Source organism: Melopsittacus undulatus, chromosome 5, assembly GCF_012275295.1.
Source record: "Melopsittacus undulatus isolate bMelUnd1 chromosome 5, bMelUnd1.mat.Z, whole genome shotgun sequence".
Classification (NCBI taxonomy): Eukaryota; Metazoa; Chordata; class Aves; order Psittaciformes; family Psittaculidae; genus Melopsittacus; species Melopsittacus undulatus.
This window is the reverse complement of record NC_047531.1, coordinates 74,023,154-74,084,101: the sequence shown is the minus strand read 5'-3', so window position 1 is coordinate 74,084,101 and position 60,948 is coordinate 74,023,154. Positions and strand designations below refer to the sequence as shown.

At 37.8% G+C, this 60,948-nt stretch overlaps 3 long non-coding RNA genes across 4 annotated transcripts; 2 read left to right on the top strand and 1 right to left on the bottom strand.

The window, feature by feature from the left end:
* The first annotated feature begins 714 nt into the window (after nucleotides 1–714).
* LOC115946313 (uncharacterized) lies at nucleotides 715–11,517 on the top strand. The gene is made up of 4 exons (XR_004080414.2): nucleotides 715–833; nucleotides 5,197–5,239; nucleotides 10,080–10,194; nucleotides 11,306–11,517. It is a non-coding gene; the product is annotated as an uncharacterized lncRNA (long non-coding RNA).
* A 3,984-nt stretch (nucleotides 11,518–15,501) lies between these two features.
* LOC115946312 (uncharacterized) lies at nucleotides 15,502–20,432 on the top strand. Of its 2 annotated transcripts, XR_004080413.2 has the most exons (5): nucleotides 15,502–16,211; nucleotides 16,331–16,633; nucleotides 16,866–17,061; nucleotides 18,500–18,554; nucleotides 20,252–20,432. It is a non-coding gene; the product is annotated as an uncharacterized lncRNA (long non-coding RNA). The 2 variants fall into 2 exon arrangements; XR_004549624.1 differs by lacking the exon at nucleotides 16,331–16,633.
* Nucleotides 20,433–26,752: 6,320 nt separating this feature from the next.
* LOC115946314 (uncharacterized) lies at nucleotides 26,753–35,777 on the bottom strand. Its single transcript, XR_004080415.2, has 2 exons — nucleotides 35,312–35,777; nucleotides 26,753–26,904 (listed from the first exon to the last, which is right to left on the bottom strand). It is a non-coding gene; the product is annotated as an uncharacterized lncRNA (long non-coding RNA).
* Nucleotides 35,778–60,948: the final 25,171 nt, after the last annotated feature.

The window sequence follows — 60,948 nt, the reverse complement described above, 5'->3', positions numbered from 1 at the left end:
CCTATGTTCCAGTTTACACCCATTGTCCCTTGTCCTACCACTGGATATCACTGAAAAAAGCCTAGCTCCATCATCCTGACACCCACCCTTTACATATTTGTAAACACTGATGAGGTCACCCCTCAGTCTCCAAGCTAAAGAGACCCAGCTCCCTCAGCCTCTCCTCATAAGGGAGGTGTTCCACTCCCTTCATCATCTTTGTGGCTCTGCACTGGATTCTTTCAAGCAATTCCCTGTCCTTCTTGAACTGAGGGGCCCAGAACTGGATGCAATATTCCTGATGCGGCCTCACCAAGGCAGAGTAGAGGGGGAGGAGAACCTCTCTTGCCCTACTAACCACACCCTTTCTAATGCATCCTGGGATGCCATTTGCCTTCTTGGCCACAAGGGCACATTCCTGGCTCATGGTCATCCTCCTATCCACCAGGACTTCATTATTTAGTTCATTTTTGTAACTAAATATTTCTGAAGGAAATTAATAATTTCAAGTATTTGTTGCTGATCACGGCAGTTTGATTTGTGTCCCAGTCATTTCTGCAATGACAAAAAGGTCAAGGTAACATTCTCTGAGAAGACAGACACTAATTCATCCTCAATTTTTTTTCTACATTAGCTTTCTTTTCTGCTGTGAAAAGTGTAATTGATACTTGAATTGAAGAATATGGGTGGACTTTTATTTTTTATTCTTTTTTTTTTTTCACCAGGTGAAGTTATGTACTAATTTGTAAAAGGGTCTTTCCACAGAAAGAGGCTGAATATTCTCACTCTGTGAATACTTTCACTCTGGAGAGACAGGAATAACCTCCTTAGCATTCACCACCGTGTGTCTCAAGGTAAGAATATTGCGTACGGGTAGTTCCTGAAGAGAAACTGATGTGGCAAAGATTTAAACATTGATGTACCTTGGAATAACTTGTTTGTCTGCTCATGCCTTTAATTTTCTGATTTCAGGAATGTTTTCAAATGCATTTGTTCACAAGCAATGGCTACTTCAATTATGTGAATCTGAAAAAGATATAGAGTACAAATTTTCTTTATAAGATAAGAGAACAGTTAGAAATATTTTCATGAGTCTTTGTTAAGTTACTTAAATGAAGGCTGCAACATTTTCATTAAACAGAAAAGAAAGCAACTTTCTTCTTATTCCCAAATAAACCTCATAAAATCAACATAAAAGTAGGTGTGAGAACAAGGTTTGCTATGGTGCTTCTGGTAAACAGAATTCTTTTCTATTTATGAATTTAAAATTTATGCTTGTATCTTGCAGTGTTTCATTGTGGTGGAACTAATAATCAGCTGTTCACCCTGAAATCAGAACTGTGTAAATTTCCTTGATTTTTTTTGTTTGGTTGGTTTTAAAAAATTTGTCCAGTTTCGGCACCTGGAGTACTCAATCATAAATTTCATCTGTCTGCCAAATTCTGATTTGTGATTTTTCAAGCTAAAGTGTCTTACATCCTTCTGGTTTTGCTCAATAATTTCTTTCAGGCTTTTCCCCCTTTTAACTGACTTATGTACTACAGATTTAGGATGTTAAGTGAATATTTATTTTAAAAGGGTGGCTGGTATTTACTCACAATTATGCTTTTGGGTATCATTTATGTCTTCACTGAAGTTGATAGTATCATTCATTTCATTGTTTTCATTAATTAGTGTGCAGGAGTTATTCTTTCCAATTTTGTCTGCTGTAGAATTTTTATCTCGAAAATTATGACTTCTAAAGTATTCACTTGTCCATAAGACTTATACTTTAGGGGTTTTAGGCATTTAATTAGATAACATAATTTAGAACTCACACATTTCTAAAACTGATTTTAAAACACCACACTGATTACACAATTTTCAGCATAATACAATAATAATATTGAGGATTATCCCCAATGCCACTGGAACTTCAGTAATGTTAAGCAGGAGTACAACAAAGGTCTAAGTTTGAAGAGCATATTACTGTGACCTTGCTTGTGTAATAATGGCCTTACAAACATAAAACGGTTCCTGGGGAAATTCTACAAATTTTGCAAGAGTTGAGAGTTCATGGGTTTCTGTGGTTTAATGAACCTAGTTTGTAAAGAGGTAGACAAAAAAGTTTACTAGTTTGATGGTTCCAGGGTGGCATTAATATAAGGAATATCTCTCGTAGGCTACAGGTTTTGTGAAGTCTCCACTGAGCAGATTTGGAAATGCATTTTATAATTCTGTTTTACTTTAATAATCTGTTTAACTGTATACTGTGTAAGAAATTTCTGTTTAATTGTTACTTTTTTACCAATTTTGTTTCAGGTAAAGTATTTGGTTGGCATTTGAATTGTTGTTTACAGGTAAAGAATAAAGGTAAATTGTCATTTAATCAATTTTTTAAATTGGCAAGAGGGCTTGTTAAAAGCCACTGAGATTATTTCTTTATGACCTGAGAGGTAACACCTGGCTAGTGAAGGCCATTCAAGCCTTGTCTCTCTTCTTAAGAAGAAAGAAAAGTCTTAGTTAAGCTTTTACGGACCATTTTAGACATGTTGTTTTTGAAAAGAATTTCTAGGAATGAAGTCTAAAACTTCTCTTGCAAATGCACAGTCTAATTTTTCTTTAATTTTTAATTTACTTTTTTGCATTTAGTTAACAATTCTGTTTTCAAATGTAAGCCTTTTAAGGTTGTGTAAATTTCTTCTTTTATGATGTCAGTTTTCAAGTAGTTCGTATGCAAATAGTCTAATACTTATTGTTGGCATTGCTGTGTAAATGATATTTTTCCTAATGTAGCAATGAGAAATTAATTAAACTTTAGGTAACTGTACATGGATTATAATGGCTTAACAGATAAGGGGTTTTTTTTTTGGAAGCCTTGTGAATCTCAGCTGCCAAATCTGTCTCCCATGAGCAAGGTGAATGACTAAAACAACTTCCATACGATTTTGCTTTCTTGTCAGTAGAGAAAAAAATGGCTGCAGAGAATTGGGGAAAGACTTGAAGAGAAATGACTGTTGCATTTAGGGACATTTTGTCACTTTAAAGGTGTGCTAGTTCTGGCCTGGATGTGAAGTCAGAAAGGGAGCTGAATGCTTTTCCAAAAAGATTGAGCTGCTGAGGTCTAATAAGACAGCTGTGGGAAAGGCATTGATGCTGTAGGCTGGTTCATCTTCCTGTCCATCCAGGAAAACAACTAGCTTTCAGCCCAGTCAGTCTTCAAGGATTCCTCTTATCAGTTCTCACCAACTCATTCATTTCCTGGAGGGGTAGGAAAAGCACTAGCAACTGCCAAAACTTTTGGGGCGTCCTGGAGAGAAAATTAGCTCTCCAGGGTATAAATGCAAAATCTCAGACTGTTTCAACCAGATTAAGAGTGCAGACTGGCAAAGTAATGAACAGTTGCCTGTGATTATGCATAGCAAGGTAATCCATTTTGTAACATAGAGAATTGTCACCACACATCTTCATTACACTTTAGCTTTATGTTGTGGTTTAAACCCTATCAGCAAGTCATCCATGCAGTTTCTCTCTCCCCCCCCCCCCACCCCCCCCATTCTTGCCCTCCCCCTGCTCCCGGAGGGATGGGGAGGAGAATCAAAAGAATGCAACTCCCATCGGTTGAGATAAGAGCAGTTTAGTAACTAAGGTATAACACAAATTACTACTGCCACCACCAATAATAATAACGATAAGGAAAACAACAAGGGAAGGGAATACAATATCACCACCCACACCCCACCTGACTGAGCACCAACCGATACCTAGTCCAACCCTGCAGAGAGCTAGCCCTTCCGGGTAACTCCCAGTTACATCCTGGGCATGATGTGCTATGGTATGGAACATTTCTTTGGTCAGTTTGGGTCAGGTGTCCTGTCTCTGCTTCCTCCCGGCTTCCCCTCCTCCCTGGCAGAGCATGAGACTCAGAAAATCCTTGGTCAGAGTAAACATTACTGAGCAACAACTAAGAACATCAGTGTTATCAGTGCTGTTCCCAGACTGAAAGTCAAAAACACAGCACTGCACCAGCTACTGAGAAGAAGAAAAAATGACTGCTGCTGCTGAACCCAGGACACTTTATTAGCATTTTAAATTCAAAATTTATTTAATTGGTTTTCTCCTTCATTTTGATCAAAGGACATTAAAATATTTCTCTTAGCCAATAGTCCTGTGTCTGCATTCCTATGCATATGCCTCTTCTGTGTTCTTGTTTACCTTAGATACCATTAGATCCATGTCTGCCACTGCATTTTGCAAACTGCTTTGAAAGCATTTTTCTACCTCTGCCTTTGAATTATTTTCTGCTGTGCTAGTAAGAATTCTTATCCCATCAACTCCAAAGGGTATCTCATCCTCAGCCCTAGCATGGGAGCACCTACTGCTAACAACTGCATCCATCAGCTAGTATAAATGCAAGTTTACATATCTGTGAAGTGAATGTAAACAAAAAATGCATTTTAAAAATTTAATAAACAAGGTATTGCACATATCTAGTCAATACCATTAACTGGCTTTCTGAAATGTGTATATGTAGAGAAATGGAAAGGACAAAATCCTTGCATAACTTAAAGAAAATGTAAAATCTAAGTACAATATGACATGAGAGAAGGAATTTGGAAAGAAATTCTTTATACTTCATTATCAGCAACATCATCAAACATTTTATTGATTATTGAGGTAATTATGCCAGTTTATATGTTAACTGATCTAGCTCACCAGAGAAAGGGTGCATTGTACCTGTTTTGACCTGATCAAGAAAACTGGGAGGCACCTAAGTCTAATGCATAGGATGAGAGAACAGAAATGTGGTAGAAATTCTACAGGTTGAGAACTTAGATATCTGTGTTAACAGTGTTTTTCATTACATAATAGACCTCATCTAAGGAAAAATCAGGAAAAACATCACTAAAGGGGTTTAAGGATTTGAGATAAGAGGGGGTAAATGTTTGAAAACAAAACAGTTTCTCTTGGATTTAAAAAAAAATCAGATCAATCAAAAAATGAAACTTCTCTGTATTTTGACTTTGTCAAATTTCCTCTCTCTATTTTTCTTTCCTAGTTCAGTATGAACACATTCTTTTATTCCTTTTTACTGTTCTGTCATCTCTGTTGTCAGTGATAATGCTTATTTTTCCCTTGTTTAATGCCTGCACACTCAATTTTAAAGTAAAGTAAAGTAAACCAAGTGAGATGCTTATGTTTCTTTCTAAGCCCCTTTCACTTATTTTTTTTCTGCAGTTGTTGGCAATACTACAGTTCTTGGATTCATACATATTTTTAGGTAAGGTGTTTTTTCTTTATCTGGAGCGAGGTATACAAGCTTTATAGAAAATTTAGCGACTTTTTCGGTAGTTGATTTCCAGTGTCTAAATTTACCTGTCTAACTGCCTCTTATTCTGATCCTTACACACAATTATAATTGCAGTTGTCTCCTGGCCTTATATAAATCCATACAAAATACTATTGATGTTTTTTTCAAAACACACTATTTTCACCTTTTAAATTCTTCCACGAGTGGCATTGTCAACTCACCATATTTTACAGTGTCAGGAGTAACCTTATCATTCTTATTTTGAATGCTCTTCAAAATTTTAATCCCAGATGTTTAATAATAAGTCTTACACCTCCTCAGGTTTCCTAGTCCCACTACTCTGCGAGTGGTATTACTTTGACTCGTTGTTACTCAGTTTTCCCCACTTTCCTTATTACTGCCCCTCAAGCTTTCTCAAAAAGTTATGTTGCCCTGCTTCACACCAAGTATAATCCAGTTTCTTAATATAATATAATTGCCTATATTTAAAAAAATAATGTATGCTTTTCTGTCAAAGCATATGTAACTAATCTTTCCATTATTAGGGCATTTTATTGAACATGGATTTTGGTAGAAATCTACTTTTGTCTAAAAAAAACCCCACAAAATATATTTTGCTTTGCCTAGAAATTTTCAGCTTTTCACCAAGAAACTGAACTCTTCCAAATCACTCAAACTTAAGATGTGTATTTCAGAACTCAAATGTCTGCCCATGCCTAAGTAATCACCCTACACACTGAGTAGGTAACAGAAGGCTCCCAAGTTGGACACAAACCAAAATTGTTTTGGCTGGGGTCTATTTGTTTTCTTTTTGACTTTTCACTGTTGGAAAGTGTGCCACTGTCTTCAGAAGGCCCTGCCTGCATAATGCTCTTGACTTTTGGAGATGGTTTCTAGTTTTTAAGATCTAGCTACAGAAGAAGATAACTAACATCTATAATTTCTGGAAATAGATTAAGACAGTGTGAAGTAGTCTTCCACTGACCCAAGGTATGTTTAAGAGAAGGAAGAAGAAAGTACCTGAAACAGAAAACTGGATATACAAGTGAGACAGATCAGATCAGGAATCATGAGCTACAGGGGCAGAGATCAGAAACGCCCTAGGGGACTCTAATCTGAGATCAAAGTAGTGTTTCAAACTGCTAAGGAAGCTGAGGTAAGGGAAAGCATGTAGGTGTTTTATCTAGATTTGTATACTTACCCTAATGTAGAAGGTGCAGAGTTTTGGTGTCCTTATACAGCCTGCAAGGCTGATTGGTGTAGCTATTATTTGCTCTGAAGAAGCACCCTATCACTCCTGGGTTTTGTTATCTTTCTCTTTATTTTTTCCTGTGGGTAGTCAAACCTAGTACAGCACAGTGCTGTGAGATTTTGTGGTCTTTGCTCTGTGAAGGGCAATGATGAAGACTGTGTTTTGCAATTTCCAGTGGTGTCAGATGGAAACAAGGAATTGTCAGCCCTAGCGCTGTGAAAGGGGCTTTAAACTTTAGTGTGTCAAGACCTAAAAAAGAGCAGTCTGGTGAATACTCTTTTGAGAAAACTGTGCCAAAGCTCATTTGTATCTTTGTGGTTGTTCTTTATATGCAAGTCCCAGTGTAGGTGGCTGCTACCCTGAATGTTATTGCAATACTTTTTTGGGGGGAGGAAAAAAGAATCCCATACCACCTAACCTGGGTATTTTACTGGACCATTTAACTTTCTCTTTCACATTACTGAAGCAATATCCCACAAAGCTCCAATGAGTTATATATGGTTTAATTTCCTCTTTTCAAAAAGAATTGAATGAGATTGTTCGTTCAGCATGACCTTCATCTTATTAGAAAACACATACTGAAAAAAAAACCCAACCAAAACCCAAACCTAGTTTGAACCATTCTTTCTACTTGCAGGAGAGTTTTACTAGCCCTCAGGAATTTCAGCATTCAGCAGCTGGTAGATATGAAAGTGTAAGAAACTTGTCAGAACAAGTGAATTGAGGATGAAATTCCTTAAAGCTGTTTTAACCTGTGGAATCACCTTCTGCTTGATAGCAATCTCTCTGATTTAGAAAGAGGTTACAGTTTATAACAGTTTAAGCCCCTATCCAGCAGCTGTGCTTTCTTGTTACTCAGACTGCAAAAATGACTGGAAGTTCAGTCCTATTTGAGCCATTTCTGTGTGCGTTTCCAAGTTTTATATCACTGGAATATTATAAGACACAGATCACTATCTTGAAACTGCAGAGGGACATGTCTGTAATTTTTGTGCCTTATGGTACATGCCAGCTAGCAGGACCAGCTTAAATAAATGTTTCACTAATTTTGGAACAGGTAACTAAAATAAAATGAGCACCCCCCCCGCCCCCTTTTTGTCTGAAAAAAAAGTATGGCTTTCTGGGTAACAGATTTTCTTCACTATTGATCTAATTGACAATATATTTTTGCCTTGAAAATGCATCTAAACACAACAGCATTATGCTGTACTCTGTCTACTCATATTTCAGATAGCCTTTTGTTAAGTGATTTCATTGAGAAGTATTTATTTGAATAGAAAAAACTTACACCTAACAATCCACTTATACCGCTCCTATTACATTAAAGAACTTGCATTGCACAGTTTGATAATTTATAAGCAACCACTAACACTCCACAGCATTTCATTTTGATGTGACATAACACCATTGCACTTTTAAGGGGATTCTTTTCACAGTGTCCTAGAAAATGCTGGAAAATCATCAAATATTTAAGAAGGGCACATCATGATGCTTTGAAAATGTTTTGCTAACTGCTAAGTTTGTCACCATGCACACAAGCTTGCACATTTTTGTAACAGCTTTCTCTTCCTTTTTGTTTCATTTAGGATCTCACAATAAGATGAACATTTATAATAGGAATTATAACTCATTTCTGACTTCTTTCTTTTTATTTATAACCCATGTTACATTGCAACTGTGCGGACAAGTTTAGTTGTTAGAAATTCCAAACCAATAGAAATGTATAGCCTTAAAACAGAAGTTTATTATATAAACACTAAAAAACCCCAGAACTGGACCTGTTTTCAAAACAGTCCTTTAACTACTGCCAAAAGTATCCAAATATTAGTCTGAAAGAATGCCTTTAGAAGCATATATGAAAGAGTTTGTTGTTGCTATTATTGAATTATTAAATTATCATCATCAAATATATTAGATGCTTTGAATAAATAACTTTTCTAAATGATATCGAATAGATGATGGCATGCTGTTTCAAAGATAGTCCAGGTGAAATTAATTGTTTCACACATTTATATCAAGATTCTGGACTAAGATCAGAAGTGAAATAAAGATCAGAGGTTTCCATAGTTTAATTCTGTTAATACATTTTTTTGTCTTTAACAACAAGTTCAGATTTCTTGGCATTCTGTAAAAAGTTCTCTACAAGTATGCCATTCTGATACTTAAATATTACTGGATCTATGTATACATGATTTTGACAATCTTCATGTATTGCAAGCAAATCAAATTGTTGTTGAACAGGGTGATATCTGAATTATTAAAGCTTAACTTCTTGTTTAGGAGAAGGTATTAGGGCAGAAGCACCCAGCAGATTTGGATTTTCCTTAAACAGCTTTAACCCCTTCTATAAACAGTAAGCAGTAGAAATTAACTTTTTAATGATTAAATCCTCTCTCTGATTTGATATGCTGCTCTTGCAAAATCTTTGTGATGGGTAAACGGGCGAGGTGTCAGTAAAGTTTTGCAAAGCAGACATTGTTAGTTTGCTAATCTGAATCTATTCCTTTTGTAGATAGCATAAAATAGTAAAGAACACTGCTGATTACTGAGTTTTCAGTTTGATGTCTGTGAAAGTATGTTGTGTTAGTAAAGAGAACCTGCATAATCATCTGGAAGTTTAAATTTCAGTCATCAAAAATTGCTGAGAAATTACATGAAGATTTGATCACTAAATATCTTTTTAATGCTAATTTTGTTATTATTTTTGGATTACAATTTTAGTTTTGTATTCTATATATGCATTTAAAACTATAGACTTGCCCTTTGATATAATGATTGTGTTGCTGTGGAAATATTTTTCATAGAGTACTGTCACCATTATTATTTTCTTCAGAAAGCTATTGAAATAATAAAACATGTAAGCCCAAAATATAGTAAAAGTTTACATATAAAACACGTAGTTTCATTATCAACTGAAATGAAGAACAGTAAGAAGACACACTTTCCATTTTTAATCAACTGTTGATACTTTCCTTTCTCAATATTTCCTGCTTTAAACAACTTGTCTGTTACTTATTACACCTGTGATGTACTTTTCTTGTATTTCATTGAAGTGTCTTCCCTCACATAGTACAGCTTCTCAACTGCAAGTTCTCCTTTCCCACAGTGTCTTCTAAAATTCCACTTGTTCTTTATTATACTGAGAAATCAGGAAACATCAGATCAAGAGAGCTAGTCCAAATTTATCCTCCCTTCTTCCTTTATGAATATATATTAGATGATACAGTGTTTAACGAGCTGTTTAAATAGGTTTTTTTTCATATTTTCCATCTTCCTTCAGTGTGTAGGTTGGCTGATATCTCTAAACGTGTCCACCCAGTACTTCATTCAGTATATGCTTCATTACAGTAAATGGGACTACTTCCAGGCTCACTTCTAGAAAAGAACTCGAGGTTCCAAAACTTGATTTATGTATGTGCCTAATCCTGACATCATAGAAATCTCCCTCAGGTGCTAAAAAAATCCTGGAGCACCAAAAAACCTACCTCAGGGAACTCTACAAAATACAGTGGTTTTCAGGGCTGCTGAAGGAACTCAGCTGTTGCTTTTATTTTGTAGGGCATATTTACTAATGCTGCTTCAAGAGACACAAGCTCACTCTGCTCCTGTTCCAAAGGAAGCAAAGCCAGGAGACTGTGTAACTACCACGAAACCCAATCAGCCCTGCTGCAAGGTAGGGTTTGGTAGCAAATCTCTCTGCCTGTTTCACAAGGTCACATGGCTCTTGGATAGCTGAAGGCAGTTCCCGTTGTGTTTGCATTTGCTGAGTAACAAGATAGCTTTTGAATGCCAGTGATATATTGTGCAAGTATAAAATCTGAGAGCTGATTCTGATGTGGGACCCTGGCCATTCGAATCGGATTGGTGTCCAAGTGCTCAGCTCCTCCTGATTTGAAAATGTAACACTTTTTCTCCCTCATTGGAAAGGCAGATGTGATCCCTTCCATCATGATTATCCTATGATTCTTTGACTTCTCTTAGTACTAATTCTGGAGAAGGGGAAAGATCTAGAGTATATCCTTTAGCTTCAGGCTTACTGAAGGCTTCTCCTTGCTGAGTCTACTGTTTTTATGGACACTAGTCTAGGATACCTAATTTTCCCTCTGCATCATTTGGAGATACTGAACACAAATTGACTTGCATCACAGAAACTGCAGGTGAAGCAACACACACAGTAAGTAGAAATCTGCAGAGAAAGATGTATCTTCCTAAAATTCCTTTCTAATAACACTCAAATAAACTACGTTGCTTTTCTGTCCAGCTATTTCTTAGACCATGCACTAGATTAGACTATGATTCTATGATTTTTCTGATATTTCTATCCAGTAACTTTCTGAAACTGAATCAGTTTCAGAAAAACAGAAGTAAAAGAGTAATTTGTGACCCAGCAGAAGAAATCCACAATTTTCAATGAAAATAGGTCTGTCATGTTTTTCATATATAATTAATGCAAATCTATCATGCCTTCATTTTGTCTTTGTGAAAAACACTGGTCAGATACTTTATGGAATCCAAATTCTAAAAAGGTAGCTAAAGGAAAACTAATTTACATTGACTGATGGAAAATATGCAGAACAAGATACTGTCATTTTACTGGCACATGTCATGCTGGAGAACGCTGGATTCTCATTTCAAGAGCCGCTCTAAAGGTGTCTTTTGCTGAATTTTAGGAGAAAAACCATAGAAATACTCTCAGAATTTTTCTGCAAGATGAACTTACAGAAAGCAAGAAGGTCAAATATCTTAAGTAAGATATTTGTAGATCCACCCTCTTGTTTCCACAGGATATGTTCTCATTCAGGAAGTCTGGTGTTAATTACTTTGAATCAAAGAGCCGGACAAGCATATCCTTCCAGTTTGGAAGATATACATCTGGTGGGGTTAAGAAGAGATTTTGCTAATGTTCAGGTAACTTCTATATGGGAAAACAGTATCACTCATTCTTCTGTTTAGCAAAAGTTATTGCTCATGTGTGAGTCACAAATAAATGGAGAATAAATAGATGAGGCAAAATGACCTTTTAATCTCTTTTTCCTACATATTTGTCTACTAATTTTTTGCGGGGTGCTGGATGCTGTAACATAGAAAACAAAACAAAACAAAATGGAAACAAAAAGTAAAAAAAAAAAGGTTTTGTTAGGTATGCTTGTTGGTGATTTGAAGGAAACTGAATTCTCTGCCAAATAAGAGTGTAGTCAGCATCTTGAAGCTAGTCTGACGGATGAGTCCTTCATTATTATCAAGTTGTCTCTGTGTTTTCATTTTTTGTTGATAAATCTTCAAATGAACAAAGAAACATTTCATTCTCTAATGTTATCAGATGTTTATCAGAAATTGCATGATTTCATGCCACATTTATTACAGCATCTTTTTTTTCTGACATTGACTAATATTAATCTATTTATTTTTATAAATACTGGTTGCATCTATTGGGTGCTGCTGTAAAAATTAAACCCCTGCCCATGTTACATTGCTTTGTAGCCAGAAACCCTCTCTATTCTCCTACACCAAAACAAGATATTTGGTTTTACTTTCAAAGCTACCATTGATTTTATCCCATTCTTCAGCTTTCATTAATAGAAACCATTGTCACTTTCAGTCAGCCAATACTGCAGCTGTTTTCCCATTTAGGATCACAGAATCATTGAATATCTCTAGTAGGAAGGGAACTATGAGGATTCTCAAGTCCAACTCCCTGATCCTCAGAGGACTACCTAAAACTAAATAATATGACCTCATAGCAGCCCTCCAGTATCTGAAGGGGGCCTACAGGGATGCTGGAGAGGGACTCTTCATTAGGGACTGTAGTGATAGGACAAGGGGTAACGGGTTGAAACTTACACAGGGGAAGTTTGGATTGGATATAAGGAAGAAATTATTTACTGTTAGGGTGGTGAGGCACTGGAATGGGTTGCCGAGGGAGGTTGTGAAAGTTCCATCCCTGGCAGTGTTCAAGGCCAGGTTGGATGAAGCCTTGGGTGGCATGGTTTAGTGTGAGGTGTCCCTGCCTATGGCAGGGGGGGTTGGAACTAGATGATCTTAAGGTCCTTTCCAACCCTAACTATTCTATGATTCTATGACCAAGAGTATTGTCCAGATACTTCTTGAACTTTAACAGGCTTGGTGCTGTGACCACTTCCCTGAAGAGCCTGTTCCAGTGACCAATCATCCTCTCCGTAAAAAACCTTTTCCTAATGTCCAATCTGAACTTTCCTTGATGCTGCTTCTTTCCCTTTCCTGTGTCCTATCACTGATCTCACAGAGAAAGGAGATCAGCTCCTCCCCATCTACTGCCCACCTCTGAGGAAGCCGTAGTCTGTGATGAGGTCACCCCTTTGTCCCTGTCTTCTCCAAGCTGAATAAACCTCATGGCCTTGGCCACTCCTCGCAAGCCTTGCCCTTGAATCCTTTCACCGTGCTGGTCACCTTTCTCTGCACGTACTCTACTAACTTGATGTCCTTCTTATATTGAGCCTCCCAAAACTGAGTACTTGAGGTAGGACCACACCAGTGCAGTGTAGAGTGGGACAGTCTCTTCCCTTGATCAACTGGGTATGCTGTGCTTAAAGCACCTCAGGACACAGTTGGCCCTTTTTGCTTCCAGGGCATACTGTTGATCATGTTCAACTTGGGTTGACTCATCAATCCAAATAGCCAGATCTCTCTCTGCAGGGCTTCCCTCCAGCCTCTCATCCCACAGATTGTACGTATAACCAGGATTACCCCATCCCAGGTAGAATCCAGCACTTGCTCTTGCTAAATTTCATATGATTGCCGATTGCCCAGATCTCTAGTCTATCCAGATCTTCCTGTAAGGTCTCTCTGCCCCTGAGGGAGTCCACAGCTCCTCCTAGTTTAGTACCACTGGCAAAATTAGCGTACGTTCAAATGCTGCATCCAGATAACTTATAAAAACATTAAAGAGCACAGGGTTTTTTACTAGGTTTTAAACAAGAATATTTGTGGTTTCTCTAGTGTGTAGTTCCCAGAAAAATCCCCCAAGTGTTCTCTTTAATGTTTTTCCTTAAAATTCTCATTTGCTATGGTGGCTTCAAAACTTGGCAGCAGTGGAGACACTATTATACTTACTAGTATTATATAACCTTATACTTCTATACCCTATACTTATTGTATCCATTTGTTGTATCTTCCATTTATATCACAAACTTGCTTGAGACAGGAGCAATTCTATGTTTGTCAAGCCCCTAGTAAACTGAAATGTATTCCTACATCACCACAGGTCCTAGAAGTTACCATATTACTGTAGAAGTATAGCAATAGTATTTTGAACCTTTGTGCTCAAGAAAATGTATAGTAACTCGTGTGAAATACACAGTTTTGCCAAGAGTAGGGCTTTCACAAGTTGCTGGGTATCATTTAAATATGAAGTGTCTGCAGAAAAAAAGCACAGTCCATTCTCTGTATCTACAGCAGATGGAAGAAAAAATGATGGGCAATAACAAGAAAAGGTCTGTATTTCAAATCAAGTACACTGGTTATAGTTAGATATTTGTCAGTCTCAAAGGATGTAGTTGGCAGTTTTGCAAACTTTAGCTAAAGGAGCAGAAGCACTGAAAACTTCACAGATATCTTTGTTTCTGATACTTTTGTTTAAATAAGCTGTAAGCAAAACAAAAATTAAAGGCTTGGTTTTATAGACTAATATCTGTTTGCTTTGAACATCTGAAGCTCTACAGAAGAGACAGAAAAATGCCTAAAAGGATGAGAAAATTAATTTTATGAGAGTCATGTCAGAAGATGAAGAAACCACTTCTAATTTTGAAGATCACTATGAAAATGAACATTAAATTCTTGGAAATTTGGCTGCATCAGCTTTCAGCAATAGCCATGCCAATGTGGATGGAATTTTATTAATGCATTTAAATTAAATTCCTCGACTGCTTCACTGTATGCACTGAGTTGTTATACCTTTGGGCAGCAGTGATTCAGTGGAATGAAAATGTATTGATAAACAACCTTTCTGTACACGGTTTTGCTAAACTGAGGGTAGACCTGACACAGCTGATTTTCTGATTCAGTTTCACTAAACTGAATAAAAATCTATTCTTCTTTCTGCTAACTAAATTTCAGTCAGCAGGTATTTTAATTTCTTCAACATAGCCCTTTGCTCATCTTCTGAATGCTGCTGCATCCTTAAAACCTTAGTTTTTCTTGGAAAAAAGCAACATCAAAAAGAAGAAATTTATCACACTTCTACTTGTATCACATTCATACGACTCCTTCTGTGATCCACATTAAACAACTGTAAGCTGGCACTAAGACCGTGGGAGAAGAAACTAAAAATGAGAGTATGTTAATGATTTTTGTTTGATCTAGAAAGCTTTTACAATTACAGGATTCCTATCACTGCTTTCTTAATGAAGGGTAAATGACAGTGTCAGCATTGCTAATGTGATATTTTCAGGGGACTTGTTTATTAAAAAAACTGACAAAGAGACAATTCTAATAGATTTTTTTTGTGCCATTTAGTATGTTCTGTATCTGTTGTATGTTAATTCTGAACACAGGCTTAAACACTGATGTCCTTATTTAGCTCTTCTATTTCCATCACCACTGACAACTAAAACCTTAGTTTTCACCACCCTCCACTGGTTCCCTGGTCCAACTGAAGAAATAAATAATCAAAAATAATCTGTTTAGCAGCGCCCTGTTTCATTTAACCTTTGGTACACTCACCAAAGCAGTGTGGGCTGAGACCTTCTGGTGTTGGGTAAGTAACAGTAAGAATCTTTAGAAGCTGAAATTATCCTTTATTTTTTTATTGCTAGAAAAGCAAAACACCCTCCCCCCCACCCCAAACTTATTAAATACTTAGCAAAATGTTAGTTTAAATCTTGCACCAGATATTGGGTTTTATTTATTCCATAATATTCATTGTAATTACTGGGGGAATAATATATACTACTAAAACAAATTAATGCATAGGTTTGGCTTATGATGCAATGCTACTAAGCAGATATTCCTGCAAAATTTGCAGTTTCACTAGGCAGGTGCCAAACTCAGTCCCCCAACGAAGACAAGGCTGCTGCAACTCCATGTCTTCAGGTCCCATCAGTTAGTGAAGCTGAGCATGTATTCTCAGTAGACACACACACAAACACAACTATACAACATGTTTGTACACACACTAGTGTGTAACACTGGTTACACACAACCACACATATAACACAGACAGACACGCTCAGTACTCACACAATCATGACCACTGGCCCCATCCAACTCCCCTTTCTGTCTGAACAGGACAGAAGTGTACTGCAGAAATATATGCACATGATGAGTCCACGTATCCACTGGATTCAGACATTCCATTGTCCCATAGTGGCCCCTGAGTCCTAGTCCCCTCAACTGTTGGCACCTGGACATACAAACCCCCAGGTGTGCAGCCCCACTTCAGTTGCTGCTATAGGTGCACACCCCTCCAGCTGATCTTGTCCTCAGTCCACAGACTCTATGGTCCCTTTGACAGCAGGGCTCCCCTCATCTCTTCTGCAGCCAGGTCCTCCTGTTACCTCACCCTTGGAGACACACACACCTGGCTTGCTCCCAGGCACTGCACGTACTTGCCACCATGGGCACATGAAACTTTGATCCCCATTCCCACTCCAGAGGCCGGCGTTTGCTTTTACTCAGTTCTCTCCAGAATGTGTCACCCAGGCATGCTTGGAACAGGTAAGTTCACTGACCACCCCCTGTTTGTACTCTGCCAGCCTGGTTACTGCCTTATGCCTTTATTTTCCCAGGGTTGTTCCTCCCCAAACCATGCTGATCTCTCCCTTTTCCTCCTTTAGATTCCATCCCTAAACATCCCATAATGCATCATGTGCAATCTCAAAATGCTCTTCAGCTGCATCCCATATTGTGACCTAAGCTGCTAGGCAGTATCCCTCCTGAAAGTTGCTTCTGTTGACTCATTTTGATGGGTTTCACACCTGGACACTGGAGCTGACACTCTTCTGGGACAGCCCTGGGAGATGTCTGCTCACCTGAGTCTGTAACTTGGATTTCTCATCTTACCATCAAATCTCTGTGTTTGTGTACATGGGCCTTTGATGGACTGAGCTCTCCTGAGATGGGCTTACAAGTGGCCAGGGGTGGGTATGATTTGAGTTCCCCTGCATGCCGTTCTTCCTCTGCACTTCTTGGTGTCTGTAGAGAACAGCATTTTATCGTGTAGCCTAAAGCTTTGTCTCTTTTTGTATGTCACTGGGTAGAACTGTTAGTGGAGAAGTACAAAGGAGTTCAACTATCTTTATTGTTCATTGACCTATAGTGGTTTTGTAAAGAACAGATAGTGAAAACTGTATTTTCCTATCTCAAATGCAGGGTATTAGGAAAGTAGATTGTTGGACATGACTGAAAAAAGTAACTTGGTGGTGCATACTAGACAAATCCTTGCCAATACATATAAGAAACTGAGGACAAAATGCTGAAAGGCATGGAACTTCAACAGTATTGAGTGTCAAGCTGTGAGAGAAGGCTGTCTAGAGAGTGGATACTCCCATTACTGAGACCCCAGAAGGTAATTCCCTATTGTGTAATATATGATTTAACGTGTAAATTTAAATGTATTATTCTAAATAGAATCTAAGTGCAAAGGAAGTAACTAGAAAAGGGTATGAAAGCTCCTTAGTGAAAAAAGAAGGTAAACTGAGTAACCATGCGAATTTGTTTGAAAACAGCAAATTTTAATCCATTTACTTTCATATTTCATTATCTTAATATTTTTATAGGTTCACAGATTTGTTTTCAGATGCTAAGCATTAGTCTACTAGAATGAAAATGAATCAGACATGAATCTTTGTGTTAACAGGTGGCTCATTTTGACTTCGATGAGCCATTTGTTCTGAGAAAATGAATGTTATTAATTTTAGTTGAGCAAATCTGACATATTTCAGAATAGATCAACATATCATTATAAGATCGGGATGCTATGTAATAGAGCTTCTACTGCCTATTTCTCTACTTTTTAATGAATTACACCGTGGAAAACCCTAATCTGCATGAGTGATACTTGCTATACTGGTTCAAATATTTTGATTATTTTTTGTTTGTTTAATTCATTAATACTTTGGAGGTAGGAGTAAGAAAATTTTGTGTAATTAGTGAGCAACAGAACTGACCTCACTGTAACCTTAAACTCAACTATACAACCTAGAGCAGTGGATGCTGGTGTGTTTCATTAATACTACTCGACTTTTATCTAGCATGAGGGAGTGAAGTCCCTGCTGGTACGTATTCAGTGTAAGGGTATAAACTGTATGTGGGTATAAGCCCTGCCCAGAGCATGGCAGTATGGTTAAAATCCTAAACCTCATATTTTATTTAAAAGAAAGTGAGCCTACATAGTACAATGTTAAATAAAAGGTGTTTCTACACCAGGCTTTTTTTTCCCAACACCTGTGTTTCAGTTGGGTGGCATACCTCTGGGTTGCTCAGGTGGAGGCAACAATATAGTGCAAAGAGCTGGTGCCTGTGTTGTTAAATAGAGCTGTCATCATGACTAAATGCAGCAGTTGCATGAGGTGATGCTGCTAGGATGGTGTGTCTGGTAGTCAGCATTTTCCCAAGAGAGTGAATACGGCTGGTTGCACACTGAATCTCTGGGACATAAAGCATAATTAATATGCTCTGAATCATAGAATCATAGAATAGTTACTGTTGGAAAAGATCATCTAGTTCCAACCCCCCTGACATGGGCAGGGACACCTCACACTGGACCATATTGCCCAAGGCTCTGTCCAACCTGGAATGTGATATGTTAGAAAAGTAAGGAATATTCCAGGAAACAACTGCCTACTGGGCAGGCTACCAGATACAGGGGATTTTAAGCCCAAGACATCAACAGAGTGATTATCTTCTTTGTAAGATAGATATATGGTGGATGTGGTTTTGTGTCATCCAGCATTAATGTTCTTGTAGTCTCACCTTTCAGTAAAGTTGGTTTTCTTTAATTGCAGATGCAATGCTTTTAAGGAGAGGATTCATGGCTTTCTTAGTGCTTCAAAAAGAGAGGTATGTATTTTACCAGATTTTTTGATAGATCTTATGCTTCTGGTTCTATTAATTTTGGTCCAAACCTACATATTTGAACCCAGCCTTTGTTACCACCAGCAGTACCTGGCACGAAAGTCACAGTTACACACTTGTTATAATAAATGAGCAAAAGAATAACAAAACTGCAAAGGCAATTATTAAATGTCCTTAAGGAGTATGGCAAGAACAGTAGCAAGTCCAGTAATGCTACGTTGTATTATTAGTCTTACATTTATTTCATAATATTTTAAAAATTTAATCTGTTGGCACTTCACCTTTTAGTCAGTTAATCATACTCCTGTAAAAATCCATTTTGTTATCCAACCAGACTGCAGAGCTTCATTCATGAACAATTTATTATTTTACCTGTGGCAGTATTGTAAAGTAACAAATTACTTTTAAAAGAGCCTTGATCTTTGTTAAGACTGTGTTAGCCCCTGTTATTAGCTTGTAAACTATAAACAGAAACTGGCTGCTAGGTGAATGACCATAGCTCTTGAGCTACCATTAACATCAGTCAGACACATCTGTGGTTTGGTTTTTATTTAGAAGAGTTGTTTGCTAGTTCAGAAATTATAAAAATTGGTTTCTATGTAAAACATTTATGTCAGATAGACAAGTAAAGACAATGGAGGCTTTCCTCTCTAGGAAAGAGGTAATGATCAGATGTCCACATTGATCTTTTAGGAAATCTGCTGATCTGTTCATGAACTTTATGATACATCTGAAGATCTTGACAGAAGCGATCAGAATAATTATCCATTCTTGTCCTTATAAGAAATCTCAGCTCTCTCAGGAGAGGTCTCAAGCATAGACTCCAGTTTTCCTTTTCAGTGTGTACTCCCCATTGTTAGAGGATTTGTTAGGAGGCAGAGGAAATGGTATTACCAGTAAGCTGCATGTATGTAGTCCTGTGCCTCAGGCTTGAATGTTGCAGTAAAGGACTGCAGTTACTGTCTATGTGAGCTAGAGGCATGGAAGGGAGTGACTTGTATGAAATTTAGATCAAGACTGAGATTGTGATAATGATTTATGGAAATGGATGTAGAAAAAGGAAACACAGGAAGACTAAGAACAGAAGTCTGCATCGCTTGCTAAAATACATAAAAATGGTAATTTAAAGCAATTTTAGGCTTGTTAACTTGTTTGATGATCTTATGTGAGTTGCCCATTAAGCTTATTATGACCTGTGCTTCTTAGCAAGTTGCCATCTATTGAAAGCAGTTCTTTTGGCTACTGATTTCTTTTCCTACTATTATCCTATTATGCTATTAGAAATTAGACTATTTCATGATGCTGATTTAGGCAGTCAAGGACGAAAACTAATAATGAATGAAGCATTTTAGTGAGCTATCGAACTGTGGGAGGCAGGCAGCATCCCATCTAAGGTTTGCACTGGTTGCTTAATTGCTTCCAGAATCTGTTTCGGATGTTATAAATCATGTAAGCCTACAAAATATTGTATTATCAGGTGTTACATTGCCACAGATGCTGTTAGCAGAGAACTCAATACTGATTTCTCTTCACTCTCCCCTCCCTTTCTCCTTCTCTTTTCCATTCTCCCTGTACACAGACATGCTATCAAATGTGTTCTCTACAAATGCTCTAGGGCTGTAAACATTACCTCTAGCATCATCTGAGTCTGAAACTGCCTAATACAAGAATCTTCATTTCAGGTTGCACAAGATATCATTTCGAGAGGATGGAAAAAGGGGTTTGGAAATTACATCCCACAAAGACAAGAGGCTGGAAAGGAGTCTCTATCTATTGAGAATCATAGAATAGTTAGGTTTGAAAGGAGCTTAAGATTACCTAGTTCAAATCCCCCTGCCATGGACAGGGACACCTCACACTAAACCATGCCACCCAAGGCTCTGTCCAACCTGGCCTTGAAAACTGCCAGGGATGGAGCATTCACAACTTCCCTGGACAACCCATTCCAGTGCCTCACCATCCTTGCAGTAAAGAATTTCTTCCTTATATCCAATCTAAACTTCCCCTGTTTATGTTTTAACCCATTACCTCATGTCGTATCACTACAGTCCCTAAGGAATAGTTCATCCCCAGCATCCCTATAGGCTCCCTTCAGATACTGGAAGGCTGCTATGAGGTCTCCACGCAGCCTTCTCTTCTCCAGGCTGAACAGCCCCAATTTTCTCAGCCTGTCTTCATATGGGAGGTGCTCCAGTCCCCTGATCATCCTTGTGGCCTCCTCTGGACTTGTTCCAACAGTTCCATGTTTTATTTTTTATGTTGAGAACACCAGAACTACACACAATACTCCAGGTGAGGTCTCACGAGAGCAGAGTAGAGGGGCAGGATCACCTCCTTCAACCTGCTGGTCATGCTCCTTTTGATGCAGCCCAGAATACGGTTGGCTTTCTGGGCTGTGAGTGCACACTGCTGGCTCATATTCATTTTTTCATCAGCCAACACCCCCGAGCCCTTCTCCACAGAGCTGCTCTGAATCTCTTCTCTGCCCAACCTGTAGCTGTGCCTGGGATTGCTCCCACCCAGGTGCAGGACCTTGTACTTGGCATGGTTAAACTTCATAAGGTTGGCATCAGCCCACCTCACAAGCATGTCAAAGTCCATCTGGATGGCATTCCTTCTCTCCAGCATATCAACAGAACCACACAGCTTGGTGTCATTGCCAAACTTGCTGAGGGCGCACTCAATCCCACTGTCCATGTCACTGACAGTGATGTTGAACAAGACCGGTCCAGACACCGATTCCTGAGGGACACCACTCATTACCAGTCTCCAACTGGACATTGAGCCATTGACCACAACTCTTTGTGTGAGACCATCCAGCCAGTTGTCCACCTATCAAGTTGATGTCTCTCCAATTTAGAGACAAGGATGTGGTGTGGGACAGTGTTGAACACTTTGCACAAGTCCAGGTAGATGACATCAGCTGCTCTACCCCTGTCCATCAGTTCTGTAGCCCCATCATAGAACGCCACCAAATTGCTCAGGCAGGATTACCCCTTAGTGAAGCCATGCTGGCTGTCATCAAGCACCTTATTGTTTTTCATGTGCCCTAGCATGCCTTCCAGGAGAATCTGCTCCAAGATTTTGCCAGACATAGAGGTGAGACTGACTGGTCTGTAATTCCCTGGATCATCCATTTTCACCTTCTTGCAAATGGGGGTTATATTTCCTTTTTTCCAGTCATCAGGAACTTCACCTGACTGCCATAATTTTTCAAAAATGATGGACAATAGCTTAGCAACTTCATTTGCCAGCTCCTTCAGGACCCACGGATGGATTTCATCAGGTCTCATGGACTTGTGTACATTTAGGCTTTTAAGATGGTCTCGAACCAGATCCTCTCCTACAGTGGGCCCAAAGTCTTCATTCTCACAGTCCCTGCGTCCACCTTCCAAGACTTGGGTGGTGTGGTCAGAGCCTTTGCCAGTGAAGACTGAGGCAAAGGAGTCATTCAGAACCTCAGCCTTCTCCAAATCCAGGGTAGACAGTTCTCCTGATAGCTTTCGGAGAGGGCTCATGTTGTCCCTAGTCTGACTTCCATTTGTAATGTACCTATAGAATCCCTTCCTGTTATCTTTAACATCCCTAGCCAAGTTTAATTCTAACTGGGCCTTAGCTTTCCTAACCTGTTGCTATCTTCCCTGACAACTTCCCTGTATTCTTCCCAGGTTGCCTGTCCTTGCTTCCACCTTTTATAAGCCTCTTTTTTCCTTCAAAGTTTCCTCAGCAGCTCCTTATCCATCCAAGGAGGTCTCCTGGCCCTCCTGCTGCACCTCCTTCTACGTGGGATGCAACACTCCTGAGCTTGAAGTAGGTGATCCTTGAATATCAGCCAACAGTCTTGGGCCCCCCTGCCCTCTAGGGCTGTATCCCATGGAACCTGTTTGTTCCCCGTGCTACAGGCGTTACTAGTAGTAGTAATTTTGTATTTAATTACTGGACTGTTCTTACCTCAACCCATGGGATTTGCATGCTGTCTATTCTCCTTCCAATCCTTCCCAAGAACTAGGGAGAAGTGGAGCAATAGGCTGCATGGTTCTGAGTTACCAGCTTGGCTTAAACCACGACAGACCTATCCAAAGGAAGACCATTGCACTAGATGGAATTATCATTCTCATTCCTTCTTACATTAACATTCTTTTATGGATGTTTTAAGATATATGTTATCATTTATATTTTATAATAACATTATGTTAAATAAGCAATGAAAATTGCAAATGCAAGAAGTTAATATTGCTTCTTACAGTTTAAATTATTTCATATGTCAAGGTTTTACTAGAACAGAGATGGCAATTTTTATACTGGAATACATCTCACCCAATATTAGTGTTTAAAAATTAGTGACCTATTCTAAGAAAGATACGTAGGCTTTCTCTACACTTAATGTAAAGTGGTGAGGAATTTCAGCATGCTCACTTGAGACATATTTTAATACCTGAAATTAAGTATGATGTATTCATTTATATTTTTGTATTCATATTTATGGCTATAGAATACTTTACATGTGCTAATATAAGTTGATGTTGCAGTACAGCAGCAGTTTCACTACTATACAGCTACCTAATTGAGGAAATAGTTTTGGATTAACTTGCATTTGGATTGCATTCATATCTGTCAAAAACCCATGAATTCCTTTGGTGAGGTCTTGTTTTTGTGTTTTTCTTGGTCCTTATGAGATTTTCACTAGTGTTCTCAATGTGATTTTAAGGAAGTAAAAGTCAGATTTGAAAGCTCATATTTATTACTTGCTTTTTCTTTTTTTTTTAACAAACTATGATGAGTGAAAGATATTTTCTGTTGCCTAATTTTTAGGAAAGATTATAATAATTAACAATTCTATAATTTCTACTTACCTGTAAAATGTTTTTAAAAGTATCATAATGGAAAGGAATATCACAATATTTTAAATTGACCAAAGGAAATGCATATATATATAAAGAAAAATTTGGTATGATGGTTTGTGTGTTGAACTTTTCTTCGAGTTCTTATTTACATATGCTTCAATACTACCAATCTTGGTGCTGTAGCCCAAAAGTTACAGATGGCTGATCAGAAGAAAATATTAAAAATACATTGGAGTTATTAAATTTTCCAAGGCTTAGATATTTTAAAAATAGAAGAGTGAAGTTATAATTATGATAGTGGGGAATAAGCATGTATCATTTTCTGTGTCTCATTTAGTCTGAATAGATTAAAAGGTAGCAGTATATTGGAAATATCACATTATTATACTTATTTTTTATAGTTCACAGGTGCTCTCCAAACGACATTGTATGCACATGTTGTTGTAACATTGATGGAAACATGGTATAGTGATCCAAAAACATTATACATAATTTGAGAATTCTGGACTCATAGTTAATTGTAATTTACTAGAGGACAGTGTGTTCAGCTCCTGAGTCTACCACTTAACATTCTCTTTCATTTAAAAACAAAACATTTTCTCTTGTTTAAAAAAATTAAGGCATAGAAAGAATTAAATTCCAAATTGGAGACAAAATGGACCCAGACTAAATACTTAGGTTCGTACACCACCAAATATACTGACCCAGCTGCTAAATTTAAAATATGGTTGTAAATTACACAGCTATGCTCTGTTTTCTACTGTTGAGCCATGTAACAAAATTCTTACAAGAAGAAATAAAAATATTTGAAATCACGCTATTAGAATGGCTTCCAAATATATCCCCTGCTATGGGCTTCTTTGTTATCAAAACATACATCTTGTTATGTGTATTGCTGGCTATACTTTAAAAGCAAAAAGTGATGGCTGAATTCTTATTTAAGAACTTTTAAAAGATACACCTATGTGCTGGTAAGTAATTATGCTTCAAACTCAAATTGTGGCATGGGAAAATATTTTTTTCAATATAGCAGATGCCTTTCAATGTCTTCAGGGGAAGTTAAATGATTTTACTGACATCAAAAGAATGTAATTAAACACCTATGATGGCTAAACAAAATAATAACAAGCAGAGGCTGCTTCACATTACATTAGATAACTATACTCTCACAAATGGGTTGGGCATTTCCTCTGACAGCTCATATATGAAATTTGATTTAGATTAATTAAAATTTGTGGTGAAAATAGCATGTATATTCCACATGAGAAAAATGAAAATCATTAACTTATCTCCAAGTGTGGGCTTGCTACTTTGAGCAGTTTTCTAGTATAAAATATGTTGCCTAAGAAGTGTAGCTACTAAGAAGTATACAATAATTGAAAACACAAATGAAAATACAGAAAAGAAAGCCATATGGCTAAATACTACAAAAGCCTGTTAGACAAGAATCCACAGTATAGGATTAAAGTAGAGAAAAAACTTAGGAACAAAAATTTGTTTGCCTAAAATTTTGGTGCCTGAAATCATGATTCCTGAACTGACAGTACGTGTATTTTCCACCTTTAACTTATTTAAGCCATAACCATGTTCCGTATGTCTTTTACTCTCTAGTTTATCTCTAAATGTACACTCTATTAGGTACCCTCTGTTAGGTATCCACAGAGATCCATGGATATGAACACGGGTAGGACATGAACATGGAATGTGAGATTCATCAACGTTTCCTTACCACTCCCAACTGTTCAAAGAGAAGGATTGCATGTAAGACAAATTATTTAGATGCCTAGTTTTTAGGTGGCTGAAGTTACCTAACACTGGCATTTTCCTAATATAATTTGAAAAGCTACATCTTATCTACAGCACTTATTTGATTAGCTAGCAACTACCATAGGTTAAGAGACCCCTCTTCTTCCGTATTACCATGATATCTTCATTGGAGAGGTAATAAAATTTTGTCTAATATATGAAGTTGTTTTCCCAAATTACTTTTTTGATTTTCCAGTCTCCATAAGAATGTAAGACTTTTGCAATTTTCTGACTCTGACAATGGACAGAAGACATTTAGAGAACAACTATATATGGTGTAGTTGGATGCAAATTCTTTCTCCTTTTCTTCCTCCCCTCCTGACCTTCCAAGACATTTATCAGTAACTAAGTTGCAATTTCCATTTAGCTGAATCAGAGCATTCTGACAGTGTAAAAATTATTCTACTTTGCATAGCAAATCATGTTACCTAGTATTATTAGATGAGATGCAGAATGAACCTGGTTCTGAATGCTTTGACAACAATGCAGATATGTAGATCTGTGTGTCTACTCTATGCTAAAGATTATGCATTCCCTATTTCCCACAAGGGAGAGTAGTGGTTTATATGTTTTTCTGTAGAGTCAAAGATATAAGAGTGTCTGAGAAGATCCATGTCATGAAACAGGGGAAATAACTTTAACCAAGATATTCATGTGCATTTAGAAAGTACTGAGGATGTCCTTCTGTGCATGCTGTGACAAGCTCTTGTGTTTTTCTTATGTTACAACGTAAGATTTCAGACAGACATTATACCAACATCCCCTTCAGTTTACTCCCAGAGTACATACAGAAAACATGTACTGAATGTAGACTTTGAATAGCAAAGCCAAAGCCTGGGGAACTAATGAATACTGTAATAATGTATTGCAGACAAAATCACAGGCCAGGTCCAGCCAAATGTCTCCCTTTCAGCTGGAAGACCACATAACAGGAAGTTTTATGCTTCGATAGTATGCAGCAAGTCCTGTCTGGATTATGGTAATAGGGGAATACTAGCCTATCCCACTTTTAATACAAACTTCAAAACGAGATTGCTAAGTAAGTGTGATTGGTTTTATGGGAAGAGTTACAAGCCTTCAGGCATATTACTGAGGTTGTTTATGGCAAGGTATCATGAATTCTGACATGAAAGCAAAGGAATCCTCATTGGCATGCATATTAAAATCACTTTAATGCATCAACATTAACACCACATTGAAAAGGTCAGTATTATGGGAGTAATCTTTAAGGTGTTAGCTTTGGATGCTATCCTTCTGATAACATCCAAAGGCATGCATGCTCATACATTTTTATGATCAATAGAAAGTATGATCAGTAGAAGAACGGCATACAGAATTCCTTTCTGAATATTTGATTTTTTTCCTCCCATCAAAAATTAAGTTTATTTGACCAGAAACTCTTATGGCCATTCTGTTAGCATACAAGAAGAGCAGTGAAGGACATTGTTCACAAAGGGAGGATTTGCAAATGGGGGAGACCAACGTCCTCTTAGGCTTCACCTGTAATCAATAAGGAGAGGAAAACTTCTCTGATAAATTGTGAAGACTTCATTTATTTCGTCATTCAGCTCTGAACTGCCCCCAGGAAGAGCACATATATCATAGACCAAGGGAGGTTCATCTCCCAAGGCCGAGGTTGGTCTGTGTGAATCCCTAGTTGTCCACTATTTTATCCATAGGAAGCACTGTAAAAAAGAGGGTCTGGTTTTATTCAAGGAACTACACAGTGATATAGGGTTAAAGCAGCAATGTCACCAAGGAACACAGGTACACAATGTATCGATGCTAACAGAATGAAGCCAAAAGGTAAAGGAGTGTATACTAAATTTTCTCATTTCATAGGCAGGAAGTATATCCTCAACCTTTCCATCACACATGTAAGGGCTTGTTGGGCTGCTATTATCTCTAGACAACTTGCACAACCAGCAGTAGTCCACCGCTGGTTATCAGTTACCCAGCATAGTTCTTATTCATAACAGCATCCGCAGGCTTTAACCCCAAATACTCTTCAAGGTTTTCTTCTGGTTTGTATTCCCCTTCAGAAGTATTTTAAAAGATGTTACTCTGTGTCAGAGAGGTGTTTGGATGTGAAACTAATGTCTCACAGAGTCTGAGGTTGTCCTTCCCTCAGTGGCTATGGTTCAGACCTAATGAACTTCTGTGCTTGTGCAAAGACCAAGGGTGATTGCTTGAGGGCAGTTTCCTCAAAAGGACACAGAAAATAGACTTCAGCCAAGTGACCTAAGTATTAAAGAACTGTTCTTGGTCCAGGAAACCAAGGAGCTTGTGTCAACAGAGTATTCCCCATCCTAAGATTCCCTAGCTCCTCTCACAAGTTTTTATCACAACTGATAAATGTTACTTTTGACCCTACCACGGCTTTCTACTGGTAATTTGTACAGTTTTTATGTTTTTAAATGATTGACAAAGGCTTACTGCAGGTGCAATGGTGATTTTCTGATAGAGAGAATAGCCTCTTTGCTAACCAAAACAACAAAGAAAGCTGGAAAAAGTATTCACATATTTGTGTTAGAACACAAACTTGTGTTATCTGGGTACTTTACTCATAATGACAACAACTGGAGGGTAATTCTAAAAGAAAGATCCTCAAAATTTCTAAACATCTTTGTTTTGCAAAAATCTAAACCTAAACCATGATCATAACCCAGGAATTGGTTATGAATCTGAAACAGAATTAAAAATAAATACAGGCAGGTTTATAAGTGATTTTATCACAGAATTGGAGTAATTCATGTGGATGGACCTCAGCGGGTCTTTAGTCCAACATTGTGCTTAAAGCAAAATCAACTCTATGACCAGACCAGGCTAATCATGTCCTCAGTCAGAAAAACAGATGTAAGGACAGAGATAATCCAACCTCTCTGGCACCCTGTTCCAATCCTTAGTTAGGTTGGGGTCATAGTGATTTTTTTTTTCCTTATAAAACATTGGCATCTCATTTTATCTTATTCTATTGACACACATATCAGCAGAGTCTGGCTTCATTTTGTTGATAACCTCCCCTTAGGTACTGGAAAGCTGTTATTAAACTCCCACAAAGCCTTCTTGTCTTCATGCCAAGAAAGCAATCTCTTCCCTCAGCTTCTTCCCTCAACTTCCCTCAACTGTTATCATGTTTCGGTGAATAACATTTACATTGCGTGTATAGGATAGAATACATAAAAGTAAAATACACATGTAATGTTTTTAAAAGATGCTATCATAAAGTTAAAACCCACTTATAGCTAAATCAGATAGCAGGAAAAATTTATCAAGATATTAATGACGTTTAGGTACTACTTGAAAATATTTTACTTAATGATGCCAAGCTTGCTATGACAGTATTAGAAAGACTATTCTTACCAAAAACAAAGATATGGAACTAAACAAAAGCCCTCAGCATTTAGAGAAGAAATTAAGAAATGAACAAATATAAGAAGTGGAAGATGGGAAAAGCTAAAGCTACTGGACATCAGTCAGAAGCTTGGAAGTATGGGAAACTCATAAAGATTAAAGGTGCAAATAGAAATTTATGGCAGAAAGGTTAAAGGAAAATAAGTTTTTAATGCATAATAGGAAAGAAAGGATTCATAAAAAGGTTATAATTTATTTCCTTAGTAAATAGATACTATAAAAATTGCCAGTAAAACACTGAAGAGATCTGTCTGTTCAATAAATGTTGAATAGCTAAAAAATGATCTGGGTATTTGCAAACCTGCCAATTCAGCTTTAATTAAAAGTAAAATAGAAAATGCTTAATACTGGACACAATCAAACACTGAACCAAATTAATACCAGTCAGAAATGGTTTATAAAGAATCACAGTCATGTATTTGCATTAGTATCTTTTCCTTACAAAGTTAAAAACATAGTTCTTAAAGATTTACATAAAATGTTATATGAGATTAAAAGCATAATTTGCAGAGATTTATGAAGAAGTGTGGCACTGAACTACATTTTTGTTTAGGTGGATTAATGTTCAAGCAACACCAGGAGTTCAGTGGCTTACAAATTACAGACCTGCAATCCCAGGTATTTCTAATGAGGTCTTACATAAGCTTATTCTTAGTTCAAGACTTTCAACATACTTTATAAATTATGAAGTATGAAATTACCACTGACAAAGTTGCAATTGTGACACTAGTAAACACTTAGGAAGACAAATCAACAACACCTAAGATTTTAGATCAGTTAACAAGCTGGATGTTATCAAAATATATGTGTGAAATACAACCAAGTGGAAGGTTGCATTTCTCAATAAAAAGATCAATTGGTTGAGGTCCAAGGTGAGAGTATATTCATCCAATACAAAGAACAGAGGCTTAAACTGAGTCAGGGTCACCATGAAAGCATGTACTCATACTGAAAAGGGGTCAGGCTACCTCTGGGTATAAAAATAGTAGGATATGCTGTAAAGAGAAGAAAGACCATTTTATATCACTCCTTTTGGCATTGCCTTACTGCAATACTGCAGCTAATTAGGGAATTAATAGCTCAAAAAGGAAGCTGAAAACTCAGAATCCGAGAAAAAGTTGAGAGAAGTCCAAATTAACATGGGGTTTGTCTCCTAGTAGAGAAGACGGGAGGATGTGATGGTGTAGTCTTTCCTGAAGTTAATCTTTTCATGATAAACAATAAATCTGCTCATGCTCTTCATTCCAACACATAAAACAATATCTAAAAGCTAGAATGGAATAAAAATCATAGACGTATGTCAGTCGTGAAGGTAATTTGTCCATGGAGAAATTTACACAGATACTTTATCAATTTTTTCTTCACTGGAAAGTTTTTAATTGAGAATGCATGTGATTGAAAGAGAGATGCACTAACTCACCCATAGTTTTTGGACTGGATGCAGTAGCTTGCCATGTTGCACAAATTAAAGTGGAACATAACCATCTTTCATAGCCTTAAAATCAATTAAATATGGTAATACAAGGTGACAGCTCCATATGGTCAATTCATTAAGATGAAGGTGTTGATCAGTGCTGTTTGTGGAAGGAGGACTCTACTGTTCCATTGACAATTGAAGTAGCTTTCTGGCATAAGTCTTGATATTGGTTAATAAGTGCCAGATAAACATGTCAAATAGCAAAGCTGTGCCTATGTTGCCTATCACTAAAGTCAGGGTGTGCCTTTTCTGTTACTGATACCTACTCGCTGTATCAAGTAGCCTGATACATGAAGATCTGACTGGGTTTTGGGGGCGATTTTTGGAGGTTAGATTTGGCACATACACAATACATAGTCTTGTGAACAAGTAAACACCATGATTTTGCTTTGAATTAAAGAACGAATAACATAGACTTGGAAACTTCCTATAAAATAAGAAATTCTTTATATAACTTAAGAAAAACGTATGTCTTTCTGGCTTGTTTAATTTTGAAAGATTCCATCAAATTTTCTTGTGAAATTGAATTCTTTGAAACTGAAATTCGTTATTCACCAAGGGCTAATTAATTGTATTTTGTAAAGTGAGTTCCTTAACGTATTTGTTTGAAGGTGACTGCTGCCTCTCTTTGTTTTGGAATGATGTTAAGCTTCTCTTCAAGTGAGATGGCGAGTCTAAAACCATAAAAGCAGCCATTTTTGTGTTTAGTTTAAGTGAATGTAAAAAGATGTGTGAATGAAGGTGTAAAATAACAAATGAAAGAGAGTAACAGGAAACAAGGGTGAGAGTGCAGAAAACACTTTCCACAGTGATAAAGTGGAATTACACTCGTTACCTTTTCCAGCAAAAGTTAAATAAGTTTGAAAGGTAAAAGGGAGCACTGCTTAAGACCAGTTACAGTCACCGGTGCACTTCATAGATTAACATGCCTGTCGCAATGTGGGATCTTTAAAATAAACTGGATGATTATTTTATAAGGAATATGATTGTTTGAGATTAATTTCTTTCAGAAGACAGACATAATAACCTTTGGTTATAATCAACTAATACCTTGCTGATCTACAGACATTTTTGATTCCTATTGAATCAAGTAAGAGTTGTGCTTGACTTCTTGTATTTCATTAAACATGGTTTATCAAGCATGCTTGGAAACAGATAACAAATATAATTTATAGCCCTGAATGATTTTGTTTTTTCTCAGAGCTTCTGTGTATTGGGTTTGCATGGCAAGGTGTTGGTAGTAGAAGGGCTACAGGGGCAGCTTCTGTGAGAAGTTGCTGAAGACTTTCTCTATGTCCAGTACAGCCAATGTCAGTGGCTCCAAGATGGATCCACCACAGGCTAAGGCTGAGCCCATTAACAATGGTAGTAATGCCTTGGAGATAATGTAATTAAGAAGGGGGGGGAAAAAAAGTTACTGGGCAGGAGCAATTGCATTCAGAGAAAGGAGTGAAAAATATGTGAGAGAACCAACTCTGCAGACATGAAGTGAAGAATGAGGGAAAGAGGTGCTCCAGGCACCAGAGCAGATTCCCCTGCAGCCCATGGTGCAGCCCATGGTGAGGCAGCTGTGCCCCTGCAGCACATGGACGTCCATGGTGGAGCAGATCTACACCTGCAGCCCCTGGAGGACCCCACAGGGGAGCAGGGGAATGCCGTGGGAAGCCTGTGCTGGACCAGGGTCCTGGCAGCACCTGTGGCCACATGGAGAGAGGAGTCCACACTGGAGCAGATTTGCTGCAGGACTGGTGACTCCACAGGGGACCCACACTGGAGCAGTCTGTTCCTGGAGGCCTGCGCCCATGGAAGGGACCCACACTGGAGCAGTCTGTTCCTGGAGGCCTGTGCCCATGGAAGGGACCCACACTGGAACAGTCTGTGAAGAACTGCAGCCTGTGGGAAAGACTCGTGGTGGAGAAGTTTATGGGGACTGTCTTCCATGAGAGGGACCCACACTGGGGCAGGGGAAGAGTGTGAGGAGTTCTTGCTTAGGAGGAAGGAGCAACAGAGACAATCTGTGATGAAGTGACCACAACCCCCATTCACCATCATGCTGTGCTGCTGGGGTGGGGAAGGTAGAGAATTCAGAAGCTCAAGTGAAAGCCAAGAAGAAGGGAGTGTGGAGGGAAGGTTTTTTTAAGGTTTGGTTTTATTTCTCATTATTCTACTCTTCTGTGATTGATAATAAATTAAACTAATTTCCCCAAATCAAGTCTGTTTTCCTGTGATGATAATGGGTGAGTGATCTCTGTCCATGCTCTTGCCTCAACCCACAGGCCTTTTGTTGTATGTTCTCCCCTCATTCAGCTGAGGAGGAGGCATGACAAAGCTGCTTTTGGTGAGCACCTGGCATCCACCTGGGTGAGGCCAGCACACAGTGCTAAGAAATGGCGCATGAGTTCAGCCAATGATCTGAAGAGTGACAGAATTTCATTATACGAAAGTTATATAAGGTTCAGGGCATCAAAAGAACTGGTCTGTTATAAATAGAAAGCAATATAGGTCATAAGGATTTGGATTACATGAAAGCTATTTGAGTGAAATATGTGTTATCTGGAAAATTATTTGACTTGCATATGTGATCAAGTGCTCTCACATGAGTGTTCAGTAAGTTCAAGGAATTACATGCAATATTTGTGACCTGACTTATGTCATCCTTTGAAAGGATGATAAGTATGTATTTGTATATATGCAATGGATATACGCATGCAAGGAAATTTAATAATTTGTTGTTTGCCGCTTGTTGGCTAGCACATGAACTGAATGCATGATGGTAAAAATTGCTGACATTTGGCTGTATACTTAATATATAGATAATAGCCAGTTAAGAAGGGAATGATAAAAGTATGAAAGAAGGCTGTAACCACTAGAAGAATATGTGCCGCAGTATAATGGGAATTAAAAAGTACTTGCCTGGGGAAGTGGGATGTTTTAATCTTTGTATTCCAGTCACTGCATGAGTCAGACACCATATTTTACTGTTTGATAACACCTATGTTGTTCTTGCAACCTCTCATGCACTCCAATTAACAACTTCAGTATGATCAAGTCTTAAGGCAAGCCTTAGCAAGTGTGAGCCACTGAAACAGAGTTGGAAGCAGACTCGTTGGTAGTAAATTACTAACAGTACTTTGCAATGCCTGAAGCACAGTGGAGCTCCTAGAGTACCCAGACTGGTCAGCGTACAAAGTATGCCTGCTGTACATAGACAAAATATACCTGCCCTGCCCTTCTCTGGGACTCCTCAACTGGCAGGGATTCCGTTCTCAGGGAAGTATTTTATTGGAAGACTATTTTAAAAACTACTCTTGATTTAGTTATGTGAAACATTGAGTGCTGGTCTGAAACATATGAATGAGAGTGCATCTCCATATGGTGATTTTGAAACATCTAAAACTCACTACCTCATTTCAACATCAACCAATCAATGCAATTCAGGCTAATGTTATGTTTAACCCCAATCCAGTTATTCTTATATCCTTTCAACACTGGAGTTGGACCAGGAGCATTTTGTGTTTATTTTCTAAAATGTCAGTGGCTTTTTTGTAGCTATATCCTCCTTTATCTGTAAAAACACCCCTCTTGAAGATGAAAGTTTCTCAGAGATTATAAATATTTACTTTAATAGTATAACTTCCTCCCTACTAAATAAGCTCCAAATCAAAATGACTATAGATTACAAGATATATTTTTAAAGCCAGAATAATTTACCTGAGCTGTGTCCAATACCTGGCTGTGTCCACTAAAAAATTATTATCCTGTGAGCTGCTACCTACGTTTTATATGACTTGACAAGAGTTATTTTCTGTATAAATTCTTTCATAAGAACAACACTCAGTGTATCAAAGGATATAGCAGACATATAGATTTTTGCATATGAAATTTCTTATTCTTTATCAAAAACCTGCATGAAGCAAAGCAGTGACATTCTGCTATCAGAGCACTTCTTCCATTTTTCAATTCTTAGATGTTCACAACTCAGGAGAACTCTGATTTATGCAATCCTATTCAGCAAATTCACAGCATAGCTTCCCAAAAGCATGATTTAGATGCCTGTTTAGATTTTCTTGTCATGATTTTGTTTCTAAATTCCTATGCACTTGAACAATAGTACTCTAAATAGTTGTAAATCTTGTAGACCATTATAGCCAAAACTAATAACCTTACCAGTAATTCAGCTTAATGAAGTGTGTTGAAAAACTGCCGTTCTTTTTAGGACAGCATCAGAGGTGCATGTGATGTATATATTCTTGTTAAACCATACTTGTTTGGTGATTTGTCACAGTTGTTGAAATTACTTTTAAACAGCCTTTGAAAATCCAAGCAAATTAGTTAAGGTACTATACCTTGAGCATTTTTAACTCAACAAACTCTGTTGGTCTTAATTATTATCTTCACTCTATAACTTACCAGTTGTGGTCTTTTACAAGCTGACAGTACTGTGGTTGTATGCAGAGAAATTTTGTTAAGTCATCTAAAAATCTAAAAATCCCTTAAGCAGTAACAAGCCATTCATTTATGTGTTTGCATACAAAATAAGAATGTAAGCACTCACCCTCTTATAGGCATGCATTTTCATGAGCTTTTAAATTCAATTTTGTATTGAAATGCATGTGAAATAGTGCAATGCATATGCAGTAACAACTAGAAACTGCTTTTTATGTGCATGTTAGTACTATACCTACTTACTTGCAATAAATGATGCTTTTCTATGAGACTTGGGTTTCACTAGTTAAGTTCTGAAAAAGCAATCCTAAGTCCCTTCCAAAAGAAATGGAAAAACTAAAAACACAGAACTTCGTTTCATCATCTGAAACCTAGACCCTAAAATGAATTAATGTGAGTTCTTCCCCACTTTCTTTCTGCCTTCTGATTTCAGTACCTTGAGTATTTATTTCAATGGGATCCCATGTTGAGATGTCCTTTAGCAACTGTAGCTTGAGCCCTGCTAATCAACACCATTGTACCTGGAAAATAACATACAACAGTGTGATGGATGCCAGACACCCACCCAGCCATTCTGTCACTCACCATACTCAACAGGACAGGGGGAGAAAATAAGATGGAAAAGATAAAGACAGGGATATAACTTACCAATTACCATCATGGGTGTAACAGCCTACTTGGAAAAAAATAGTTGAATCTGTTGCTGAGTAAAAAGAGAATAGTAAGGTGAAAAACAAAGACAAAAACTCCCTCACCCTTATTTTTGCTCAGTTTTTGACTCTTCTCTCCAGTTCACTCCCCTGAGTGATGCAGAGGCATGGGAAATGGAGGCTTGTGGTCAGTGCATAACAGTTCCCTGCAGCTCCTTCCTCCTTGGACTTTTTCCCTTTTCCAACATGGGTCCTCCATGGTCCTTCAGGGTGAACCTTCTCCAGTCCTTCAGGCTGCAGTTCCTTCAGGCATATTCACCTGCTCTGATGTGGGATCCTCCACAGGCTGCAGGGAAATACCTGCTGTACCATGGTTCTTTCACTCGTGTCAGGCAAATCTCTGCTCTAGCCCCTGGGGCGCGTCCTCCCCCTCCTTCTTCTCAGATCTCAGTGTTTGCAGGATTGCTTCTCACACATTTTTCCTCAATCCTCACTGCCCATGTGGTATTCTGTTCTTTCTTAAATATGTTTTCTCAGAGGTGCCACCACCTCAGCTGATGCTCTCAGCTATGTCCTGTGGAGAGTCTGTTTTGGACTTGGCTGTAGCCTGGCATGGGGCAGCATCTGGCTCTTCCCATGGAGTCCTTCTGCTGCAGCTCCTTTTCTGCCAACACCTTCACACATATACCCAATGAAAAGTATCTTAAAAATAGTCAACCAGTGCAAATCATAAAGAGGGTCATTTAGAAACTTGAAAAAAAAAACATTTGAATGTTCTCCAGTCAGAAGAACTGTCACTCTAATATTTAATCCTTCATTACTTTCAGAATACAATCTGCACTCGATTTTCATAGATTTTAATTATGCTAAATGTTATTGAAATAAGGTTTCATTTGGTGATAGTAATGCAAATGGATTTGTGTTCTCTATGGGAAATATTAAATTGCCTCAGTTAAATGTGTCTGTGATAATATTACAGTGCATCCCAAAGGAGCCAGAAGCAATGTAAGAAGCGATGGTTAGAAATTTGATGTGGTTAGCTTAATCTGTTTTCAAAAAGACTATTATTAATTAAATGTTACTAATATTTTTGCAAGGTACAGAAATGACCTTAGGAAATTTCTGTTAATCTCCTTAGACGCTATGATCTCAGTAAGGACAGTTCTATTTTTCCCTTTTAAGAAACTGAAATGGAGGTCAGAATGGAAAAAAGACTTAACAATTTTGCTTTACAAATAATTTCGATATTTATATCTAGAGTCAACCTTTCAATTTCTTTTTGTCTGTATATGTCTCAATTTTTTTTTTTAGCTTATCAGAATTACTGATGCATCAACAGGCATGCTTTGTCCTCATTGACTAAGTGAAATATATAGTTCACAGGAGCTGCTTTTCCAGTAGTATTATTAGGACTTGGTTGCTGGAAGCAAAAGTAGCTGCCCTGGATATGCTTATAAATACACAATGCATTATAAAATATATCTCTGGGTTTTTTGTTTTTTTTTTTTTCTCATTTGAAATATTTTGCAGAACAATTATGAGTTAATTTATTCGTTAAATGTTTGAAATATCTTTTTTCACTCCTTTTTTTTGGTAGTTTGGTTTTGCATGTGCTCTTCTTAATGTCCTAAATGGTTTATTACAGGAACAAAGTAGACTCTGCCTGCTTTTCTGTTGTTACCTGAAGAAACTCAAAAGTGGCAGTTTTTGCTGCACGACCATAATAACTATTTCTTAGACACAGACAGCAGTAAATAGAAAGGACAAAATATCAATGCAACTGCTATCTGACTTCCCAACAGAAATCGTAAGCATTTCCCTGAAAATGCTTTTCATTAACACCTATGAGTGCAAACATTCTGAGAAGAAGGTACATATTATCATATCCAAAACATGATTTAGACACATACGTAAGTGGAGTGCCTGAATGATGTTAAAAAGAATAAAGAAGCCAAAGGACTTGATGCTGGCATTCTATTTTAGGGAGACTTTGATGAGAAAAATGCACCAGGTCTTTTACTTTCAATGCTGGAGGGTGCAAATAAATTACAGGTTTCCAAGAAGGTTCACAAAAAATATTCAAAGTATGAGAAAGCATTCTATATGTGGAAATCCAAGATCAATTTAGTTGGTTTATTACAAGGAATGTTAAGGTTTGATCATGAATTCAGTAACAGGGCTTTTCTATTTATTATGTGAAGTTAACAACATGGGTTAAGATTAGGCAAAGAGATCCTAGAAAAAATGTACCTTTCGCCATCACTGTGCTGAGCTGAAGAAGGGTTCAAGTGAAAAGGGTTCTTCATCACTTCATTACATCTTCATCAGCCGTCCCCAGGAAAGCAGGCGTCCATCACATGTAGTGATGGGAAGACAATCACCATTATTCTGTCCCTCTGTTTCTTTATCTTCCCCCAGATTTCCCTGCTGAGCATGACATCAGGTGATATAGAATACAGAACACATCCTGACTGTGTCCCCTCCAAACTCATTGTGCTCCCACCTGCTCACTGGTGGGGTGGTGTGAAGAGCAAAAAGCCTTGACTTGGTGTGAGCACTGCTCAGCAATAGCTAAAACATCTTTGTATTTTTGCTAAAACATCTCTGTATTATCAGCACTCTTTCCAGTACAAATTCAAAGCATAGCCTGATACCAGCTACTACGGAAAAAATTAACTCCACCCCAGCCAAAGCAAGTGCAAGCTGTATGTCCTCTATGAACAAGATTGTTACTTCCTTCAAAGACTGACTTGTAAATCAAAGCCTCCCTTCCCAACAAGCAGTATTTTGAAGAACAGAGATAACTTGTTCAGCATTATATCACAATAAAGATGTCAGTTGTTATCTGCTTCCTGGTTTTATCTTTGTAAAGGCAAAAGTATGGCTTTATTGCAAAAGAGTTCAAAGCATTTCTGTTCAGTAGAAGGGAAGATGGCATTCTGTATGAATAGAGGTCATTGAGGTAATAGAGATAAGCTTTAATTTTTGTATTTGTATTGTTTATGTTATGATGAGAAGCTTATTTAAAAATTGAGAAGAAGATCATACTTCGCTTGAAAATAAATGTGATGCACTTCGAATTCCAAAGAATGATGGGTAAGTTATTCATAATGAGAAAAAAACATTGAAGTGAAGCTGAAAGGGATAAAAATTTTTGAGGGAAATTTCTACCTAGTGTAATCATAGTGGTAGCCAGACTACTTGTCTGAATTTTATATTCATGATTCTCATGCAGAACAGATTCTCATGCAGAAACTAGTGGAAATATCACTTTAAGTTTGATGATTAACTAAGTTCGCTTTTTGTGCTTTTTCAGAACACAGATACATTTATGTAACCTAATGTTTGGATTGCTGTATGCTCCCACTGATAATTTTTATGTAGTTAGTAAGAAAGTAGGTAACTTCCTCCCATATTCTTCTCTCATTTATGAGAATTCATTCAACCTATGTATTTTTACAAAAATGAAATATGTGTAGATATCTAGCAATTCTTGTCATTGACAATTGTCTTCCTAATTTTTCTGAATCAAGACACATATTGTTTGCTTTTAGCTTTCACTTCATGTTTCTAAATTTCCATTAATTTTCTTTTTTTTATTGCTAATTGTGAATAATAAAACTACAGAAAATTAGAAAGTTAAAATACTGACACTTTTGTAAAGATAAATCAGTATTTAAACTTGTAGCTAGGGATCTTCATAGAATCCCATTTCACAGGGATCTCCATAAGGATGATTACACCTGAAAGCTGAGCCTTAGTTTGGTTTTTCCTAATAGCTCAGTTAACCTAAATTTATCACGGAGGACTAAAACCACCTGGTTATCAGAAACAAAGGGCTGATAGTTCTGCACAGATTTAAAATGTGTTAGTGTGAATAGGTGTTCCTGGATATCCAGCATGTATCAGTATATCTGAGCTAGTATCTCCAGAAAGAAGGCCATGCAACCAGAAACTAGGAAATTAGTGTAATTGTGCTTCTGTCCAAATCAATATCTCTAACTGGTTTTGCTGTATCCAGCATCAGCACCCATGCAGAAAGCACACAGTAGTTGAGCCACTTTGAAATTGTTTTCTACGTAGTAAGAATAATCTTCTCAACAAACATCTGAAATATTTGTTGGACAGAAATATTAGTTCTGGACTGGAACATGTACTGAATTGATGTAGGTGCAGAAATGGGCAGGGGGCTGTATGTGTCACCACCTTACATCTCCAGAGGTGAAAGTTTATACTGCACTGGCTGGTGAGAATCCAGCAAGAATAAAAGTAGACACTAAAATGTTGCAAGCTTCTTCTTTTTCCCTGTCACCAGAAAATCTTTACTCACTGTCACATTCTGAAAACTGTTCCTGCTCTGTTTGCTGTGCTTTTGGTGCAGGTGAAGCTCCCCATCTTTTTCTAAAAGTTTCAAAGCTTTTATTTTCTCTGTGATACTTTGCCTGAAGGTACTGCATTAAATCTGTGGTGTGCTGAGGTTTCCTTCATATGTTTCATTATGGTTGTTGCCTTTCTCTGCAGCAGAAGCCTATGTTTATAACTTAGCAGCTCAGTTTGTTTGCTCAACTCCCTTTGCATTCCTGGGACTTACAACTCACTTCAATATTAGTTCTTGTTGCCAGGGCACTTTGTATAACACTTGACTCTATTTTAATGTACACCTATTTTTGGAGCAGTGCAATGAACAGAGCTTTGCCTTAGTCGTTTATTTTGCTCAGACATTTATTTGGAAGATATTAGTTCTGTTAGGGTATCCACAGATGACAGATTTCTCCATTCATCTGTAGTAGACCAAATATGGCTAAGACCAGATGCTCACGGCTTAAATGTGAGCACAGAAAGCCTTATACTCTGTGTGTTAGATTAGTCCCAGATAATCTGCATCAATAATACGTGCTCCTTCTTTTGCACTATGTTCAGTTGCCTGTTTGTGAGAACAAGTTGTATGTAAGGGGCTACTACTAGTGAGTGGAGCACTTGAGTTTGGTGTCATAGTATACCAACTTTGAAATAATATGGCTAGTATAGCTAATATTCAGTAATATAAAATGGTGTTGTTCTGAGATGCTAGCACAAAGCTGCTTAGCCTATGCTGTGCACTTGTATAACCAGTATACTAATGCTTGCCTTTGGCTGAACTGTCTGATCTCTTCTCTACACGCTGTGGAGTCTCAAGTGAGGCTGCCCCAGGCTCTTTCAAGCAGAAAGTCATGAAATCTCTGGTTTCTTTAGCATGTATTAAATTAGCTAACAAATATAGTGTCTGTATGTGGGTGACCTGGACTGGAGGCTAAGATGTTGGCTCTCCCAGCTGTGCCATTTAAATCAGAGACAGGCATTCTTGCCAGGGGAAAAAGTAACCAAATGCTGTCACGAGTTAAACGAAGGACTGTTTTCTCCAAGGAATCTTTTGTGTTGCCTGTATGTGATCAAGGCTTGGCTTTAAATCTCAGCTGAAGTGAGGTACCTGGCTGCAGACAGCAAGACATTACATAAAAACTGGAATTGTGAGTTAAGTGCACTGAGTGACAATGAAACAGTTATGATGGCATGAACGATGGGTTTATGGAAACACTGTAATTCCACTTAGAAGACAAAGTAAAATTAAGGCTGGGTGTGGTAGGATTAGGAAACTTATCTGCATTTTCACACCATTATAAAATGCCTAGATTTGCTTCTTCTGATTTTATACAAAGAGCACAACAAACCTCTTCAAGCATTCATCACTGTTAAGTTTAACTTAACCAAGCAGTCAGTAATTCCTGCTTCTCTTTTTTTCATCTGCTTCTTTCTTGTCTACTGTTTTCTCTATACTATCTCAGTTGATGCAAACCAGTATATTAAGATATTTTTCTAAAAATGGAATACTTCTTATCAACAGCAGTTACTTATTGCTTAATGATATCCATCTTTTGCTGTTATTCAGTCCATAGACCGCTGTCTTTGGTAGACTTCAGTGCCTTTCTGCAATGGCATAGATTGACTGATATTAAAAGGAAATGCAGAAATCAAAGAAACTGTTTCAATATGTATGGGATCTCTGAGGCCAGCTTTCCCTAAGAGATAGAGTGTGGTATGGAAATGGAAAAAGGGTTGGTTCATACAGAAGGGATATATCTTCCTGGATTTTGCTGTACAGGAATCTATCCTATTATCAAATTGGAAAAATAATTTTCAGGTTTAAGTGATAGCTTCTACTGTCCATAACATAGATGTTAATGAGAGCATAATATATGAACAGTAGCTCAGAAATGCATTATCCTCAAAAAGTGACAGAGGCAAAACTATATCTAAGCACATGAACATGATCAGTGTTATCAAACTGTTCTCCCAACAACCATACAAAACAGAGAGCTGAATTTTTTCTACTCAACCCCCCCGTTTCTTCTTGTACAACAGTGCCACTAACATTCACTGTTCCTCCTTTTCAGCGGGTGCGTCTGATAATGGACTTCCATGTAAATGTGCTGCAAAGCATCTCAAAACCTAGGGAAGGGCAGTGTTGCTTTGCATAGCTATTTTCTTAAATGAAATATAATTGTTAGCACAAAGCTTCCCAGCAGTTTTGGAATGTATGTTGTCACTGTATATCACTCTAGGAAAGGTGGGAAGGTGTGCAATGACACAAAAAGAATAACCATGAAATCAAAGAAAACAGTTAACCAATGCAACTTTTGAATAGATTTATGTTTTTCTGCCCAGATTTTATTTGCATATCTGAGTCAATTATCCTAAATGTAGACCAAACAGTTGCATATTCTACTATTACAATTGACACTCCAATGGCACAAAGGTTTTGGCAGCAGCAAACTCATACTTTATCCATCTTTGAATGTGGTAATACACCCAGAGCATGCCATTTGTCAGCATAGTGACAATTCCTGTATTCCCTGACTGCCTAGAGGAAAAGGTTTAAATGCAACATTTTTTCTGGCTAAGGGGCAGTCATCTAAAAAGCTTGAAACTTAAGCTGTTCATTAGTTTCACAATATCTGGGAGATCTGGTACAGTGTGTTCTTTCAAAAGTCCTGCTTAAATCTGTGGCCAGTTTTCTCCCAAGCTGTTATCAAGACAGATAGTATGCATAAATTGTTTTATTTAGGTTCTACAGAAAGATATGAAAGGACTGAGGTAACCTGACAACTGATCATTTTGAGAAAAGAGAATTAAAATGTGTGAGATCAGCAGGGCTCTGCAAACTCTCAGGAATTCATTCCTTCGTTAGCACCACAGGACTGGAGAATATTTGGTCAGAGAAGGATACTGTGAAATGTAGAAAGGAGCAGACTGCTACACTTTGCTTTTCTCCTTTCTAAAGTGTTTCAAGTGTTATTGGTATGGGAAGTCCAGAAACTTCAGACAGAGCTATAATTATGAAGTTAAAAGGAAACATGCAATGAGCTTCCTTTAGCCTTTTGTCTGTCCCTGGTGGGGCAACTTGAAATCCAAAGTAGGTCACAAGCCAATTAATTTTGTAGACTTGACCTTGTACTCAATGGACATTTAATCCCATCACAAAACCACTGGATGATGTTATAAATATCAATTTTGAAATAGCCCTTTTGGGACAGTATCTTTATCTTGGCAACTGGTTTCTGATGAAAAGGGTCCAAAAGAGTTCAGGATAAAAGTCTTCTAAAATACCGTTCTTCTCTTGCATCATGTGCACATGTATATTGATAGTGTGATATCTGGATATTCCAACTATATTAATTTCTTAGCTATCTGAAGACATATGGAAAATGCCACTAGATCTACAAAGAAGAGCAGAAGAAGAGTGCCCTCTCAGCTCTTCAGCTCATTGTTGATTTAGGTAATCATTGTTTTATTTGCTTTGCTTCTCCTATTTCCTTCTTCTGTTATCTTCACTGCTCTATCTGTTCTGCTACTGATGCTTAGCTGTAACCACTGAATAGACCCTTTATGTGACTAGCATTACAAGAGAGTTCATTATGAAGACTTCACACCAAATAGAAGAAGGACCTTGAGTGAAGGACAGGATCTGGCCATTAAACCTTCTATTTATTATCAAAAATGATCAAATATAGAACATTGAGATCTGCGGTTTTTCCAAGGATGAACTTGTTTATTTTTCTTGTGTTCTTACTGTGGAAAAAAAAAAATGTAAACCAAGTGCTTTGAGCTGAATTAATAGTAACTGAAATTCTTGGCAGCTTTAAAGACAAATGGAGACATAGCCAGTGTTTCATACCAACAAAGCATTTCATATTGAACTTCCTTGTTTTCTTTTACATTTATTTGCTTTCCTTTCTATGTTCAAAATTAAAATGTTGTAGGGTGGCACTTTGGGTTATTTTGTAATTTTTTTATTGGTGTTATTGGTGTTATTTTTTTCCTCTACAGATATACCTAGGCTAGAAATTAAATGTGAGGTTCCCTAGGATATCTAACCTCCAAATTTAAAATGTCTTCCGTGTTCTTCTGTTAACCAGATAGTGCACACAAGATGCCTGGAGTGAGGAATAAATTTATTTATTTTTGCATGTTTCCCATTGAAGCTATAAAACTGATTTTACTTTATTCAAGGCCAAAGAAGCCCTCAATACTAGGTAGTTGCTGAGAAGAAAACTGCACCTGTGGGAAAATTAGGACTCTTCTGAATCTTCTGGCAATGCAGTAGTGTATAAACCATGAGGAGCCATTTCAGCATTTCTACATCTGGACGTGGGGCTCTACCAAGACTGCACTCCAAATGTCTGAGTAAGTTTTACCAAGAATCCAAATAAGGAGGACAGGGCATCTGCACATAGCAGGAACTTCTGTGTGAATAAAGTAAGTTATAAGGAAAGTAAATAAAATAAATAATTAAAAAATCCCTAGATATGTTAAAATAAATATTTGACTATTGAAAACAGTTAGGTATTTTCTATCAGATGAAGGAAATCAATCCATGCATTTTAATGAAGGAAAAGAAGCCTTCAGTATCTGATACTGCTCATGTATTAATAATATACTTTATGCTTTAGCTTCAGGCCTGTAAACTTTTTATTTGACTGGTGATCCTGTTGGTTTCCATTTCTCTCACCATCTATTTTTGCTATCTATTTTTTTAATTAAAAATAGAATTAACATTGTCATTTAGCAGGTGATTTATCATTGATAATTCAGATATATGAAAGTATAAGATTAGACATACATAGGTGTTCAGGCTTTCCCTGTACTTGACGGAGATAAATACACACTTTCAAGAAATAACTCAACCTCTTCATAACATACATATGAGACAAGTGGAATTAATTAAATAGGATTTTTCTTTTTATCCCACTTTACTGCAGAGGGAGTCTGGATAACTACTGTAGACCATGTAGTGTCCATCTTTTAGACAGTGGAAATGAGTGGAAGTGAATCCAAATTCTGCTGCATGGCTTGAGTAATCCCCCATAAAGTACAGTCTTGAGCTGGTTGATTTCTCCAGTAGTTTTTGCAACCTAGATAAAAGCAATATGTTTAGCAATATTTTAACTGGAACAGAATGAGAAGTGTCTGTATTTTGTCTGCTGCTGTGTATTTCACATCAGACCACATATTAATGCTGAGAGAACTAATAAAATAACAACTCAGTTCCAATATGTTAAATTATGTTTAATATTACTCCTTCCCCTCAAGAAAGAAAGGATGATGCCTGAGGTCCTTCTAGGAGGCACTAGTGCCTATTCTTAAGATTATAACATGTTATAGTGGTAAAGCTACTGCAGAACAGAGCTGTGGAAAAATGCACTATGTCACAAAAACATTTATCCATTAGGTGAAAGTGCTGAAAAACTGATTTTAGGTGTCTTTTTCTTCAAAGGGTCATTAAATGTTTCTGATAATAATTGACCTCATTCACTTTAAGACAATTAGGAATTGGTAATCTTTAACCAATGCTAAACTGGTTAAAAGAAATGAAGACAAACACTAGACCACACGCAAATACATTAGCTGCACCAATGGCATTCTGTCCCTCTGATGTCAGCTCCTGTAAGCTCACCAGTGGTCAATGGCAGTCTTACTGGTCTAACATGGTCATTGCTGGTTGTCTTTAGAACATTAGAGTAACTTCTTTTGCAACACTTTGCACAATCATTGTAAAAAAAAAGGAACATGTTTTATTACACTATATGATCTACTTAAAAAACGGGCAAAGCTGAGAGTGCATGACAGATGAAATAAAAGATTCTGGGGTTTATGTCTAATAAGAGATATTACTTCTTCATACCTATCAAAAAAGAATTTCTTGGCTCCTTTTCTCATTTCTAGTCTCAAACCTTGAGAACATAAATCCAGTATCACTGGCCTCTGAACTAAATAAAAAAATCATGTTTACCTAACACATTTTATTTGTAACCATTGCCAAGGAATAAGCAGAGAACACCTGGTTGCCCTTCTAGATACTCCATTAGCATGTCCACAATTACTAGCATTCACATTTCAAACTTCACCAAGTTCTTTTAAAGCATCAGCAAGTCATGGGCCAAAGCTGGGTTTGTTAAAAGATATACAGAAAAATCTAATAATACTCTGAGAGCAATAAGAGGCTGCTATGCTTCAAGGACCATTTTAGGATTTTCTCCTAGACACCAGGAGAGCTACAGCTGGGGCTAGATTATTTCTGTGAAATTCCTTGGTAAACCCCACTGTATATATTCCGTTATATAGCAACATTATTATTTTGCTTTCTGTGATTAAACTTAATTATAACTTTGGTCACTACTGAACAAATTAGAGAAAAGCAGCAGCTGTGGCAATGAATTTCCAGATTGAGTTTCCAGATTATCTCTATGTGTGAGATTTACTGCTTAGCAAATACTCAAACATCACAGAACCATGGAATGGTTTGGGTTGGAAGGGGCCTTTAAAGACCATTTAGTTTCAGCCTCCTCTGCCATGGGCAGGGACACCTTCCACTAGACCAGGTTCCTTAAAGCCCTGTCCAACCTGGCCTTGAACACTGCCACAGTTGGGGCACCTGCAATTTCTCTGGACAACCTGTTCCAATGTCTCACCACTCTCCTAATATCAAATCTATATCTACTTTCTTTCAGTTGAAAGCCAGTGTCCCTTGTCCTGTCAAAAAGTCCCTCTCCAGATTTTTTGTAGGCACCTTTAGGTACTGGAAGGCTGCTGTAAGGTCCCCCTGTGCCTTCTTATCTCCAGGCTGACTAAGCCCTACTCTTTCAACCTTTCTTCACGGGAGAAGTGTTCCAGCCCTGCAAGAACAAGAAATATTCCTTATGTCCAATCTAAATCTGTCATTCAGTTTAAAACCATTGCTGCTTGCCCTGTAACTACAGACCTTTTCTCTTTCTTTCTGTCCTGGGTTCAACAGTAGCAGTAATTTTTCTCCTTCTCAGTAGCTGGTGCAGTGCTGTGTTTCTGACTTTTGGCCTGGGAACAGCACTGATAACACCAATGCTCTTAGTTGGTGCTCAATAATAGTTAGTCTGACCAAGGACTTTCTGAGTCTCATATTCTGCCAGGGAGGAGGGGAAGCTGGGAGGAAGCAGAGACAGGACACCTGTCCCAAACTAGCCAAAGAGATATTCCATACCACAACACGTCATGCCCAGTATATAAACTGGGGGCAGCTACCCAGAAGGGCTAGATCACTGCTTGGGTCAGGCTGGGTATCAGTCAGTGGGTGGTGAGCAGTTGTGTTCTCTTCCCTTGTTGTTCCCATTATTGTTGTTATTGGTGGTGGCAGTGGTGGTTTGTTGGTTGCTGGACTGCTCTTGTCTCAACCCGTGGGAGCTGCATTCTTTTGATTGTCCTCCCCATCCTTCCAGGAGCTGGAGGGAGGAAGGGGGATGAGTGAGTGAGTGAGCAGGCTGAGTGGCTGACTGGACTTAAGCCACGATACTTTCTTATAAATCCCTTTTAAATATAGAAAGAATGCAACAGGGTATCTTCAGAGCCTTCTCTTCTCCAGGCTGATCAACACCAGCTCTCTCAGTGCTCTACAGAGGACATGTTCTAGCCCTCTGATTATTTTAATAGCCCTTCTATGGGCCTACTCTAAATGACCTATGTCCTTCTTGTACTGCAGGCCCCAGGATTGAGGGCAGTACTCCAAGTGAGTTCTCCAAGAGAGAACTAGAGCAGGAGAATCACCTCATTTGACCTGCTGTCAATACTTCTTTTGATGCAGCTCAGCATAGGATTAGCTTTCTGGGCAGCAAGCTCATACTGCTGACTCATGTTCAATTTTTCAATCAACCAGTATCCCTAGGTCTTTCTCTACAAGGCTACTCTCACTCAGTTCATTATGCAGTCTGCAGTGAAACGGGGGGTTGCCCCCACCCTAGTGCACGGCCTTGCACTTGCCTTGTGGAACTTCAGGAGATTTGCCTGGAGCCACTCCTCAAGCTTGCGAAGGTCCTTCTGGATGGTATGCCTTCCATCCAGCATGTCAATGGCACCACACAGCTTGATGTCGTCTGCAAACTTGTTGAGGATGCACTCAGTCCTATCGTCTATATCATCAATAAAGACCTAAACTTTATTAACGATGATCTATAATCCCTTTGTGAATGCAATTCGGAAGACATTATATGTGTTAAGTTTCCTGTGGAATATTATGTCAGTTTCAATATTGTCAGTAGGCATAGTCTCATGATACCTATAACATGTGAACTGATTTTAGGCACAGAAAAGAAACTGGCTAGAACAGCAGACTGCCATAGACACAGCTCATTTTTTGTCTTACAGTGAGGTAACATGTCACTGGTCAGTAGGAGAGAGCAAAACGAAGGGTGTGATAGCACAGTGAACTACAGCTTTGGCTACAACTATATTGGCAAAGCTGAGAAGGCAGACAGAGTACAAAATTACAAACATCAATCACTTCTAATGCCTACTTGTCCAGCACAGACTCAGGTTCAAGTCCTTCTCCTCAAAGTTTCCTACAATTCAATTCTGCCTACATTACTGGTGAGTCCTGAGACAGCTCCAGCTTTAGGCAGAGGGTGCAAGCCTAGGGAAGCTAGGATTACAAAGAGCAGGGAGCATGGTTGCCACCTACTGTTCATGGTAACTGAAGCATCCTAAAAAGGTCACTAGAGTCATGTGCTTGGGCTGCAGGGTAGGTGATATTACCCTCTCCCAAACGATAAGAAAAAATATGCCAGCAGAAACTGCCTGGGCTGGCTATCTAGATATTTGGAGATCATCTGTGGAAAGCAACAACTAGGCACAATGTCTGTACATTGAAGCAGATAAATGAATCAGAATCTTTAATGCTTATTTTGGAGGCAATTTTGAAGCTAAAAGCCTATTGTTAAAGGAGACAGGAGACATTTGAAAAAGACGGGAAGCAGGCAAAAGAAGTCTGAGGAAACTACAATAAAAGGTACTGGTGTATTTTCCCTCCACACATTTCCAAAACTTTTATTAGGCAGTTTAATTATTGCTCAAGCAGTTTAGCTTAGCTTGATTATCTGTAGTCCTAGTTTCACTTTCTCTAGCCAGCAAGAATCAACAAAGCACAAGAGCTGAACCTCTTTTCTTGGTTCCTCTCAAATGATCACACGCTATGTGAAACTGTTTTTAAAATATGGTCAGTCTTGACATGTACCACCTGCTGTGATTGGAGGTGCTTTATTCTGCAAAGGAGAGGGAAAATCTAGTAATTTGCAAGGTTAACTGTTAAAGGATAGGTTCTATGATGATTTTAGGCTCTACAGTCTCATTTACTCCCTCCATTGACCTGCATTTCCCAGCCTCATCAAACAGCTCTGTGAAGGTTCTGCCTTTCTGTCCACAACTACTATCTGTAGCAGATAAGAATAATCCCTGGACTTGTCTCTCTCCCGGAAAAGTTTATCAAGAAGTTAATTTTCTCCAGAAAAACAGTGAACCCTGAACCTCTCCCAGCACTGTAGTCCTCTTCTCCTTCCATCCCCTTGTCAAGAACACACAACCAGTCTATGAACAAATCATGCCTTTGTGACTTAACCTACTTACTACTTTTCAGCAGAGTTGTTGAAACACTAGAATTTAAGCTTTAACCATTACACACCAGAATTTGAAGTCTTAGAATTGATGATTGCCCAATTTAAGGTAACACAGACAGTTTTGCATTTCAGAAGGTTCCATAAGGTCAAACCAACTCCTCAAATGTAGCAAAATTTGCACAGCATTCACACCAAGGCAGTTGTGAATACTTTGGTATGAATGAGTTGCTGCATTATAGAAGCAGACAGCAGTAAATAAGCTTTAAATCAACTATGCTAAATGAAGGGAGAAATACTGAAAGGGTTTTCAAATTCGCTTTTCCTTTTGGCATCCATTGTGTCCTTTGGTTCTGATCACCCAGTGGAATTCTAGGTCCTAGTCAAATGGTATTGTCGTTGTTTTTTGTTGGTATTTCCACTGTGATTCGGCTATTAGATTAACTTTTGCTGCAAAAACTAGAAAGAAAAAAGTTTCTTTATTGAAAAAGTAAAGACTGCAGCTTTGAAAGGTGTTACAGATTTTTGTGAGTTGAAAATTAAACTAATTTAATTTTTTCATCTAAAATGAAAGTTCATTTTTAGATTTATAAGGAAAAGAACGCAGGTCTTTGAATCATGAGTTTCAAATGACAATCAAATAATATAATTATAAATTCAAACTAAGAAAACTTAAAAAATTGAAATATTACAAATTTTATAATTTAAGGAATTTTATTCATCATTTCATCAGTTTAATTAATTTGCTTAGTGCTTTGGATTCAAAGTATGTATTAATACCTCCTAGGGTAAGTATGTTGTACCAGCAGCTCTCAAATGGTGATCTCTGCATACCAGTATTCTACAAAGCCAAGGAAATTACTTGGGTGTACCATTTGTTTTAGCGTATTTAATCTTAGTCATTTAAGGTACCTTTAAAATGAAACAAGTCTGGTCTCCTTACTCCAGAAATAGTCTGCTACAAAGTAAGATTAATCTCCTTGCTCTAGTGTATAATATACTGCTGACCTTGGCTTCCTCTGATGAACTGAAAACATGCAAAAAAATCCCAGTAAGTACTCAGAACTCACCAAGATGAGGATCTTTATTTCTTGCAAATCATACATGATTCAGAACAGTTGTTCTCAATTTACAGTCTGTGATCTGCAAAGAACACAACAAACATATGGTGTGACTTCCTCTCCTTCTAACTATTAAGTCACATTAAATGACAGTAAGGAACAGAGAAAATGCTTTTCCTAATATTATTTTTCCATATAAACACATGGTGTCATTGCCTTAGGGTAGTTGTTTAACTGGAGAAGGATGTGGTCTGCAAGCCACATTCTAAGTATGGTCCATTTATCAGAAGTATTGGTCAACTCTGATGCATGTTGTGCAATGTAGCATGATAGAAAAGCTATAAGAGTATTTTTAGATCAATAAGATTGGCTGAGTACTATGTATTGTACTCCCACTGATTTCTCATAGACTTTGATATTGCAAAGAATGCAAAGCAGATAGCTAGGCTGCAGGAGGATCTCTTCAGGTATCCTCAATACAGAAGCAGTGGATCACAGTTACATGGCTTGATCTTACTGCATTTTGTTTTGTGGATATATCAATAGAGAGCCTGATTTATTTCTTTCTCACCCTACCTTTTCTAAACTCAAAAATGAGTTTGAATGAGAAGCACACGTGTTGTCTAATTTAGAAAAATAAGTGGCTAGAACATTTTGTAGAGTCAAAAATTACACCACTTTCTCTGGGGCCATTATATAGACATAACTTAATTATAAAATGTCTGTGATTGAGAATATGTAGTCAGAAGCTTTTTTGAAATTGAATTTATGTTACAGTCACCTTGAGATTTAGAGTGTTAACTAGAGCAAGAGCCATTTATTTAGGGTTAGAAATATAGTACCAGACTTAGTCCTCTTGTCTGAGTCTGTTTAAGCACCATGTGACTGAAAGCTTTATTGAAGCTGGCTGTCCAAAGAAAGTTTTTTTTGGGCATCCATAAGGAATCAGTACTAGAAGTGCTAACTGACTTAGTTTGCCCTTGCTTTAAGATGATCGTACAGGCACGTTATGTATAACCTGGTTTAAAGATACACAAAATATGGCTTAACTAAGTCAAGAATGTCTGGACAATACATAAAGCAGTTCTGGAGAACATTATTTACTGGCAACATCTTTGTGCATTTATCTGAACTTTCATTTTCATAGAAAGCATCCTCATTAAAGTAAAGGCACAATAGTGAGACATATTCAACATGTTACAGAAGTCTGAATTTGTGCATAGACAGACACCGATGGAAAAAAATAACCCTATGCTGCCTAATAGGCAGTTTACTGAGAGCAAGAGTGTTGGAGTGATATGTTTTCAGAAAGTTAGAAATACCTATCTGCATATTAATGACAGGATTATTAAATTCCACACCTTTCTGTGCAAGTTTCGGGAAACATTTCAACTAGTCTGGTTTTTTTTTGGCTAAATACTATGGTAATGGTGTCCTATTTAATACTTAACTCAGCATATGAATTAATTAGATCAGGGGTTTGATTTCCTCATGTAAATACATGAATGCTACAGACCTACTTTCATGTGCCAAAATCTTATGTTTATGCTAATCTATTATCCAGTCCATGATATATCACCTTCTGAACTCTCCTGTGCCTGCAACTGTCCCACACATGTAGTTCATATACCTACTTTTCAGCTGGGTGCCAGCACAGCTCCTCCCTGTCTATCTGTCTGAACTCACCTCCTATTGCTTCTTTCCACAGCTTTTCTTTTGTGGTCAGTATCTTTTCCTCTACGAGCTGAATTGCCTTGACTCAACATGCACTTCACACAGCCCTTATTACTGCACATTTTCTTTTTTCTGCTTAGATGCTGACTTAAAACATTAGATTCTTTTTTACGAATAGGAGCTGGGTTAAATGGAATAATTCAGGGTACTTCTATCTTGTACAATTACAGTGTTGATTTTGGAATGAGTTGAATTCCTCAGCATAATGAGCCTGAAAGTCACCTCACATCAGTGCTGCTGTAATGTCTATACAGAAAATCATTCACATGCTGATAATGCCTCACTTTGATTTATACGATATTTCATTGTTTAAGGGGTTTTTGGAAAGAATCGGAAATGTTCTGCAATTACTTTCCTGTAAATGTTGCCCTATTGTGGATTTATTCAAACTCCAAATACTCGAATATTGAAAAGATGTTCTTTGGAAGAATGTTTGAAACAGGCAGTTTTTCTGTTTCTAAACTTTGTAGAAGCTTTTGAAAATGTTCCTTTCTTTGTGTTGTTGTGTATAATTGAGATGGACTGCAAATTTTATGCTACTTGGTAAAATGGTGAAATGATCTTGATTTTTTTTTTATTTTCCACACACAGCTTCAATAAGACTAACATTTAAAAAACCCTTTTTCAATGTGAAAACTTGACATTCGATATTTTTCTATTGGTGTCTGTTGGACGCTTTATTTTACAGGATATAGGAATACTCGCAGGCACTGGTGACAACACAGGGTATTTTCACACTGCTGTCTGTCGCATCATGTTTAAATTATTTCTGCAGGAGAAACATGAGGGTAAGAAAGGAGAATGGTGGAGACCACCTTTTTCTGAATATTATTTTCTCAATCTTGGCAACTGGCTTCCTGTGGTAACAACTAGCATTTTGGAAGCTGCTTATTCACAGGTATAATTGCCTTAGGACTGCTTTAAAACCTGAAAAGGGTAAAAAAAATAAATATTCAGAGATGCAAAACACTTTGTGCAACATTCCCTGAAGTGATTAATCATGATTAATCACCCAGTGGAACAGTCTGTAAGACAGAGCAGCATTTTGTCTTGAATGAATTTAAAGAGTGGGAAATATAAGTTGTCTAAGATAACAATGATGAGCTTAATATTCCCAAAATTAAAAATCTGCATCTGCCAATGAAGGCGTACGAGAGCTCTGGCAAGATATAACTGCAGGCAAACCTACATGGCTGGCTGCAAATAGCCCTGTGTATGGTACTTGCATTTCTCTGGCCAGAAGCAACCCAGCTGCAGTATGGAAGCCATGCAACCTTCTTGCAGGAGGCATAATAAATCAAATACATCGCTAACATGACTGTACAGCTTCTGGACCAGATGTTTTCTATTGTTGTTAGGTTTGGGAGTTTTTACACTTGACTTGCTTGGTGCGTAGGCAGATAAACTTGACTATGCCTTGACATGTCCCTGTATCATGACTGAAATGAAGCAGAAGTCCTTTGGGAAAAAAGATGTGAGCATTTAACTTTAGCCTTTATTATAATCACATGCATGAAAGCTGAATTAATTTTGTACAGGCAGCTTCAATATTGGCATTCTCCAGCTTTTCTGAAATGATGTCATAATTTTAAAAAAGTTCTGTTAATATCTTTTGTGTGTTTATAGTCTCACACACTTATACAACAATGTTCTTTTTACCTCTTTAATTATCTAATATTTTAACAATTTCTATTAAATTTTTAATTTGCTACAAATTTGACCCAATATACAACTAATTACATGTTATGTCAAAAAAAGTTTCTTCTGTCGACTTTAAATGAGATACCTGACAGTATCAGTGACTGTTCTATTTTGAAGAAAAGATGAAAGAGGAAGGCCTGTTTTCACGACTGACATTAATTTGTGCAATTATAACATTCCCGTTCATTTCTCAGAAAGTATTTCCTACTGCTCCCAGTAATAATCACGGCTTAATCCAAACTCTGCCCTGTCAGTTACTGTTCCAATATAAGTGCCTGGCTGAAACTGAACTTGCTACTCTGGATGATGTCACACTATTGTTATATATTATGCATTGATAATATTTGCATTATTTTTTTCTACTCATTTTAATGCAGATTGTTTATTTTTAGAAGACATAAACTAAACAGCTGCAAGCAGAAATTCTTGTTGACATTTTGAAACATTTTTAGAAGCAGCTATGATTTTTAGAGTCCCATTAACGCCTATCAGTACTTCAGATCATTCTCTTTGTCATACTTCCTTTTGAACTAGCAACATCGAATTTCAAATCACCTTTAATTTCAATATTCAAATTTAATTTAAATTCAAGAACTTAAAATCCTGTTTGTTGAATCCTTTCAGAAGTCCTAGTTAGTTTCTCTGTGCCACACAGTGAAACCAATTATGGATCACTTGCAGTGTTTTTCTATTATCTTTGATCAGTTTTGTTTCACAGTTATTAATTGTGCAGAGTATTAGACACAGCAAACAATTCCAGAATATTTATTTTGAATAAAAACCTAATAATACTAATTCCTAATATATGCAGACATTCATGAAGCATGAGATTATTCTTCATAAAAGGTAACACAAGAAAAAAAATCAGGAATACCTGCCCAAGAACGTAAAATAAATACGGAGACGGAAAACTACAGTGGAACAAAATGAAGGTAAAATACTGCTTGACAGTGGCAAGCATGCAAAGTACAATGGAGTCCTGCAGAGCTTCTAAATGGTGATAACAAGTGCAAAGCTGAGGGTATAACTGAAATATTAAAGTGAGGTAATAACAGACAAAGAAAAGTAAGTCAATACCTTAAGCAGTTCTCAGTATTTACCACCTTTGTGTAGCATTCTATATGTTTGTTAATGATGTGAAGAAGAGCTAAACTGAATGCACCTTTATCTTTCATTATTTGATCATTTTTAATTAAATAGTCTGCCATTTTATAGTCCAATCTTTTTGTGTCTTTAGTTTTGCTCTTGTGCAGCCCCATTATCAGTGCCAGATTTGCAGCAGCAGTGAGTGGTAGAAGGAGGAGCTGAGCTTGTAACCTTTCATTAACACCATGAGGAACATTCATCTTAATACATTTTTTAAAATATCCATTTGCATTATGCTAAAAATTATTATCTGGGAATATATGCGGTAGTCGTCTATATGCCAATGCTCTACAGGTTAAAATTTGTGCTTAAATTAGTTGATTTCTGAATGTAGCATATTTTATTCTGTTTAATATTTAATGCAGAATTTTTGCTGTTAGTATTTTTAACTGATTGCTGTAACACTAAGATTAGTTATCTTAACAGGTATTGTAAATATACAGAGAATGTAACAGGAACAGTACAGAATCCAGTTCTAGGACAAAAAGTGCTATGAGTTAACCCATCAAATTGTGAAAAAAAAATAGAGAAAAAAGGCTCTGCACTCTAAACTCAGTAAATATGTCTTCTGCACTTTAAGGGCTGCCAAGCTGGCCTCTACTGACCTGACAAATTGTTTTAGCTTCAGCAAGAAAATATACTACTTGAAAGGTCAGATCACAGACAAGGCAACTGAAGAATCAGTAACGAGCAAACCTAAACAGTCATCAGATCCCAGCCAGTTGTCAGGGGAAAGGTTATCAGTCAAAGCACAGGAGTACACCACTGGTTTAGAGTGAAACTCTTTTAACAAATGACTTTTCCATTCTAAATGTTTTCTTAATTGTGTGGCAATAATTACTCAAGAGGATGTTAAGACTGGAAAATATGACAACAGCAATTGAAATGTACAGCAAGAATGACAGAAGGGCATGAAAAAATTTTTCAAAGAGGCATTCTTTCCTTCCTTCTAGTAAAGTAGACCAAAGTCTCATATTTAACTCCTTAAATGAATACACCAGTTTTGGAAAGGTAGATAGCTGTAAGTAAATTCATTTCCAGGTCTGAGAAGTGGTGGGAGTATTTAAATTCATTTTAGTGGTGATATGTTTGCTTCTGGTTTGTTGGGTTTTTTTTTAGCTATACCTACTTTAGATTACATGGGGTACTTTTATGATCTCGGTAATGCCCTCCATTTGACCAGTGCAGCACTAAGATCCAGATCCAGCTCAGCTAAGTTCAGGCAAGCAACTTAAGTGAACTGGAAGTTATTTTTCCTTATCTCTGGTGTGACAGCTTCTGCACCTGGATGTGGTAATAATACCTGCTGTAATCACACATAATAACAACAGCTCTGTTGTGCTTGGCTGGAACAAACCATATCAGATCTTTCCAAAATAGTAAGATGTTTATTTACAGAATCCTTGGTTAATGGAGTATATGACAAGTTCTTACTTCAGATATCCAAAAGCAAAATAGAGATAGACTTAAAATATTGTTCTGGTAAAACCTTTCAGTCTCCTTTTATTTTATTATTTTGGGTTTTTGTTTATTTGGGCAATCATTGGTTGTTCAGCATGAGAAGGAGAAAATTCTGACTCTCCTCTAAGTAAAATAGGTAATTCAATGTAGTTTTCTCCAGAACTCCTGAGAATACACTAAAATGAAAGCTTCACTAATTTATCTAGTGAAAAAATACCCGTTAATTCTTGATAGGTTTGGTTCATTCCTCTCACTTGTACTGCAATTTTCTGGACTAGGTATCTGAAATATGAAAAGCTGTTTTATTTGCTGTTCCTTAAACACAACCTGTTTACTCTCAGTGTCTGTAGAATTAATTTCCTTTTTAAGAATCACTGAGTCCAAAAGTCGAGATACCCTTCCAGCTATGCAGGACTTTGAATATGAGGAAGTCCTAATTCCCAAGGAGAGTAAAGGGTTCACTAAATAACCACTGCATAATAACATAGTTTGTTAACTCTGAAGTATAAAATTAGAGATACTCTGCAAAAGGACCTGGGTATTACAATGTGTCTCTGCACTCTTAAGGACAGGATATTTATGCACAAAATCCCAGTTTGACTGCTGACTGAATCACAAGAACAGTTGCATTCGGCAGGCACGCTAGTTTCTATCACTGCTTGTCTGGAGTGCTTAGGTTCACAAAGGAGCCTCAGATATCACAGCACAGGCTGGTTCTATGCTTTAGTAATTGATTAACTGATAGATTTACAGCATCCAATTAGGCACCTTTCTTTGCACAGTACGTCAGTCATACAAAGCATGTCTAACATATGCACAGACAAAAAATGCTTTGTTCATCTATGGATTTAGATGCTTCATGTAAGACTTTGTGGTTAAGCAGCATTTGTCAATAAGGGATACAGACATAGGATTCAGATATCATTTCAAAGTTTTACACAAAGTACTGCCCAGCACAGGGTCTAGAAATTACCTTCTGCTTTTTGCCCAGTGAGCATCCAAACCCATAGGAGATTGCCTTTATTATTGCATCCGATGTAAATTTCATTGTTTCATCCAAGACAGAATACCATTCAAAAGAAGGAATGCACTCTATCACACTGCACAGTTTGTTGTTTGGATTGTCTCCTAAGGTAAAAAATAATGTTAAAATCACTGCAAGAAATACTCGAACCAGTTCTTCCCCGAGGGAAGGTATGATGATTAACAAGCACTCAACTAAAATAAGGATCTTTTCCTACATTTTAAGTCATTTCTTCAGAGAAAAGGCAGGAGAAGATTTAGGCTATAAATCCAGATTAGGACATATTCCTTCAGCTAGCCATACAGATGGAGGAAACCAAACTTTTACTGCTATTCTTTGTGTTTGCTATTGGACAGTTATTGTAACTCACCACTAGCTCTGTTGCCTTCTCAGATACTACTCTCAGACAATTAACACCTTCTGTTTGTGGTAGGGACAGTTCAGGGGCGCACTGAATACTATGGGAGTTAGTGGGATACAGATTCTGTGGGTGATCAAGGGCTGGTGCAGTGCTCTCCCTGAGGACACTTTTGATCTTTCACAATTTTCTCTAGCTCAGATGTTCAAGCAGAAATGGCTGTGTGGGGCAATGCAACTGTTCCTTGAAAATAACAACACCCAACAGTAAGTTCCCCCCCCGTCTGCTTCTTCCATTACCCAACTCCAGACAACGTATTTCTGTGCAACATGCCTTTCCTGAGTTTACAAGTTGCTTATACTCCTGCCACTTTCTGATGGGCAAAGAGAGCAAGGATAGAGCTCTCTGACCCTGTCATAGCCTTCTGAACTGTGTCATGACTGGGCTATGCCTGAGGCTTTTTCTGTTGCCTCCTGAATAGTACCAGTCTTTGTTGCCCTATTGGCCTGTGCTTGAATGAATCTTTTGGGTGAATGACGTATTCCTTGACATTATCCATGTTGGTTTCATAGAGAAGAATATTAAAATGACCTAGACTTATTATTCGCATGATAGTCACTGATAAACCCCCTGCATTTACTAAGTTATATCTCACTATGATACATGACAGCCCACATTTATTGTAAGCAATATGTGGGCTTTTAGAAAATGCTTTCTCTTTTCAAACAGCAGAGCTTTACAGGAAAATACATGAATCTCTGCTTTTGCAGATCTAACAGCCAAAACTGTATAGTGCAATGAAGCAAAAGATAATGAACACACAACTGGGGTATTGCTGGAAAGACAAGGTCTAGCTAGAAAGAAACAGGAATAAACTACGTTTTACATACCTTAATGTTTGAAATCAGGCTACTGAGCACTATATATGTCGTGGTTTAAACCAAAATCCGCACAGTTCGCTCACTCGCTCCCCCCCTTGCTCCCCCAAGTCCCGGAGAGTTAGGAAGGAGAATCCAAAGAATGTAGCCCCCACGGATTGAGACAAGAACGGTTTAATAGCTAAGGTATAACATAAATCACTACTGCCACTACTACTACAAATAATAATGATAAAGCAAACAACAAGTGAAGAGAATACAACACCTCACCAGCCACGGACCCATAACTCACTCCACCCTGCCCGGCCGAGCACCGCGTGCTACCTCCTCCATTTCCCCCCAGAGCTCCACCCTTTCAGCTCTCTCTCCCAGTTGCATCCTGGGCATCACGTGCTATGGTATGGAATACCTCTTTGGCTAGCCTGGGTCAGGTGTCCTGTCTCTCCTTCCTCCTGGCCTCCCCTCCTCCCCAGCAGAGCACGTGCTCAGAAAAGGCCTTGAACAAAAACACCCTCAAAACATGCTCACTATCAAGCAACTGTTCCAAGCCCAGAAGTCAAAACACAGCACTGCACCAGCTACAAGAAGGAGAAAAAATTACTGCTACTGCTCAACCCATGACAATATATCATCACAAAAAAAACCCTACCTGCCTTCAAAAAGTAATAGCTTTGATCATAGAGCATATACTCGAGATTGTTTAAGTGGCACAGCATGGATACATTTGCATTTCTTAGTCTCAATAAAAGAAAAAGACATGGAAGTTGTGTAAACTATTTTTTTAAAAAGGGAAACCTGAAAAAGCCACAAACACTGACAAATTGACACTAGGATGGTTAGGCAGGAGACCTGAAAACTATATTCTACATAAAACCCTGTCCGCATGGACCAAGCAGGTAACTCACAAAAATTTACTCATTATTATACCATAAATCCTAAAAAGGGATAACTGCACAAAAACATATAGAATTGAGTTTAATGAAAACATAGATAGCTTATTTGGACAGATCTGTGGCTACTGAAATACATTCGTATGGAAGATAGATATGAAAATTAAGTGCCCATGACTGACATGACCTTTTTCAGATGTCAGAAGAAAGACGTACAGTTTTCAGTATAAATAGGATACGGGTGGTTAGTTCTCTTACCTTCCTTTGAGAAATACCAGACTACATGGCTTTCTTGTCAAATGGAGAAGATAAAAACATTATGTGGTGAACTATTTCTTATAATGAACTGAGAGTCTGGATCCATAACCTGAGCCATTACCAACAATCTATTTATTTATAAAGTGCATGTTGTAACTCTAGATTAAGTGCATAATTATGTAACTATATAGAGTACTACAACGTAATGTTGCACACATATATGTTATGAAGCTTAAAACAGAAATAATTCCTGATAAAGTTCTAAGAATTTTTCTTGCTACATTCAGACAAAATGAATGATACCTGGGTCAGAGCAATCCCAGGCACAGCTACAGGTTGGGCAGAGAAGAGTTTCAGAGCAGCCCTGTGGACAAGGGCTTGGGGGTGTTGGTCAATGAGAAAATGAACATGAGCCGGCTTCAGTGTGTGCTCACAGCCCAGAAAGCCAACCGTATCCTGCGCTGCATCAAGAGAAGCGTGACCAGCAGGTCAAAGGAGGTGATCCTGCCCCTCTACTCTGCTCTCGTGAGACCTCACTTGGAGTATTGTGTGCAGTTCTGGTGCCCTCAACATAAAAAGGACACGGAACTGTTGGAACAAGTCCAGAGGAGGGCCCCAGGTATGATTAGGGGAGTTGGGGCTGTTCAGCCTGGAGAACAGAAGGCTGCATGGAGACCTCATAGCAGCCTTCCAGTATCTGATAGAGGACTACAGGGATGCTGGAGAGGGACTCTTCATTAGGGGCTGTAGTGACAGGACAAGGGGTAACGGGTTAAAACTTAAACAGCAGAGGTTTAGACTGGATATAAGGAAGAAATTCTTTACTGTTACGGTGGTGAGGCACTGGAATGTGTTGCCCAGGGAGGTAGTGAATGCTCCTTCCCTGGCAGTGTTCAAGGCCAAGTTGGATGAAGCCTTGGGCTTAGTGGTTTAGTGTGAGGTGTCCCTGCCTATGGCAAGGGGGTTGGAACTAGATGATCTTAAAGTCCTTTCCAACCCTAACAATTCTATGATTCTAGCAACTTAAGATCCTTTCCAACCCTAACCTATGATTCTATGATTTTGTGAAAATGAACCAAAATACTACTGAACATTTGGGTACAATTCTATGATTCTATAAAAGAGGGAGATTCAGGGTAGATGTGAGGAAGAAACTCTTTATAATGAGGGTGGTAAAACACTGGCACAGGTTGCCCAGAGAGGTGGGGAGGGAGCCATCCCTGGAGACATTCAGGGCCAGGCTGGATGCAGTTCTGGGAAACCTCATCTAGTTGGAGATGTC